This window comes from Cottoperca gobio, chromosome 6, assembly GCF_900634415.1.
Source record: "Cottoperca gobio chromosome 6, fCotGob3.1, whole genome shotgun sequence".
In the NCBI taxonomy this organism is placed as follows: Eukaryota; Metazoa; Chordata; class Actinopteri; order Perciformes; family Bovichtidae; genus Cottoperca; species Cottoperca gobio.
The window spans coordinates 24,842,854-24,914,942 of NC_041360.1; the positions used below are offsets into that span (position 1 = coordinate 24,842,854).

Genomic DNA, 72,089 nt, shown 5'->3' on the forward strand with positions numbered 1-72,089 from the left:
AATCAAAAACCTGATTTACACAGGATTCAACAACAGCTCGGGGGATGTAATGCAGGTTAAACCTGCCTAAATTTAGGTTGCACACCTTAATGCGCACAACTGACACACACACACACACACACACACACACACACACACACACACTACATATTTGTAAGCCAATTCACATTGCAGAGCTGTTCCACATGGACATGTGCGCAGGAAAAGACACATATGTTTTCACTTAAAATACATTTAAAATAGTTCTTTCTGTTTAGTAGCAGGTTGCCCTTCGGGTGACCACCTGGCTGCTCTGGAGGATTAAACCTGTCATGTATACCTGCACCACAAATCACAGCTGCGGGAACGTAGAAATGTTGTAAGAGAAGAATTAAGTCGTTAATTTGTAAATGTTTAGGATCAGTCACGTCAGAGAGCAGAGATTAAGGTGTCAGCGCTCGCGGTCACAGAGCCCAGTCTGGCCCTGCACAGCTCTCCACACAGACTAACAGGCAGCGGCTGCAGGAACCGGAGGATGATGCCTCTAAATGATCAGTTCCACCGATACAAACAGAAATATATTTAGAAAAGGCAGAGACTGACACCCAGACTTCCCATTGTACCTGCATAACACCAGCTTCATTCACAAATTAGGAGTTGTGCCAGCCTGGAAATGTGTATACATTATGGTTTCTACTTGATTTAGAGATGTTGTTCTTATTCCCAAGACTGGCGCCGTTAATATAAACTTATTGATCGGGGAGGGGGGGGTGCATGAGGAGCGCAGATCTTCATGCGGAATAAGGAAGACGCGGACGAGCTGTATGAAGTGTGGACAGGTGTCGTTATTTAAGTACTTTCAACACCTGAAAATAAAATAAAAAATGTAAATATATAAATATATATGTAAATGTATAAGTTTGAAGACTCGTTTGAATGGCTAAGTTTGACGACTCGACCCGCAGGAACGTGTCCCGCTGTCCTGCGTCACGCCTCAGCGCAAATCGTTTATTTCCTCAAGTAACAACAAACAGAAACAATCAGAAACAATCACTTACTTTTGGCTTCTTCATATGGAACGACAGGAGTAAATCCAGTGTGTGCGAAAGCCTATTTTATTTTACTTCTTCGGGGAGGAAAGGGGTTGTCATCATCCTGTGTGCACATATCCAATGCCTAAGTCAGCAGTATCCAAGCAGAGGAGAAAAAAAGCTCCAAGAAGAAGAAGGAGAAAAAGAACGGAAATCAAACTTTCAACCTTTGCAACCTTTAGGCGAATGGTGTGTGGCATCTAGCCCATCTATCTACAGCATAGATCCAGACACTGATGGCTCGCAGCGGCGGAGCGGGACAGCGCGCGGAGGGAGGGAATTAAGCCTTTATAATGATGCGTGAAGAACAGTCAAAGAGCCGCCCTCTGACGAGCTGCAGTGTGAAGAGGTTCACCCCGAAACCCCGGCTGCCAGTATACAAACAACCAGATCAGACATCGAAACAGGTTCAGAACTCACCCCTCTGTGCCGCGTGCATATATAGCGACTTTATTTGGCTTGCAAGTTTGACATTTAACTTAAAAGGATACACACTAACCCTAGTTATTCTCATTTTACCTTCAAGAATATTTAAAATCCTTCATGCAAAAACATATTTCAGCGCAACATTCTGCAGGAGAATTGTTAGATTTCAAAGATATAAGTATGATTTTAATGTGTATTTGCACAGTTACGATGTAGCAATTCATAAAATGAGTTAGAGTGAAAAACCTTTGAACCGTGAAATTGCGCCCCTCCTTGTGTGTGTGTGTGTGTGTGTGTGTGTGTGTGTGTGTGTGTGTAACATTAGTGAATGAGTGACTCAGTGTGTGAGTCACAGCATCTATGAAACCATATATATATTTTTTTTTTGTCAAACATGTTGTGACCTACAACTAAAACATGAAATGTGAAAACCTTGAATGAGTCATATGGCATGCCAGTTCATATGTAACCTTAGTAAATACAAATGGTTTAATAAAGCATGTTTGATAAACACACTTATCTAATCTGTATTTTAGATTATTATCCAGAATGTCATCTCTGTGAACACTATAGCCTCTATGCTACAGCGAGACTAAGTCGATTATCTTGCCACATATAATGAGAATATTGCAAGCATAATATAATTACTGTGCTCACTATGGTTTTATATCTAAATGTTAAGATCGTATGGGCTTTTATGTTATCTGTTATCATTGCTTAATGGGGATTTTAAAGTGACCTAATTGTATTTAATGGTGTTTCCTGTTGTGGTTGTTTGTTCCATCATTTTAACCCGAGGTAACATTCTTATATTGCATGTGACATTCCTTTCTTTTGAAGTCACACTATTAAGAAACTTATTTTAGTGTATTTCCATGTGCAGTGTTACAACACGCAGTTTCTATTTCTCACACAAAAGTAACTTTCAGCTCTACGCAAGCAAAAGGAAGAGTCATCACCCCTCGGCCATTATCTGTCAAACACAAATGTTTCTCCTCTGACTGCAAACTGTCACTATTTGAGCTGCAGGGAGTCATGGAAGCTCGTTGAGTTCAGCATTTAGCCAAAAGCAAAAGAGTCAAATACTCTTCAATGTTGTTTTAAACTGTCGAGCACATGACAAGCCCAGGAGCACACCATGAAGCAACCTTCATGTTGACAGATGAGATTTATTGAGTCACTAAAATCAATCCAGTCTGATAGAAAACATTGGAACCAGTTAAAGTTGAAATTGTAAGTAACATTATTTGCTAATTGGATTATACTGCCAGAGGTTTGATCCACAGCAATGCATTCTGGGTAGCTCATTATTTAGAAATAAATGTGACGTGTGTCATGGTGTAAATATGTTTCCTCATTACACAGCTTTTAAGTTTCATCTATACTGTCTCCTGCAAAAACAATAAATCTTCTATTTGTTCAACTTTTTATTCCAATTATGTAAAAAAAATGGTATATTATTTGATCTTTTTTTAAATTTTAATCTGACATCTTGTCGATTCACTCGTTATTTTTTTAATGCAATAAAATGACATTTTAATTGAATTACATTTCTCTTGATAGCAGGTGTTTGAACATTAAACTAATGTTTCAAAAACCTTAATCAAGTGTTTTCTGTTGCCTAAACGCCAAAAACATCTTATTAGTCGTCTATTAGTTGTCTAAATAAAAAGCTTTATACATCCTGAGACCGTCCTGACCAGAAAAAGTAAAATATTGGTTGTTTGTTGCCTAAAACGACCCAAAATTAACATTTTCAGACACGCTTTTTGTTACTGTTGTCTCAACAAAGGCCCCGAACGTCTTAACCACAGACATGATTGTATATCGATCCTGTGCTGCAGCGGTGCTATATTCTTGAGCTGTTTTTGAACAAAGGCTTTATACATTATGGATAATACAAACCTGTGTTCTACAATGTATTACACATACATCATTTACTCAGATTTGTTACAAGATATCTTTTAGAGCCTCACATCATTAGATTTCCTGGTTTGGTCATCAGCCTCTTGATTAGCATCATCAGTGGGTACCAGCCGTAGAGAGTCTGAAGCTCCAGCAACGAGTAGGTTTTATCATCTATTCAGACGGTTGATCATCGAAAGAAAGAAGACGACACTGACCTCTAGCTGCCGTAGTATTTGTGACAGGAGCAAACACGGACGTCAGGTGAAGAACTATAAAGAGCGGGAAACTCCCAGGACTGGTGTAAGCGTCGCGTGTGAAACAAACAGTGCGTTGTTGTCTTTTTTGTTTCACTTTGCAGCAACCGTGATCTTTTCCTAAACCTAACCAAGTAGTTGTGATGCCTAAACCTAAATAAGTTGATTTGTTTGTGTTCAAAAATTACGTTTCATGTTTTACGTATTGTTTTTAAAGGGGACGTATCATGAAAATGTTCCTTTGCATTGGCGACCAACCCACAAACTGTGAAATAAGACAACGCGGTCAGTTTGTTGTGGGCGGCCGACGTCAGAAAACATGGGATTAAACAATGTGTCTCCACTGCAGACTCATTAGAATATACTAAAGCCATGGGTAGTATTTCCACCCATGGGTTTATGAACTACCTTTAATATGTTTCTTCGTAAACCAATCAGAGCCGACTGGGACTTTTATTTTGGAAGTTGGCTTAAGGAGACGGGCACTAAAACGCGGTGTTTCAGAGGGTGCATTAGAGAGAACATTATGATGGACATTGTGCTCATTGAATCCACAATAATCTCAGTTTTCCAGTCATATCCAATGTATGTAGTTCCAGACCAGATGAAGATGAACATAACATATTGGTCCTGCATCCAAATCTTTGCATCTTCTTTGCACCAAACTGCATGGGATTATCATGCAGTGTAGTTGTAATGGGGGGATTTGTGGGTACACGTAGAGCCCATTTTCATTCTGATATCTCTAACTAGCAAAACAACAAACAAAAAGCCAAAGTAAGGCTTATCAAACCAAATGAAAAGCATTTTAACAAACGCATTTGGAAAAGCACTCAGTGCCTTTAGGGGAAAGCAAACTGGTTTCGTGGTCAGTAGATGTTAAATCTATAGAATGTAATATAAATGCTTCAAGCACAGTCCTGTCACCACCTGCCTGTCAGGGGCTCGTCAGAGAAGAAAGACAAGTGTGAGTGCTGAGTGCACATGATTTGTACATATTTAGCTTTCTAAGGCTTTTGTGGTGTGGGTGCAGACTTTGAAACAACTTGGACTGATTGCAGAGAAATAATAGGATTAACAGTCAGAGGCGTATTTGTTTAGTACATGAGCACCACCTGCATTGAGACACACAGCCCCACCTGCCTCTGAGGTAGAGCTGCTGTCTGAGAGGCATAAGGTGCTTATTTTGCAAATCTGTCTGTAAAATACTTCGCCTCCGCTGATATTTATCAATGGATGTAATCCTGACTTGCAAGAAACATTATTTCCTGTACTTAAATTACAAGTCCCCCGTGTAATGTCTGGAGAATCTAGACCACTGGATCCACATTCATTGATTTTTGGCCACCAGGGCCCAGAAAAAAGCTCACAGTAAAGCTGATATGACTTATTTGTTTGCTGACTTACACACATCTAGCAGACACAGAGCAACAGTATGATGCATTTGTGTTTCTTTGACGCTGATGTGCTAGTGTCCATTCTCCTTTCAGCTCTGCATTTGTCTCACGCCATCTCCTGTGGAAAAACAACGTGTCTTTAGCTGCGAGATGCTTCACATTCTTCACCAGCTAATTGCTGTGTCCATCTGTATTTAACTGCTGGGCAGGTAGCAAACAGCTGTTTTACTGCTCACACTCTAAAACTTACTTTTGGATTTTATAGACTTATTTGCAATGTCGTGTTAAAGTAAAGTTTTCACTTTGTCGTTTCTTCACCTCTTTGTGTCTGTGATTAAATACTAAACTGGGGCAGTGTCTGTTCTCACAGTTTAAAGTAATGTATGTGGCCCCAAGGTGTGCACATTCTTTCAAATTAAATGCTTGAAAACACAACATTTAAACGTCAAAGCTTCAGTCCAAACTACACAACCACACCTGCACTACAGTGTCTCTCTCTTTTGTGTTTGGTTTATCTTTTACTCTGTAAAACTCTTCATCTTTCGTCATTTTTGGCTTTAATTGATTCCTAAAATCCCTAATTTCTTAAAATGAGTAAACTGAACTTTTGAGAATCAGCAGTTTTTGGGTGATTCTGGTGCAGTGAATTACCTTAAAATGGTTAAAACAAGTGGATTTCTATTTAAAAAAGCATGCGCTAAAGGATTTAGTCATTTCCACAAACTGAAGTTTGAGATCGAGCTCTTGCTCACGGCTGTTCAGAGGCAGTCGGTGAAGTTTATGCATTTTAAACTAAATGTATTACATATTACGCTATAAGCCAGTTAAAAGACAGCAACCACTGCCAGAAACGGAGGTCGTCTTCTTTTTCCATAAAGATCTTTATCTCATCTCTTGAAGGCCATCAGGTCTAAGTCGCCTGCTTTGGCGTCCTGTTTCCGCACAAGGAGCACAAGACACACAATATAACAAATAGGATCATAGCCGGTCTCTCTGATAAGATGCATCTGCAGGATTAAGCGAGATTCTTTATACCAAGATACCAAGTGAGCATCTCCATTCATTAGAGGGTTCACTGAATGCATTCCTGTATCCTCCGTCTGCCAGCATGTCAGCTTGTAGAATTGTAAATCCTCACATGACATGCATCTTACATAAACCTAATCCCATAGTGGAGTTAGTTTGTGATTCAGGGCGTTTCTTTTGTGTTTTATATAATCTTTCATTCTTTTGTGTTACATGTTGTGTTTTCATTACAGATTGAATTACAAAGCAGCCCTCTCGCCGTATCACAGGGATGAAACGGAACTACAGACTCACGTCAAAACATTTTTGGCCAATTAGCGTTTGAGGTAATCTTTGACAGCAGTTGGGAATACGATACTCAAATGATCACAGTGCTGTAAGATTCTGGGTTCATACATTCAGTGTCTGAAAACCACATGCAAACAAGGTATGGCGATGTAAATATGCAGGAGTACTCCCAAATCATTTAATTCTGATAAAGATCACAGAGATAATTGGATCAGTTTGCAGTCTAATGCTGTCACATGCACACAGCTACACGCCGCCTCATTTACTGGAACCATCAGCACCTGCTGTGTCCTCACAGGTTCCTGTTTTAAGCCCTAGTGTTTTTGTCAGACTCAGGATGAAAGCCAAAAGGAGACGCACGTGCCAGACAAGGCACTCTTATGGCTGTGGTGGTAAGAGGACAGCTTCAGGTGGAAGGGATAGCCTAGTAGGAATTAGACTGCAAACTGATCCAATTATCTTTGTGACCTTTATTATAATTAAATGACCAGATTGGGAGTATTCCTACATATTCGTATGGCCGTACCTGCTTTGCATGTGGTTTGCGCACACTGAATGTCTGAACCCATTACCCAGAATCTTGTTTGCATAAGTGAATTAAGGGTGTTACTGAAGATGCAGCCACCAGCACTCCTTCAACTCATTTGATTCTCTTGAGTTTAAAAATAATTCTGTGCATTACTTATATGCATGTGGAAATATAGTTAAAAAATGAAAGATGGATTGATGCCATACAAATAAACCCAAGATTATAAGCTACATTCTCTTGTTAACAGGATGTGGAACTGCAAGTGTTGCAAACTAGATGAGCGGGAGGATTAACTGCACACAAATAAACCACAATACCTCCAGGGCAGGGCTGCAGCAGGACCTCAAATTCTAACTCAGTATCATTGTGTAAACCCTATAATTGGCCCTCAGAGGTTTTTGCATTTAGGTGCATGACCGACTTCCCCAAACTGAAAATAGATTATTACTGTAAGGGGTTAAATTAATGTATTGAGTGCTATTGTGCCTGAATCAATAGACGACTGTTGTTGGTGGATTATCTTGAATTACAGCGGTTTAAACTAAAATAGTCAATAATATTCCAAAGACTGTGTAGCAATTATCTGTGTATGTGAAGCCAAAGTAATGTTGGCTCTGGGCTAACCCTACGTCCAGGGATAACAGAGAGCCACATTCCCGTGATGGTTTTGGAAAAGCTGCCTTGTGCAGGTTAACGACTATAACACCATATTTTGCTCCAGCCGCTGCCCTTCAGGGCATTTGTAAGAAAGGACTGGACTACAGGGTGTCGGCGCAAGTAAAGAAATGTATGCACAGTAAAAGGAGACGCTTGCAAAACATATTATAGTTCTGTGCCAGAGAGGTGTTGAATAGGTTTGGGTATTGTTATATATATATATATATATATGTATATATTTTGACTTGCTAATTTGAGTTCTTATCAAATCCTGGTTCTTTGTGGTCATTTTGATTATTTTTGTGATTAATTAAATAAAGATAAATAAACTTGCTATGCACTATTTGAGTTTTCACAGTTTGTTTTTACTTATTTTTAGCTTTATTTAATTCTATAATTAAATAAAAAAGAGGTATAATTAAAAACAAATGCTGTTTTTGCATGGAATACTTTGTCAAGTTAGACATATTCTTCCTTTTTTATTCAATTAAATTGTATTTAACTGTAAATGATCAAAGTCTCTCGTGTTTGCCAGCCTGTAATACCTAATACCTGTCCTATAGTTGCCCTCATTGAGTTTCTCTCCTCCAGAAATCTCTTGCCTCTCAGCTGTTCCCCCATCAGCCTCCTACACGACACGTTTCAACAACGACGCAGATTGGCGACGATGACGAGCCGCTTGTAGTTTTACAGCAATTTCTGTAAGACTTACCTGATTTCATGAAGTGTTGCAGATGCAGTTTTCATGTAGGACCCCATCACTTATGGAAAGGAGATTAAGGTGACCAGGTGTCCCGCTTTACGAGGGACCGCACAACATTTTAATCCCTTGTCCGGCGTCTCACATATTGAGACAATGTCCCACATTTTTATCATCTCTAATTTTCAAAGGGCAAACCACTGCAGGACAAATGCTTTTCTAAAGTATGGCTTTTATCCAACTGTTAAGAAAACAGAGCAGCTTATCATCACAGTGCAGGGGGAGGGGTAGATGTCAATCAAATTAAGCACATGCGGGTCAACTGCAGGTTAACCTGTCATGGTTTTTTGGCATGTTAAACCCTACAAAGAAAAAGCAAAGTAGCTAGAACGACTGTGAAACTACTTAAGGCAAGAGAAACCAGACAACCAGACAGCAAAGCATAGAGATGTTACGAGTCAAGAGGCAGAATAGAAATGTTTAATTTCTAAGTTTGATAGACATATCTGAGGGAAGGGTTTGAACCAGTCTCAGTTAAAATATGGTCTTTGGTGTCAGGTGTTAAGAGCCTCGATCTGGAGGCGGCTCTTCCTCCATCGATGCTGTGATCGGTCATATGATTTGTATATTGGGATATCCTGTTGAGATAGGGAAGACGTCAGCTGTAAATCCACACAGAACTATTTATGATCCAGCTTAGATCTTCTGGACCAACTTCCAAAACATAAAATCTAATTCTAATTTATTGCGGACATTCCAAGGTGTCCAAAGATTTCACTTATATCACCTTGCATGTGGAATATTCCCAAGAACTCAACCAAAACATAGAGAAACAAATCCCCTCTGCAAACAAGTACATTCATGTTGTCGTTGATAGCATAGTTCTGCACCAACGATCAGATCTACAGGACATTTGTAAATATTATGTTTGCCATCTTTCTCCAAACCCTTTTGTGGCGCCACAGAAGCTTGTGAGTAACCAGCAACACAATTTAACAGTTTTTATTGGCCTATATCGCTTTACTATAATCTGCTTTTGAAACGCTCTCGCTGCTTTGCTGTGTTTTTATTTGGCTTGTAAATCGGTGGTGTGGCATCATGCAGATAGTACAATTGTAAATAGTAAATTAATGATTAGTTAATGATAGACGCAGCTAAAGTCATAAAAACACAACCTGTGGAGTATTGTACTTGACACCAATTGCTCCGCAGATAATATTAGTGTTGTGTGATGTATGTCCTCTTTTTAAGTCTTTATGGTACAGGGGAGGTTTAGGTTTTACCAGTTCTTGGTGGATGCTGAGTGGCTTGACCTCTATTCCAAACACTTTTACAGTCTGCCTGGAAGTATTTCACTTAACAAAGCCACCACCGCAGAAGACACACACACACTCTCTATCACGCATCACTTCATATCCGAGGTGCCATATCCTGTACGGATTGTAAAAGCCCTGAATAACTTTGGATTTTTAACTGTCTAACTGATAGGTATGTAGTTATGTGTGACATAAGGAGTTGTTTTGACATTTACTTAATTATATCTTCATTCACTTAACTTGAGGATGTGTCTTCTTTGGAATTGGCTCATGTTCATGACTGTTTAGGAAAACTGAATCAAAAGTTTTCCTTCTTATATGTTTGGAATTCCATGTATGAGGAACTTTTTGCTTTCAGAATGATAACCCTGCATCTTCAAACCAGATGCTCAACATACCGTGTCTTACTTCCTGCACCGGGAGTTTCTCTGCCTACAAAAAGGATTCATATATGTTACTTTTCACGGTGGGGAAAAGGTGAGAACCCAAACACAGAATGCAAGATGAGCTTTTAATAAAAGAGGACCTTATTCCAGGAAAGCTTACAAAATTGCAAAGTAACAAATAAAACCGAAGATACAGACCAGAGGGTTTTTTGTGCCACTAATGACGTCATTTAGTTGGTGCAATATCTGTATGGCACTAAACTGGTTTGATATATCGCCACATTTCCAACATCGATATTTGTCGCTTAGCACCATCTGTGAATTCAGCTTTGCCACTTAGCTCGTTTACATTACGATATGTGCACATAAAACACACTGACCCCCTTCTTTCTATGATGCATGAAAAAGACCGCACTGAATGAGCGGGAGTGTTACTAATATGAGCTAAATCCAACTTTATTTTGCTAATTCGTGCAATACAAGTGGGAAACCTGAAAACTAGGATTGCATACAGACAGATTTATTTTTGCATGAACTACAAGTTCCGCACTCTAACATTTCATTTAGATTTAAAGTTTAATTCTCAAGGGTGGCTCTCGTTAAACAGTGTTGTCTCTTACTACATTTAAAACTGTCCAGATATGGTTGATTTTAATATGTAGTCACCGTGTGTCCATACAGTAAAACTCACTGCAGTAATAAAATACAGCACATTTGTTTCTCAGCTGTCTGCATCAACATTTTTGTTTTTCTGCTCACTCGGCGCTGGAAAACCTCAACTGCCATAGCTTTAGCAAGAAAGTGCTGGCAGGCTGTGTTGCCAAATCTAATCTAAATAGCTAAAGGTTGATCTAAAAGTAGATATTCAAAGTTTTGTGCACATGTATTGAGTTAGACTTGTTGGTCTCTCAAAGCCTTAAATCTATAATTTAAATGAAATGAGTGAAACATTTGCATAGTTTCAACCGGTGACTCTCTCAGGGGGTCTGCAAATACATTTTCTATAAGTTATAGAATTGAGATGTATCATTAAAAAGTGCATATCTACAGATGGGGACCATTTTGTGGCAATAAAACAAGCATATTGTGTTCATTATTACCACCCACCAATAGAAACTATGATATGATTGTGACATCAATCTGTTATGCATCAGTAACTTCACTCGGGGCGCGATGTACCGATCCAGCTGCTTCTTAACTTGGTTTACAAGCCAGTTAGGGAACTGTCACACAGTTCCGTATGGCAGAAACGTATGCTGGCGTGTATGAAAATTAGCTCAAAATTGGTCAGAGTCCAAATACGTCCAACTTTCCATCGGATTGGAAAAGTCCACATCGGTGTTGTAGCTGACGTATAAATATTGTATTCAAAATGTATCAGAGCGTATGGCCAACGTATTCGACAAATGCCCAACGAATGCATTACGTATTCCTAGCATATGGCTGGCGTGTTCGGCGTATCTTTTGCGTCCTTCGAACGATCACGTGACTTATGCCTATAAATACGGCGCCGATCTCACAGAAACATCATCAGTATGTTGCTTTGTTATCCTGGGACCCACTCTGGCTAGCAGCTCGTTGTACATCTCAGGGGGCATCCGCATGAAGTTGATGAAGGTGTTGTCCTTGTTCCAGAGTTCAACCAGAAGCTGGTCGTATAAGCCAAACTGCTGTCACCTACTGATCCACGCTCTGGTCCAGATCCTCCTCCGTTGCCCTCTTCTTCTCCTTCTCGTATTGGCACGGAACTGGAAAAGTGCCAATTGGTTCACATCATGGTGAGGCTGGAGAACGGCTAGAATGTACTCTTGTCGCAGCCTCTCTGATGGGTTGATGTATTCATCAAGACGTGCTGTGAAGAAGTGAGGATGAGCTACTCACAAGGACCCTATATACTATATTCAAACCCCAATAAGCTCCCAAAACGGTAGTTGAATGCTAGCTGTACTGTAGAAACACGTTTAATAAGTTACTCCGTCGTCAGGCAAAAGTTTAACATAAGTTTAATACGACTAAATAAGTCGAGACTCGTTGCAGATACATCAGACATAGCTTAACATAGGTTACGAATAGGTTATCCACTCGTTATCAATAAGTTGGCTGTAGGGTTCACCGTCAGCCGATGTATATCAACGTATATCACTTACGACTATGTCTAACGTACCGGAACTTATGTATAACGTATGCATAACCTATGAAGCACACATCGGGTACGTCCGAAAATCTTGAACATGCTCAAAACATTTTCACGGCCTCAGCGTTCAACAACGTACCCCAGCGTAACACAGCATGCTCTTAACGAATGCTACTTATGCCCAACTTACACCTAACTTATATCAACGTACACCAGCCTATTGCTGATATTTCGTATACGCCGGCATACGTTTCTGCCATATGGAACTGTATGACAGGGCCTTTATATAGCTGGTGAGCAGGGACAGATATTTAAGTGACGCTAAGACCACACTAGCTAGATTTAGAAAATATAATGACTTATATCAAGTTTGGTTTCATTTAGAAGAGCAACAGGTGACTAAAATGTAATCAAATTAAAATGTGTTTCTGTTTATTACTATGAAACAGGTCTGAAGTATTAAGATAGAAATGTTTCTTGAAATTCCTTGGCCCCAAACTTACTCTTTGTGACAGTTAGAGTTCCATTAATCAATATTTTTATACTTACAATTAATCAAATGACTACATTTTTAAGCAATTTTTTAAATGAATTTTTAAAGTACGTTTGCATATTTTCAGAATCAGAAATCCTTTATTACTCCCACAACGGGGAAATTTACAGTAGTGGCAGGCAGCTGTTTTCAAGCTCTGATGAACCGACTGTCAGCACTACTCCCTGCCCCAGGCTGTACATGCGATTGTTCTGGAGTTCCCCAGCCCCTCTGTGGTCTGCTTAACATGGCTGACAAGGAATTAGCAATATTTCATACTAAACACTTCTGTGTTGTACCTTGCAACACTTTATTGACTTACCTCTCATGGGAATTTTTAGAGCCTTTTAACTGCATGATCATCATTTCAGCAGAAGTGCTTCCAAACTAAAGTATGCCAACACGACAACTAATACTCAATGGTTCTGCGTGAAGCTGTGACAACGAAAACAATGCTGTTGGATGAGTGTAATGTTAGGTGCATGTATGCAGTATATGTTTGCAAGCTGGGGGAAAAAAATAGGTACAAACCCTGTGTGTTCATGTATTGTCTCAGTCATATTTGCCTTTGTTGTAGCACTTCAAACTGCATTCATATAAAATAATGCAATGCCCTCAAACTTGAACTAGCGGCAGTGTGAGATACTGTGATTGGTGTGCAAGCGTGTCATAGTTTTTATTTATATAGCCCTGTCATGATCATGGCTTTTAGTTTCCTGTTTTATTTTGTAACGAACACTCACCTTGTGTCATGTCTCGTTTTACTTCCTGTCTTTGTGTGTTTTCCCGCCTTTTGTGATTGGTTTGCCCCGCCCTGATTTGATCGTCCTGTGTGTCATCAACCTGCTACCCTTGTGTTTTTGTCTGCCTCCTCCAGCTGTGTCCTGTTCTTGTGCTTAGTTTTTCTGTGTATTTATATATACACACACACCTGTGTGTCTCATCGTTCCTTGACGGTTCGTTGTCTATATTTGCTGGTGTGGGGAGTTGCTTCTGTGTTTGTTCCTGGGTTGATCCGTTGGGACCTCTATTTTTAACAGCACTGTGACAAGCCCGATATCACACATTTATCTCAGGGGGATTTACAAACACAGAATGTGACCCTTGTTTAAGATAAGGAAAAACTCCCTAAAAAATAATCAGGCCCAGCACGCCAAGTTCCCACTGTTCACAAAGTTATGACACTGAAATGATGAAGAGGAAGAAACAGGCAGCTTTATTATCTACAGTTCTATGGTTAGAATTGGATTGGAAAGCGTCTGCCCAGCCTCTGAAGGGACGTTTCTTTTCATTCTCTTTTACTCACACTGCTTTTGACACAGTCCAGGGTCAGTCTGGAATAATAATTCTGGCTAGAAAATGTTGTCCAATTTACACCACTCTGCATGTTCAAACACGTATAGATGCATAATGTTCCATAACATTGCATAACTTTTCTTTAATTCAAGGGCAAAAGTGATGCAACATTTTCTTTTTCCCTGCCAAAAAAAGCATAATAGCACACAGATGTTTTCTAAAACCTGCCACACATGCACACTTAAACAGAACGTAGGTAGACTTTTGGTAGAATATACCTAAAGTCACTTCCCATATCTAATAATGTTCAATTGCATAAAAGCTGAGGACACAGATTTGAAGAGTGGTATCTGAACTTGTCCATGGTGAACATTACTTTGTTTAGATCCACAGCTTTTTCCTCCTGCCTTTAACTGTACCACACACTGATGACAATGTATGTGTGTGAGAACAATAGTGTTTCTTTGTGATTACTCACAACTTTTACAGATCCGTCAATTTAATCAACTAAATCGATTAGTCGACAAAACATTTGTGTATTAGGAGACTTAGAATTTAGCCTACCAACAGCCTAGACTGCAATAACTGCAAACATGGTACTTGGCTAAAGCTAATTAGCAGCATGATCCCGCCCATTCTCTACGGATGATTACCACAAACCTTTACAGAAGATTGCAGCGCTGGAAACCAAAATGTACCGGTTGGAAGTGAACGTGGAAGTGAATGGACTATGTGGGAATGACACCACTTTACCAATATCTACCATGTACTCCCTCTGCCAAGGACAGGCGACAAGAGGAATCAAAACGGGAGGAAAACATAACAGCGTGACAGAAGCCTTGAAGGAGAACCACCTCAACACCCCCTGTGGAGAGTTTTGATCATGGGAGACTTCAGAGACAAAATGAGGAGTCTCCATCCCCCTTCCCCCCCCTTACCAATGCCTATGAGGCTACTCTTCCTTCACCCCCCCAAACCCCATCCAGTTCACCTTTCTCTCTCCCTCCTCATCCCTCTTAAGAGTTCACTGACCAAATGAAGGAGCTGGTCACTGGCGGAACCAAACCCCCTCCCTTTTCCAAAACGCCCCGTTGATTGACAACAAAATCATCAACGCTACATCTACCACCTCACCCCCCTCCATCACGGCATTATCCTATGTCTCCCCAGCCTGATAAGGTTGTGTGTGTACAAAAGGCAGCAAGCCCTAATTGCTACATGCCGGGTCCAGGCTGCAAGGCTAATGGTATTCATTTCAGGACAAGCCGAAGCCCTGCTTGCTAATAGCTTTCCCTATTTCTGTCTTGACAGGCAAAAGAAAAATAATGGTTTCTTTCTGCCAAGAAACAAGAAGCGATCAATCATTTCTGCAAATTTATCAAATATAGCATCCATTCCCCTACAGCCACAGCCTGTCAGGATAAAATTGGGCAGATAATTCTTCAACACACTAAAACTAGATTTATGAAACGTCAGAGAAAAATCAAGGATTTTATTACCGAGCACAATCTTGAATTTATGTTTTTAACTATTTAACGGTTCCTATTGGATCAACCCCTCCCAATCTCCCACCAGGGTATGCAATGAATTTGCCTCTTTCTTCACTGACAAAATTAAGAAAAAAGTGGCAGTCAGTGCTTCCATTGCAGGTACAGGATATTTTAGCCAATCAACTACAAACATCTTGAGGACATTATACAACATTTGAAATCCTTCATCTGCTGCCTTGATATTCGACCAATAGGCTTTAAAAAACTAAATATCAAATTGCATGGTCTCAGATCTTCAACAAATTGTAAACACATCTCTTATCTCAGGTGTAATCAAGCAGGCCCCTGAAAAGTCACGAAGTCACTTTAAAAAAGAACAATCTAGACACGTCACTAATGCACTTTGTCACTAAGCAATTATGGGCCCATTTCAAACTTGTTTTTCAACAGCTGAACAACTTTTTGGCACTAAACAACAGTTTTTATGTCTTCCAGTCAGGCTTTTAGCCTCACCACACACTGAGACGGCTCTTGTTAAGGTCTTCATCATTATCCACTTAAACACAGACAGTGGTGGAATCTTAATCTTGGTATTATTAGATCTTAGTGCTGCAGTCGACATGGTCGAGCACAACATATTACTAGACTAACTAACTTGGTGGCTTCGTAGCAGTGCTAAACTGGTTTGAATCCTAATTAAAGGACAGGGACTACTTTGTTTCTATAGGTAATTACACATCTGTGCTCCCTAATATGACCTGTGGAGTTCCTCAAGGCTCCATTCTGGGGCCTCTTCTCTTCAACATCTACATGCTTCCACTGGTGCAGATTATGGAAAACTACCATAACTATGCAGACGACACAAATGTGTACAACAATTTCACCAGGGGACTATGGCCAAATACAAGTACTGAGTAAGTGCATTGAACAAATCAATAATTGGATGTGCTAGAATTTTCTTCAATTAAACAAAAATAAAACTGTGGTAATTGTTTTTGGAGGAACGATTAAAAGTCAGCGCTCAGCTTCAATCTGCAATGTTAAAAACCACAGAAAAGACCAGAAATATAGGTGTAGTTATGGACTTCCACCTCACAGCCACATTAAGACAATTACAAGGTCAACCTTCAATCACCTAAGAATATATCAAGGATTAAAGGATTTATGTCTCAGCAGGATTTGGAAAAACTTCCATCCATCCATCGTCTACCACTTATCCAGGGTCGGGTCGTGGGGGCAGCAGCTCAAGTAAGGAACCCCAAACTTCCCTTCTCCGGGCCACATCCGCCAGCTCCGACTGGGGGATCCTGAGGCGTTCCCAGGCCAGTGAGGAGATATAATCTCTCCACCGAGTCCTGGGTCTTCCCCGGGGTCTCCTCCCAGCTGGACGTGCCTGGAACACCTCCCTAGGGAGGTGCCCAGGTGGCATCCTTACTAGATGCTGAACCACCTCAACTGGTTCCTTTCAACGCAAAGGAGCAGCGTCTCTACTCCGAGTCTCTCACGGATGGCTGAACTTCTCACCCTATCTCTAAGGGAGACGCCAGCCACCCGTCTGAGTAAACCCATTTCGGCCGCTTATACCCGTGATCTCGTTCTTTGGAAAAACTTGTCCATGCATTTATCTTCAGTAGACTCAATTACTGTAACAGAGTTTTTATGTTCCATATATCTGGGACAAACTCCCAGAAAACCTTTTAGCTTTTAAGGCCTTGTCACGGCAGCATTTAAAACCAATGGCCTGGGGAAGTAAACAGCACTAGAGAGAGCGAAAGAGAGGAGAGAAAATGAAAGAGAGAGAATAATGCTTGCACAGTAGATGAAAATTCTAAAGTAAGTTATTAACATTTTAGAAAAACCCTCCTAACTAGCTAACCCCACTCATACCAGTACAAGGCCCTTCAGTGCCAAGAGTTGAGCAAAGACAGTCCTCTCTGCAGACACTGAAGCCCTGGTGTGTGTGTGAGCAGCGCCAAAACATTCTGGACCAACAAATCACAGAGAATTGTATTTATTTAGCCCAATATCATGAATACATATTTTGCAAACCCTTGCAGTTTGAATTCTATTCGACCCTAAACAGAAACATGTTGGCAGTAGCACCTGACCACCGTGACTGATAGAAAAATAAGGAAACGTTGACAATATACAGACAGAGGGGACACAGCCTGGCCATAGGAACGGGCCGTCACAGGCAGAACAGACTACACAGGGAGGCCCGGCTGTGTTCACTTTGTCATAAGAAAGAGTCCTGAGTTTATCCAGCTCCCCAATCCTCAGAAACTGGCAAACATATCTACAGTATGTGGGAAGAAAAGTCAGTGTGCAATATTAGTTGCAAAACATGATAACTGTTGAACAATAAGGATGGAGGTACAATATATTAATCATTATAATCCAGTTCATGCATCATAGCCACTTGAATCTAATCACCACTGGTTCCAGAGAACGGCGATGCCTATAATTCCTTTGATAACAGCTTAATGTTTTACCTGCCAGTTTCCTGAGAATCACATGCTGATGTGTCTGGCAGACTTTAGATATGGATCCTGTTCCAGGAAATGTTTCGAAGGCAAATGTTTTGCTGTGGATTCCTTGACAATCAGCATTTGTCTCGTTTCGTTTTTCCCTGACTGTTCACTTTGTGTTCAGTTTACCCCTTTAACTCTTGTGATATCCGCTCGTGTGGAATTGGCAAATTGGGAAACAAAGATGGTAACTCTTCAGTTTAGGTCTCTTGCTTAAAAAAAAGAGAAGAAAGATAGTTATTGAGAAGGAAATTCCTAATGAGCAGAGTACTGGAAACTGCTGAAGGTTTAATAGAATCTTGATCAAGGGGAACAGATAATGAAGAATGAACAAGCGAATACAGAGATGCAGTCACATCGAATGCCAACATCCATATTGGTAAATAGCCTCTCTCTCAACATTTATCCTGAAGCTGGAAAGATGGAGCACCTAGAAGCTTTGAATCCTAGTCAACACATTCTAAGTAAGACAGTAATAGCATCAATTGTCTGATTTAGGGCAGGGGCTCCTAGCTATGTGACCTTGCCCTAACCCACACTTGGCCAGTCTCTCGTCGACCATGGTGAACTATGGATTGTTGTGAGAACAGTCTGACCTGAGAGGGGCATTCTGCAGGTTGGCATTTGACTTAGACTATCTGTATGTGCGCTGCCGTAAGAAGGACAGTCACCTCTCCAAACATGTACAGAGTCTGAGGTTTGACCATTTATATAAGTGTACCTAGGAGTTATTCTTTATTATGTTTTGTGGACAGGACCATGTCATTTATTAACAGTAAAAATGTATAATTTATAATAAATAAAAAAAGCTACGATACAATCAATAACCATTAATGGCTTTGATATCAGTACTGACAAAGAGAGGGTTTCAATTGATTACTAAACATAACATTAGTTTATTATCAACCTTCTATGTCAAAAAGCTGCTTAACCAAACCACAACTTTGAAGTGGAGATCCACAATTAGTGGAGCTTTAAGGTAATTAATTTGAGGCCTCAAATTACGATTCTGTGTGCACAAATTCTTCAAAATGTGGGAACAATGTTCTGATGTTATGATGACTCACAAAGTAGAGTACCAGTGTCGCGGTTAGTAAATATAACATGTGCACAGGTTGAAGCCAATGTTACTGCTGTCTTTGTTGCTTATTAACATCTTGGGAATGCAAGAAAAAGAAGCCAGAAACCAGGTGGTGGCAGGAGTCTACCACAAATATCATTTATATTTACACAGTTTCACCAGTTTCACAGTTTCCCCCATCATAAAAGGTTGATAATGAATCCATAAAAGAAGTCTACAACACTTGCAGGTATGTCTGATAAACTGCATAGTTACAGTTATCACAGCTTACCTTTTCCTGTTTCATAAATTAATATTAAAAAACATTTAATTAAACCAATTGAATCTCACTTAGTTTTTGAAGTCATGAGTTCAAATAAGTTCTGCCTCTCATGATCACTTTCATAATCTTTCATAATGTGTGTAGCTGATATCATTTCATGGTTCTTTCTTAGAAACTAAAAAATGTATTAACACTGTTGAGCTCTCATTTTCAATATTATTTTGAGGTCAGGCAAGTGTCTGTGAACTGGCACACAAGGTTGGTGGTCATCTTATCTTTAATTAATTTAATGATTCTCCAATTATCAAGGTATCACCCATTAGGAGCCTAAATGTTTCAAAAGATTAGCACAATATCATTTACTAATAGTGACACACTGCTGCGTAACCTTGATCACAAGACCAGAATGGTTATTTAATTTCAACTTAAACAAATTGAATTTGATGTGTCACGAACCACGGCAACTACATGAGGTGAGTGGACACAGGTGACAACAATCAGGGGCGGGGCAGAAGATCACAGAAGCGGGAAAACACACAAAGGCAGGAAGTTAAGTGACCTGGAACGAGAGGGAAAGGTGAGTTTCAAAACAAAACAGGAAGTGCAAGACAACGCTAGACAAGAGTGACTGTAACTTAACATAACGTGACCTGAGAGACATTAAACACTGAACATGAACTAAACTATAACATAAATACATGACATAACATTAAATAATCTGACGGGACATGATGTGAAGAAAGTGAAGCTTCAGCTTGATAATTAGACTGAATTACACTCTTGTTTCGAATATTTATATACGCTCTCTGTTACCATTCAGTCGTACGCAGCATATTATCAGCTGATGCAGAATCAAGCAAGTCAACCTCCAACAACCTGTACATCAGTGTCATCCACAGCGTCTCGCACAGACAGATCATTCATAATTTATAACAACAGTCCAAAAGAACATCACGGGAACTATTTAGCTATTTCAACTCCTATACAGCTGAATGCATCAGATGTTGACGGTCTGAATAGACTCTCAAGTGGATGCTTACCATTCTGGGTAAAAACTGAGCTCATGAAACACAATATGGTTGTAGGAGACCAATCCAAACTTATATGACTTTGTACCAAATATGATCTCCAACTTTCACATGTAACTCAGCATGACGTGTCTGGGGTCTGGACTAGCAGTTAAAATAGAAAGTTAAATGAAAGGTCAGCTTTTTTTTTTTAAATAAGCACAACTGAATGGTTTGCACAGTTAATGTGATTATACACTGACGATTGTTTGAATGTTAAAAGTCACATGGGCCACACAGTATTGGATTACTGTCTGGTGCCACAGTGCTTGTGATGTCCAAAGATGATTTACTGAAAGATTATTAATGAATGCATGTCGACATTTTCTCAATAAAATGTGCGAAAGACATTCTCTAAAATATGTGCTTTCTAAATATCAGCTGTGTCTCATGTAATCATTCCTGTAAGTGAATATCATGTATAATATGAGAAATATTACATGTAATATATGTATTTCTGCAAACCCTTCACAGGCTAGTTCTTATAATAAAATACATATGCCAGTAACAACTGACCAGTAATGTTAAAGATGGCAACTGTTATGGTGAAATGTCAGTAAAACACACAACGCAGCACAACGATCATGACTGGAAATGCCCAAAACAGAGCCAGGAACAGAGGTTTGTTTGTGCTTTCATGAAGAGTGGAGCAGTGGACCCAAACACAGGAGACTGCAGGGAACAGGAACTTGAAGGAACAAACAGGAAAGGTGAAACTGATCATAACAGACCAAAACTAAGGCTACAAAAAAGACTCAAATACAAACTAATCTGACGAGGGGATGAACTGCAGGTGGAGAGATGGGCAGAAAAGCTCAGGTGAGGAGAATGAGGTGAACCGTGGCCATGACACAGAATGAAAGTGTAGTATTTTGTCTTTGGACCCTTTTCCGGATCTAACAACAACCTGCCAGATCTTCCTGTAATTAATCCAAATGTCTGAACCATCCCAAAAAAAGGTTTTCACATTAGAAATGAACCAAACCATAGTTCAATATAAGCCTCACATGGCCTCTTTCACACCTGTCATTTTGGGTCGGATTAAACAAAAAAAGTCTGAAAGTCCAGACTATAGGAGAAAGTTGTGAAAGGTCCTTAACTCTACTTTACTTAGCATGATAACAATGTTTTAGACGGTGCAAATTAGTTCTATATGATTGTAATTGGTAGGAGTCATGGTTGGCGTCATGGATCAAAGGTATGAGAGTCTTTCGCACTCATGGCTTAGTTAAGGTTTTGGGGTATGACTATGAAAGCGCCATTAAATAAAATGTATAATGGCGTCTGTAACCCCAGCATTCTTCCTCGTCTCTTTCGTTTATATAGAAATGTGTACCAAAGAAATATCAGTTTGTCAGTCGTGCACATGGAACAACTTGGAGGTCGGGAGTTAGAACTGACTGGAACAAAGCATTAGTATGTTTAAATCTAACACGCTGTAGAATTCTATTTTTTATACTTAAAACATTTATTTGAGTATTTTAGGGAATTAGTGGAGCAAAGTGCACTGGAGATGCAGGTCAGTGACCTCTAACACATGTCCAGCGTAAATCAGGGAGTGAAAACATTTCAATAACCTTTTTGGATAAATCTATTGGTCTTGGTTACATTTGGAGATGCATTTATTTTACTCTTCTTGATTCTTGCAACTCGCAACGGTGCGCTAAATTCTTCAAATTTCCTTCCAGCTCACTGTGTGTGTGTTTTGAAAGGCAACTGTGAACTGTGTTAAGTTTCAAAACATCTACAAGCAGAGATATTGTGATTCGGGGTGCTTTTGGGCACTGAAACAAAATCAAGCAGTCTTTATCTTTGTACAGATGGCCTCTTGATCGTTTCTTAATTGTTTTAATTAGTATTGATTAGATTGTCTATGTGTGGAGTTGACAGGTTTAGTTTAATCATTTCTACCTTTAACTTTTACATCCAAAAATGTGAAACATGCAGCTCAGAGGGTGCATGTATCCAAAATGAGTTGCGTAATGCCCTAAAAGACTTTCTCTAATACGTGAAGTTCAGAACATTGTAGCTGAAGGTGCTTCTTCAGTTAATGAACACTTGCATACGTCGATACAGCTAAATCCTGATTAGGGTTTACTAATCCTGTTTGTAACCCGATTTGTGTTTACCGAGTTGCCAGACTGGATACCATCTTAAATTGATCGGTGCAACTGTCCTTTTCCTTGACCAGGTGCTGGGCTTGGTGACAAACTTGGCACTTGTCTCGGCCACATGGCCTTTACATGTGGTACTCACTGTGTGTGTGTGTGTGAGTGTGATTGTGTGAGTGTGTGAGTGTTGCCGCCACCCTGATCCGCAGCAGTACATTGCTTAGTTTCAGTGCTGTTACTCCTGTGTGTTTCTACAAACTGGGGGTGAGCCGACCGCCTTCTACTGTAGACTGACTATAGATAAGTACCTCATGCAACCCCTCATCCCTTTAACATGAGGACCTTTTGTTTGTTGGTACTATTGTCTTTCATCTAAAAAAACGTGCTTGTTTGCAGGGCTTGGAGTTAAAAAGTTGCCAATAAAAATCTAAGCAATCTAACGACATTTCTCCTGAATGAGACGTCTTGTTTTAGGGTCTTTAGTCATCCATACAATACAATAAGAGACAGCTGAAATATTGCAATATTGTGGGATGGCATCTCTATATATAGTTTATCTTAAACCTTTCAAGCTCCTTGAATAAAAAGTCACACTCCACTGGATCATTAAGTGTGGATGACATTAGACAGCTTCTATGAATTGCCTGATTGTGGAGGGGAGTATTTGATACTAAAAATAAAAGTTTAGGTGTAGTATCCCTTTATTAATAATTGTTTTCTTATTTCTTAGAAACATCATCTTACCTACATTATTTGTGTAATGTGGTGCCAGTTTGATCCTAAACATAAAGGGTCTAAAAATATCAATAGTTCCTATCAAAGTCCTTCTTCATGCTATAAAGGGACTTACATATAGACAGTAAACACCACGGGGGATTAAACCTGTTGAAAGATGATGTGCCTGATCAGGAGATTAAAGACTGCAGAGAACCTTTGAGCACCCCAAATGTTTAGGCTCTCTGAGAAAAGGCACCCGGGACTAAATCTGTACGGTTGTATATCCGATTTACCATAATCCCAAGAAAGGAAGAGATGTTTGAAAACTCAGTGAGGAAGGTAGAGCAAGACAAAACATAAATGCCAAAACATGCGGATACATAGATTCTCATGCATGTGCTAACCCACACACACATGTTTATTACTGTATTTGTGAGGTTAATCTCGCCAAATGAACCTTCTCCTTCTCCAAATTAGTACTCACCTTCCTGGTCCTGCAAGTTGCCATCAAGTGTACGGTCTAGACCTGCGTGACTTCAACTTCTGTTGTGATTTTGCGCTAAATAAAAATGTGCTTGACTTGACTCAGTCATTATATGATCTGTTGAACAGAACAAGAAGATGTAGGACAAGTAGCGGAAGCTCAAAATCAAGTTTCTACGTGTGTAACAGAGAAATCCATCGACGCAACAATTCTCCGAAAGCTTTCTAATAGAAAAGCTTTATTTTATCAATCGTCGCTTTTCACATCACTGGTCCCCACATTCACCAGACACGAGCAGCCCAAAGGGGCAAAAGCAGACAACAACAGACATAACCTAAAGTGTCTTTTGATATAAAATCAACTTTAAACAACCTTTCATATAATTTAACCTAAATTAAGAGCAACATAAGCCCACCCTCATTCACAGTAACTGACGGCATGATGAACCTTTAGTCTGTCACAGTGTAAACTTACGACCCATGTCTAACGGTGTCATATTTTAAGGATATTTCATATTACATCAAATCATGCCAGGCGCCAGGATGAAGTGACCGAGGGAGCTGTTAAAAATTGCTATGGATAATTTCTTTGATTGATTTGACCATGCATAGTCACAGAAATACTGAATGACAAGAACACAAGGCCACTGTTTCAAAATCAAAGAAAACATTTCACTCACATAAGAATGCAGCACTATCAGCGGCTGAATATATTTTTAACTTATGAATGATTCTCTGTCAAAATAGCTGTTTGCAGTGCACTCTCTTGTAGTGTCCTTCCGTCTGTGGATGCTCCAATGGGTGGGTGGGGGGGGGGGTCTATCTGTCTACACATCAAACACCGAGCGATAGTCACATGTATCTCGGACAAACATTTCATGGATTTGTGGTGTGGTTTTCATTCTCAAATGAAAAGCATGAAAAGCAAACACACACACACACACACACACACACACACACACACACACACACACACACACACACACACACACACACACACCCAATACTACCATAAATCATTTTGAGAAACATGATAAAGAGTCTATATTAACTTCAGAATGTATTTATTTCTATAACATTTATTTACACATATTGTTTTGACAACAACCCAACAATTAAAAATAGTAAAAAAATTAGTAAAATTGTATTTATATTCTGAAATGTAAAAATGTACTTTTTATACAGTGACAAAACACACAAGGAAATGTATAAAGACAGTAACTCTAATAATTAAATGTTAAAGAAAACAGAAATCACAAATTGTCTTTCCATTAATTATCTGTTAATGTTGCTGACGAGGTAGTAATGATCCTACTGAAGAGTTCTGGGTTACTACACATTGGTAACACCTAACCAGCGGCTCCATAACACGTTCATTGAATACTCATTCTTTGCACCTGCCTATGAATTGCATCAGTTGCATCTGTTTATTGAACACATGTCAGTTTATTTTTAATTAGCTGTTGGCCAAACATGAATAATGCAAAGACTGTGTGCATGCTGAACGTCTCCAAAGGCTTAGCACACCCAGGACAAGTTGCAGAAACACATGTTTCTAAATTAACTAAATGTTTTATCTTGAAAATCTCTGTTTCACAAATCTCAGTACTTTGTTATAGAAGTTCAATAATACGTTTAAATCAATGTTCTACTCTATAAGGACAAAAGTATTGAACATTGAGTCCTAAATAATATGGTTTGAATTGTATTTATTTAATATGTATTGCTACTGTGGTTAATAGGCCAGCATTAATGCTACCCTGTGAGATACAACTTAAATACTAGGATGTCCCCTCTTGGGTGGTCTTGTAAGAGGGGAGGAAGGGCATGTACTGGAAACATCTAAATCGTTTCAAAACACCGTTACAGAAAGGGATATCGTAGCATGACACATCACATAAGTTTTTGTTTTCTTGTTGCGCCTTGTCCCGCCAGCTTTTGATGCCCCGCTCCTTATCTGTGCCTGAAGAAGAAGAGACAAGATAAGCTGATAGTGATGGTTTGGCTCGCTTGACAAGTTCTTATTATTAACACAAGTATTTTGTCCTACCTGGAATAGTGTTGTCCAGGATAAACCCGAAGAATCCTCCAATGAACATGTGTGTGGTGAAGAGCACTACAATTACTTGGTCCAGCTCTTTTATTCCTTTAAAACAGAGCAAGGAGTAAAGAACCAGCATTAAGTAGCTTGTTAAATAACTATAAATCTGGTAGGCAGATTATTTTTGCTCTAGGATGAACTTAAACCTAACTTCTGACAGCGTGTGGAGGAGGAGGTCAGAGATTAGGTTTGAGTTCAGTCTACTAAAACTGAAAGAAAAACAAGTTCCCTCAAACTAACTACATTGGAACTGATACGTTGCATAAAGCTCCCCTCAAAGGCCACATGGCAGCGATATGGAGTAGTTAAAATGAAAAACGTCAATCAGGCAGTGCAGGTCAGAGGTCGCAGTACCCGAATATATTCCGTCATTGACTGAATTTGTGTAACAATGATGGAAAGATCTGACGGTCTGAGGTGATTCACAGCACGTTGAAGAGCTATGGACTGGAGGCCTTGGAGCTCATTATCTCGCTGTTCTGTGAGGCTCTGCAGAAGGAGCGCATGATGCAGGATTTTCATCCCGGTGAAGCGAGCGCTTTAGAGAGTTCTGCCGACTTCTGATCATATCCCTGGGAGAAAATTGATTATGATGGAATATATTTTTACAACCCAGTCCAACAAAATAACGGACAAGAAGAACGTTTAACATCACCCCTGCTGCAGGTCACTAGAGCTCCAGATATTTGGACATATTAAGGTTGTTTGGTGGAGGAACAGCCTCCGTTATCACTACAATACTCCAATTTCCTGAGTTGGCTGCGGTGCCATGTCACTGATTCTTGAGAATTTGGATAAAACAGGTTTTAAATTTGAAAAAAAAAAAGATTTATTGTTAAGAAATCTAAAGGTATGTGTTTATAGAACAAGGTCTCAGCAATCGAGCAATATTTCTGGGCAACCTCCTGATTTTGTCATTTTTTCATAAATGATGTGTTTTTCCTGTCATTGCTTAGTATCATGCAACTTTCATCATCAGCATTAAATGTGCAAATTAATGATTGTGGACATAAAAACATCCCATTTTTTATTACAAATAGAAATTTACTTCAATACATTAACTACAATGGAGGAACATATTGTAGTCATTCATTTAAAACAAAGAAAAGTTCCATCTGACGGTGGTGACTGAGACCTGACGGTGGTAACTGAGACCTGACGGTGGTGAGTGACACAGACCTGACGGTGGTGACTGAGACCTGACGGTGGTGACACAGACCTGACGGTGGTGACACAGACCTGACGGTGGTGACACAGACCTGACGGTGGTGACTGAGACCTTACGGTGGTGACACAGACCTGACGGTGGTGACTGAGACCTGACGGTGGTGACACAGACCTGACGGTGGTGACTGAGACCTGACGGTCGTGACACAGACCTGACGGTGGTGACACAGACCTGACGGTGGTGACTGAGACCTGACGGTGGTGACACAAACCTGACGGTGGTGACTGAGACCTGACGGTGGTGACACAGACCTGACAGTGGTGACTGAGACCTGACGGTGGTGACACAGACCTGACGGGTGACTGAGACCTGACGGTGGTGACACAGACCTGACGGTGGTGACACAGACCTGACGGTGCTGACTGAGACCTGACGGTCGTGACAGAGACCTGACGGTCGTGACACAGACCTGACGGTGGTGACTGAGACCTGACGGTGGTGACACAGACCTGACGGTGGTGACTGAGACCTGACGGTGGTGACACAGACCTGACGGTGGTGACTGAGACCTGATGGTGGTGACACAGACCTGACGGGTGACTGAGACCTGACGGTGGTGACACAGACCTGACGGTGGTGACACAGACCTGACGGTGGTGACTGAGACCTGACGGTGGTGACACAGACCTGACGGTGGTGACTGAGACCTGACGGTGGTGACACAGACCTGACGGTGGTGACACAGACCTGACGGTGGTGACTGAGACCTGACGGTGGTGACACAGACCTGACAGTGGTGACACAGACCTGACGGTGGTGACACAGACCTGACGGTGGTGACTGAGACCTTACGGTGGTGACACAGACCTGACGGTGGTGACTGAGACCTGACGGTGGTGACACAGACCTGACGGTGGTGACTGAGACCTGACGGTCGTGACACAGACCTGACGGTGGTGACACAGACCTGACGGTGGTGACTGAGACCTGACGGTGGTGACACAAACCTGACGGTGGTGACTGAGACCTGACGGTGGTGACACAGACCTGACAGTGGTGACTGAGACCTGACGGTGGTGACACAGACCTGACGGGTGACTGAGACCTGACGGTGGTGACACAGACCTGACGGTGGTGACACAGACCTGACGGTGCTGACTGAGACCTGACGGTCGTGACAGAGACCTGACGGTCGTGACACAGACCTGACGGTGGTGACTGAGACCTGACGGTGGTGACACAGACCTGACGGTCGTGACACAGACCTGACGGTGGTGACTGAGACCTGACGGTCGTGACACAGACCTGACGGTGGTGACTGAGACCTGACGGTGGTGACACAGATCTGACGGTGGTGACACAGACCTGACGGTGGTGACTGAGACCTGACGGTGGTGACACAGACCTGACGGTGGTGACTGAGACCTGACGGTGGTGACACAGACCTGACGGTGGTGACTGAGACCTGACGGTGGTGACACAGACCTGACGGTGGTGACTGAGACCTGATGGTGGTGACACAGACCTGACGGTGGTGACTGAGACCTGATGGTGGTGACACAGACCTGATGGTGGTGACTGAGACCTGACGGTGGTGACACAGACCTGACAGTGGTGACACAGACCTGACGGTCGTGACTGAGACCTGATGGTGGTGACACAGACCTGATGGTGGTGACTGAGACCTGACGGTGGTGACACAGACCTGACAGTGGTGACACAGACCTGACGGTCGTGACACAGACCTGACGGTGGTGACTGAGACCTGACGGTGGTGACACAGACCTGACGGTCGTGACACAGACCTGACGGTGGCGACTGAGACCTGACGGTGGTGACACAGACCTGACGGTGGTGACACAGACCTGACGGTGGTGACACAGACCTGACGGTGGTGACCCAGACCTGACGGTGGTGACACAGACCTGACGGTGGTGACTGAGACCTGACGGTGGTGACACAGACCTGACGGTGGTGACACAGACCTGACGGTGGTGACACAGACCTGACGGTGGTGACACAGACCTGACGGTGGTGACTGAGACCTGACGGTGGTGACACAGACCTGACGGTGGTGATTGAGACCTGACGGTGGTGACACAGACCTGACGGTGGTGACTGAGACCTGACGGTCGTGACAGAGACCTGACGGTCGTGACACAGACCTGACGGTGGTGACACAGACCTGACGGTGGTGACACAGACCTGACGGTGGTGACTGAGACCTGACGGTGGTGACACAGACCTGACGGTGGTGACTCAGACCTGACGGTGGTGACTTAGACCTGACGGTGGTGACTGAGACCTGACGGTGGTGACACAGACCTGACGGTGGTGACACAGACCTGACGGTCGTGACACAGACCTGACGGTGGTGACTGAGACCTGACGGTGGTGACACAGACCTGACGGTAGTGACACAGACCTGACGGTGGTAACTGAGACCTGACGGTGGTGACACAGACCTGACGGTGGTGACTGAGACCTGACGGTGGTGACACAGACCTGACGGTCGTGACACAGACCTGACGGTGGTGACTGAGACCTGACGGTGGTGACTGAGACCTGACGGTCGTGACGCAGACCTAACGGTCGTGACACAGACCTGGCGGTGGTGACTGAGATCTGACGGTCGTGACACAGACCTGACGGTGGTGACTGAGACCTGACGGTCGTGACACAGACCTGACGGTGGTGACTGAGATCTGACAGTCGTGACACAGACCTGACGGTCGTGACACAGACCTGACGGTGGTGACTGAGACCTGACGGTCGTGACACAGACCTGACTGGTCGTGACACACACATGACGGTGGTGACTGAGACCTGACGGTGGTGACACAGACCTGACGGTCGTGACACAGACCTGACGGTGGTGACTGAGACCTGACGGTCGTGACACAGACCTAACGGTCGTGACACAGACCTGACGGTGGTGACTGAGACCTGACGGTCGTGACACAGACCTGACGGTCATGACACAGACCTGACGGTGGTGACTGAGACCTGACGGTGGTGACGCAGACCTGACGGTGGTGACACAGACCTGACGGTGGTGACACAGACCTGACGGTCGTGACACAGACCTGACGGTGGTGACTGAGACCTGACGGTCGTGACAGAGACCTGACGGTCGTGACACAGACCTGACGGTGGTGACTGAGACCTGACGGTGGTGACACAGACCTGACGGTGGTGACACAGACCTGACGGTCGTGACACAGACCTGACGGTGGTGACTGAGACCTGACGGTGGTGACACAGACCTGACGGTCGTGACACAAACCTGACGGTGGTGACTGAGACCTGACGGTCGTGACACAGACCTGACGGTGGTGACTGAGACCTGACGGTGGTGACACAGACCTGACGGTCGTGACACAGACCTGACGGTGGTGACTGAGACCTGACGGTCGTGACACAGACCTAACGGTCGTGACACAGACCTGACGGTGGTGACTGAGACCTGACGGTCGTGACACAGACCTGACGGTCGTGACACAGACCTGACGGCGGTGACTGAGACCTGACGGTCGTGACACAGTGACGTAATTACAACAAACTATTTGTTATGTACATGTTATCCTTCTGTAAATATTAACAATGGCGAACGGCAAGATAAAAACTAAAGTACAACTGCAATGTTTTAAGCATAAATAAGACAGAAACCTGACGGTGTTGACAAAAACTCACTTTTTGACATGTCATGCATGAGTTGTATACAGCAGCCATCTTGTTTTCTCTCTGTTGCTAGCTGCCTCTAGTCATAATATAAAAATAATTATTTCTATACAAAAGAGACAGTGTTGACACATCGTGGTTGTGACAGTAGCAACATCAATAAATATTTAAGAATTCTTGAAATAATAGCAAACTTACAGGATCCTGAATGCTCTTGTAGCATTGAGCAGATGTCGAGGTGGACAGCGAGTCCTCAGGAGAACAGCTTGCTTTTTTTATAAAAACCTTGGACACATTTTGAGCAACCATAAAATAAAGTGAATATATTTGAACATTCATTGCTTTTAGTTTTAAAGAAATATTGGACTCTACTCTTTCATTTGGTATATATATTATACATGTTAAATGAGTTGTTCACAATGTTTTATCGAATTGAAATGACAATCTCTTGTCTGGGACAACTGATTTTCTGGGTATTGGGCTATCATATAATCATATAAATACAAACATATGAATTTTTTTTGCATTTGTGCAAAAGACTCTCAGGTGATCAACCCTGATTATTTTAAATGAGATAATGTTATTGCTTTTCAACGGAATTAGAACTTTCCTTAGTGGGACATGTTTTATCCAAATTCTCAAGAATCAGTGATGTGCTAACTACCTAATGGTGTTATATAAATAGTTGAATCAAGAGTCACAAACAGCGCTGACGTAGTTTGACAAACACACTCTTGTTTAAAGAGTCCATCCCAATGTACGCAGGCACACACACAAACATTGGCATAGAGAAGAAGCAGTCAAAAGTTCAAGGCACCCGCTGAGTTGGTATTAAGTCCCCCAGCCTGTACATCTAAAGATGTGTGGAAGAGCAGCAGTGAGCTTACAAAGAAAGGTCTCTTCTTGTGTGGCACTATCAGCTGAGTGTTGAGGCTGGGGAAAACCAAGTGCTTTATCTGAACATGGCAGAGTAGAGCCAGTTACATGGGGGTTAGCCAAGAGGATTGGAAGGTAAGCAGCCTAGACCTAAGGGAACCAGACAACCCTCATGCCAAGCGCCGAACGCTGGATTAGAACTTTCCTGTGAGACGCTCGCATCACATGACTCATGGGATCAAGGTCTTATGTCTGCAGAGAGGAGCCGTTTAATCTTAAGGATTGCTTTTTTGATGACACCTGACAGGAGGTGGCCACAGAGACGCTCTGCAGCCGATCAATGTGCCATCAAAAGCAAGGAATCATGATAGCCTTTGATTGATCTCTGATTGGTTCTAAGATATCGGATTGATCAGTCTTGTATTTGTAAAAGTTCCAAATGTTCTAATTGCATTTGTTGGATAAATGTTTCCTGGCTGGATTAGTGTAATTTTGCTTGTTGTGTATATGTTTGTATGAGTGCATGTGTGTATTATTAAGATTCTTTGTGTGGAGAATTTCCAGTCTAGCGAATCAACTTCAACATTTTTCTGTTCTTATTATTAAGAATTATTTGAAAATTGGACCTTTTAGACATTTGTGTGAAATTGTCATAATTAGCTTATGGATTCTTGTGTTATGAAGACTAGAATAAAATTCCTTCAAGATTTTCTTGAGATATCACCTTCTCGAGAAGGGGACAAATGTCAGGGCACAGTGACCTTGACCTTTGTTCACCAAATTCTACTCAGTCCATCCTTCAGTCGAGATGGACGTTTGTGCCAAATTTGAAGAAATTCCCTCGAGGCATTCCTGAGATATCGCGTTCACGAAGATGGGACAGATGTGAGGTCACAGTGACCTTGACCTTTCACGAGAAAAATGTAATTAGTTTTTTGAACATTTGTGCCAAATTTGAAAGAGATATCACTTGATAAACGACTAAAAAACATATTGCTGTCGCCGATCCCTGATAATGCTACATTGTGGTCGAAGAATGTGTTGAAATCGGAAGGAGTTCAGCTAGTTAACGTTAGCTGTTGGGCAGCAGTCCTGCATGGAACAATTTGTATAGAGGGCAAGTACAATTGACTTTATAACCCTAACCCTAACCCCCTTTGACGTTAACGTTGAACTCTGCAATGACGTTATTTTTCAAGAATCAACTCTCCTTTTTGGTTATCACCAACAATCTGCAGATCCCTGGTGCTGTAAATGTAGTTTCCCCAGATAGCTTATGTCATGTACGAACAAGACAAGCCTGTTTGAATTGGCCTTACAGTCTCACTCTCAAAAAAGACAAATACCCACTTTTTTAAATATTACACCCTCCGCCTTATACCCTAAGCAATAACAAACACAAAAGTTGTGTGTGAATGTGTTAAAAGGTCAGGATCAAGAGTGAAAATGGTGTAAAAGGTACAACTGGGGCATTGGACCAATTGAGTGTTGGACCCATGTGGTTTGACCCAACTGTCTGACCAACAGAGTGTATGCCATCTGGGACTGTGGGATTTGAGAACACCTTTAGGCTTTAGAAGCTTATGCTGGCAGAACCGCTGCCATCTCTTCAAGGGTAATCTGTAAGTGGAGCAGTGGGAGCACACAGCTTCCCACTCCTTGTCAGAGGACCACATCTACAGCTTGGATCTGAACATTTCTGGCATTTCGTGCACATCCTATCTTTGCTTTTTCAACAACAAACAAGACTAAGAGAACAAAGAGGCATTTTCTCTTCATCAGATAAAAAAAATACAAAAAAATGTTTTGTACACAATTAAAGCGAGACAAGTATGTGTAAATACGTGAGTAAGATTATTGTAAACACACAAGATTGTTCCAGTCTTGATCTTTTGGTATTGACAGTAACCAGGTTAACTAATCACATTCTAAGTGCCCCCAAATGTTTTGTCCTCATACGCTCAATTATGTTCCTATATGTCGTCAACACTAGACAGACATGTGTGTATGTTGGTGGGAATAGTCAATATGTGTGTAGAACTGTTCCTATTTCAAAGGGGTTTTGTAAGTGTGTGTGTGTGTATGTGTGTGTGTGCATGATTGTATGTCAGTCTGGAAATCACCTGTGTCAATGATGCCGGGATTGGAGTGAAACCATGTCGGTAAAACAAGACCGCTGAATGTGGAGAAGCCAAGGATGAGCAGGTTACGGGACGAGTTCAGGTCCACATACTGGAGAGAGAGAGAGAGAGAGAGAGAGAGAGAGAGAGAGAGAGAGAGACTTGATTTTGTTGTTCTGCCTCCGCTGGCTGCCATCTCTGTTTTGTAACTTTACTAAAATGTGATTAGAAATAATCTGCAACCTCAATAAAGGCCTTATTTCTATTTTGGTCCAGGACTGCACAACTCAGGCCGGCCCCGGTCAACCCTGCGTATGAAAGTGCTCTGATTGATTCATTAAAATATAAAGAAGCAACATGTATCTGTTGCTGTGATAATGTATAGATGAGCTATAATGTATTTTCACAATAAAGAGCTTGTTTCTGAAAAAGTGAAATATGATACCAGGGGTTTTCTGTACATATTTACATGTTGTATATGTACTGTAGTGGCCTTGAGTCTTTGACAGCTATGATACTCAAGAGAGCTGTAGTTCTCTGTTGATCATTGGGATATGGAGATAAAATAAAATGTTCCATCTTTTTGCAATGACTGATGTGGGACTGTCTGGGTGGGACTTTGGCTCTCGATGCTATTGATTTCACAAAGTACGTACGATATATTTCTGTCTTTTGAGTTTGATTTTTTTGGCAAATCATCGACTCCCTGCTGGAATCTTAAGAACCCCCCACTGAAGCCCTTCAGGTTTTTTCTGGTGCTCTTTAAAGGAACAGTTTGAGACATTTCAACAAAAAGGCCAACAGACTCATAAAGAAGCGCTGAAATATTGTGTAGCATTATAGTACAATTATTATTGTAATATTTTCATCAAATGTTTCTGTCAGACGTCACAGTGTTCCCGTGTTGGGAATACAAGGGGAGGCTGATTCTGTGGGAAGCATTTAGGAATAGATCATACATTTTATATTAAAGGTAAATAAATCCTTTCTTACTTATCTGTATGATACATTTAGGAAACCCTGTTAACGTCTTAAAATGTCTTCTCTTAATTACCCCATGACATTTCAACCCTGGTGTCATTTTACATTCTGTGTGTCCTTCCAAAGCAAGCCATTTCCAAAACTACAGAGCGTTCAGAATGCTGCTGTCAGAGTTTAAATACAAAATAAAAGATAAAATGGGAGACATATCCCTGCTGTTTTACACAACCTACACTGGCTCCGTATGTCCTTTAGAAATTATTAAAGTCTTACTCGTCTCTTTTATAGGCACTTAATTGTTTTATGAGCCTCTTCCAACCCCGAGATATTTCACAGCTGCTCTTTTAACTGTTCTCAATGTTACCACGAAAAACCTTTGGGGATGCTACCTTTGGTTACTTTGCTTTGGACATTTTGAAAGTAGCTCACAAGCGTGGGCACCCCTGCTCTAAAGGGCCGGTAGCTGCTACGCTGAATATGCATGCAGAAAGAGCCATGATATGTTATTTGATTTGAGTTGATTTGACTTCCTTTAAGAAACAGCTGAATACTCTCTTGTGTTTTTGTTATCTTATCTTTTCACACTATCTTTACTGAATTATTGTAGGATTTTGATTTGTGTGCAACCTTTTAATCTGTTTAATTGTTGCTGTTTCTAAGCAATTTAAGTAACCCAAATACAGTTTTGTTTTTTTAAAGAATATTTAAATATTTAAAATATTTAAAGTTCCAGGGAAGGGTGGAGTCTCAGAACACAGGAGGGGGATTCAGATAAAATGTGATACTGTATGTTACAATATGGAGATGTGATTACCTGGAGGTTGGATATCCCCACTGCAGCAATCATTCCAAACATAACGAGGAACATGCCTCCAATGACCGGGTCTGGTATGGTGATAAAAACTGCTCCGAATTTCCCAAAGATCCCCAGGACGATCATCAGAATGCCGGTTGTCTGGAGGACCAGTCTGCTGCCAACCTGCCATAAAAAGAGCGACCGGATACTGGTTATCTCGAGCATTGAAGATAATGCCAGCTTTATTTGTTATTTTTTATCTGAAAAGCACGCACAAGGACACAATCTCATCTGCAATGGTTTTGAGTTGGATGTAGAAATGCGACAACAGAGGAAACGTTGTCAGAAAAAGAATGCTCAGGTCGACCCTGCAGACGCCATAAAACATCAAGCTGCAGCTCAAAGACCAGCTATTATTTTAGAGAGGTTTGGGTACATCAAAGTGACACACCCTGGCTCAGTGCTGTATGCTTTTTCCATACCAGTCCAGTGAAACGCTCCATAAAAACTTCATACATGTTAAGTCTCTTACGTCAACATTAACGTCATCGGTGTTTACCAAGAGAATTCAGAACACAGGCATCTTTATGGATGTCCACTTCTGTTCATAGATTTCTAACTCAGTTATTTAACGTTATAAATGATTCTGTTTGGATGGTTTACCAGGTCGCCATAATGAACGCTGATAGTTTATTATTTAACAATATATAATGGGAGTTTTGCAAAGAGGACACTCAGTACACATCTCGAGGCTTCAGGCCAAACTAAGGCCAACAATAAAAAGCTTTGTAAAGAAGTTGAAGTTGATGGAGTGTCTCCTCCAGTTTTATGACCATCATTTAAAATGTCTGGTCAGCAGGTCAGACAGTGAGACTCAAACAACTGCAGCGCACAATATATAAATCATCCGAAATTATAGGCCTACCTATACCACCACAATCAAAAGGTGAAGCTAAATCTTATCTGACCCCTCTAACCTCTCTCCCGTTGTCTAAACTGCCGGATGAGAAATATTTTAAGGGTTTTTACTTCACACTTTACTTTTCCACTTTTAGTTTAATAGATTAAAAACATCAATTCCAGTCAAATCAAATGTTGCTCTTAATGTGATTTTAACGTGTTAATCCGTGTATAGCTGGAAGGTGTCAAGTATTTATTCATACAGGTTTATACAAAAATAGGTTATTTTATAAAGACTATTTATTTATTGATTTACCAGAAAACATGCTATATCGTATATAGAAGCGTAAAATTTACTTTGAACACATAACATCCGACAAAATGATACTTTTTATTATGGGATATGTTATATTGATGTATGTCTATGTATGAACTGAGCTAACATTCAGAAAAAAATGTATTTCACTAATCCCAGTCATAAGATCATTAAACTGAAGGTAATGCACACTATTATTATTATTATTATTATTATTATTATTATTATTATTATTTAAAAAAATAATATTTCATTATTAATTATAAATATAGCATTGATTATTATTATAGTAATAATGCTATATTTAAAAAATGAATTAATAATAATAATTTTCAATAATAATAATAATATTATTATCATTAATACTATTAGTAGTAGTATTAGCATCATCATCATCATCATCATCATTATTATTATTATTATTATTATTATTGATGATAATAATAATAATAATAATAATAATAATAATATTTAATTATGAATTATAAATATAGCATTGTTATTATTAATAATAATGCTATATTTATAATTAATAATAATACTTTTCAATAATAAGAATATTATTGTCTTCATTATTATTATTATTATTATTATTATTATTATTATTATTATTATTATTATTATTATTATTATAATTATTAATTTGAAGTGAGTTTCAGTAAAAGTAACAATACCGCAGTGTGGAAATACTCAGTAACAAGTAAAAGTCAAAATCTTACTCACGTAAAAGAACAAAAGTATTAGCATCAAAATACACATTAAATATTATTAAATATATAAAAATAAATAGTAATAATATATATATATAAATAAATAGCATTAAATACAAAAATATTTCTTATGCAGAATGGCCAATTTCAGAATAATGCATATATATAATATTTTTTTGCTATTAATTCATTAATTATATAACTAGTGATAATTTATTTAAATCTATTGCAGCGTAGCTTAATCCATAATAACACAGCACAATTCATTCGTTTATTTTTTGTATTAATCATCTTAATCTACAAAGTAACTACTTTTGTCAGCAAGTGGTATAAAATGGAAATACCTCAAAATTGTACATGTGAGAAGCATGTGTCTGTCAAGATACAATCATTTGTCAAAAATAACCAAAATAAGTATGTCAGATTCTGACAATGGCGGCGTTAGATGTGTACGTGTCTGTGATTATACTAGCTCTGGGATTATTCTGAGAGCATAAGGTTTTGTTTGTAGAAAAAAGGAAGCAAATGTATGTTTTCAGGTCATTCATTTGACACACAGTCATAAAGCAAGAGTTAAAGGTTCCTAAAACGCACCAACAGTCTATTATGATGCGTACCTTGGTAATGCCAAGTGCTGCAATGTTCTGGCTGTAGGAGGTGGTGCCGTTTCCAGTCCCCCACAGTGCAGCCAGGATGCAGCCGATGCCTTCGACTGCGATCCCTCGGTTTATGGCGTGAGTCGGTGGAGGAGGGGCGCCAGACAAGCGAGCGCAGGCGTAGTAGTCGCCGATTGATTCCATGGTAGATGCCAAGACGCCCGCCATCATACCCAGCACTGAAGACACGCTGAATGTGGGCACACCCCATTGACCTATGTGTACAGAGTAGTATAGTACGTTTCCATTCATACAAATACAGAGGGTGGTCGGGGGGGTGCATACAGTTTGTGAAAAGACATTCCTCCAAAACTATTTAAGAGATTTATTGACAAGCAGCCGTACAAAACATCTGCCAGACTAAAGGTTTACATGACGCCATGTCCACTTTACTTGATCTGGTACATAAACATCTGAACACATCCTGCTAACATCATGCTGAGATTTTATTTCCTTACAATTTGCAACTCAAACCTCGGCAGTCCCTGCAGAAACCTTTGTGGGTTTTAGAATCCCTGAACGTAGGAAGCTGTTTCTCTGATCTGGTTTTAGCACCTGGCTCTCTTTTTCTTACAACTATGTACCAAAGCATCTGATTTAAGGGAGTTCTTCTTGATAACATTTGTTCAAGACGAGATGGTTTATTGAGCATCAGTACCCGACACATTGCATGGTTGCGTTTCATTTACGACGGGAGCGAGATGCAACAAGGTTCTCCATCTGGACTTAATTCAGGCGGTTACACACATACCGAACATACCTGCTCTCTTTTTACTTTACATTTTGCTCTTTCTTTTAGTGGCGTGGAGGCTTTTAACGGAGAGCTGCACTACGACATGAGCGCATTATCTTCGTTAGGATCGGGGTGTATTAGATACATCTTATTATCTTTCCACCTCAGCCAACAGTAAACACTTTACATTTATAAGTTGGAAAACTTAAATTTCCACTCAGGATTGTCTATCAATGTTCTACGCCGTATATTTGACGGCTCACTACTTTACAACAGTTTTAAAAGAAGTTGTTTTCATGCCACACACGCGCACAGGTGGGCCCCACCTTTGGGAACTTGAAAACACAGCTGGCATCTCTCGTTTATTTTTATTCCCCAGGCACTGTGAATATTGTGTAAATTGCTGATAATATATCATGTGTTGTATTGTGTATTAATGACATGCTGATTGTTCTCTTCACAGTTGTTTTTATGCATGTCTCTACACGAGTCATTCTCAGACATACTTTTATTCTAACCTTTAATTAAGTATATAAGACAACTACTTCATTAACCACAGGAAAGGTATGTTTTTTTAAGGCAGGTATCAACAAATGAATGTGTTAAGCGAGTGACAATTACTTGGAGAGCACGTATGTATGTCAAAATCTCGGGTTGATGACGCAAACACTCTGATTTGAACCTTTCGCAGGCATGCAGAAACATGCTCTCACATAAATTGCACCAGGAGACGCTTGATTAAAAATACATGAGTTCATATCCCTCCTAAACAAGTTTATTTAACAGCCACCTTGATTATAAATGCCTGCAATCAAAACTGTATGGCACAAATGTTTCAGCAGATCTTTTTAGTTATTATAAATATCCTTAATTCACAGCTGTTTATACAGACTGAATAATAAAATGTCTTGCCACAAACGTTGCTTACACACATTTGTGTTCACAGGGAACATGTTGTGTCTGCTATTATTAATGAACATTATTATATTATGTTCCTGTTGTTGTTGCAGATTGTTTTTGCTCAAATGTGGATGACATAGTCTGAGAGAATGCACCCAGCTGGTGCCATGTGTAAATAATCATAAAGGCATAACACTTTTCACCATTCACATTTATGAATAAGGGAACTGACCCCAAAATGACCTCGCAAGTATGTTTTCCCAACACCCCGAATCCTTAGATTGTTTTTGACACACATATGCGTTCAATATTTGGCAGAACAAAGGAGACGCAGTGAAATATACAGTATTTACATCACTGTGATACGTTGAAACCATGAACTGCTTAAATGATTAGGTTCATGAAATGTTCCTTGAAACTAAAGAACACATGAAAGTCCTGCACGAGTTGTTGCCACGTCATAGCCAACTGACTGTAAGGACACTTCTTGGCCCAGTGCGGTAATGAGAGAGTCATTTAACAAACGTATCATTATCATCATCCAGCAAACACTGATCGGTTTTATATTCGCTCCGAGAGATCCAGCAACATCTTGGGCAACTCACAGAGCCGTTGTGCAACCAGGGAGCAGAATGTCCCGTTGACATTTGGATGTTTGTCAAAGATGAAATTAAGGAGAGGCTTTCAAACGAGTCGAATACATTGTTTGAACCCACTGTTGACAATCAGGACACTTCATTACAGCAATAACTGAAAGATTTATTCCTTCGTCTGCAAAATATTTAATTATACAAAGAGTTGGCAAATAACAACTGTGTGGCAACTCCTAAAATCACGCTGTGAAATACACCCGTACATGTGAGCAGGGTTTCACCAAGTAGGCATGCAGGAAGGAAGCATGCACCATGCACTCACCTGGGTAAGGTACATGGAACCAAGGAGAGTTTCTCACGGCGTCCAGGCTGATGTCGGTCCTGGCGGAGAATCCGTACTCAGCGGACTTTGATGGAAAGACGTCGAAGATGGTCAGCAGGAAGCAAACCAGCCAGGCGCCACACATCCCGAACAAAGCCTAGAATGTATCATCAGTGTGTCAGTTCATTCATGCAGAAGTTCAACCGACATAAGACATTAGTGAAATGGTCTGGTGAGGCCGTGTTCACAGGTTTAAAGACTACAAACCTTGAAGCTATTGAGTAAAATACTAAACTCACCTACAGGCCTCACAAAGCCAACAATACCTGTCAGTCTGTGATTGTACATGTTCTGCTTCGTATCGCTGCTTTAGATGATGGACAACATCATTGAGATTGGGTTTTTTTGTGTTAGTCTTTTTAGGCTTTTACAAGATGTGAGTCATTCTGCCAATATGTGTAGAGCTGTCATTCACAAAGCTTTCAAACCATGAAGCCAAACTGACTCCGAGGCCTTTAGTTCCCTCACAGAGCTCCTGCGTCCAGCTTCAAAGCATGGCTGACCCACCTACAGGCTGCTTCCACCACCTGTTTGAGTTGTTGTTTTATCTCTTGTCACACTTTTTGCATACAAAGCAGCGGCACAGTGTCTGCTGAGTTATGATTGACAGCCACCAGTAGGTTGTGTATGTTGTACATTCTGCATGAATGTGAAGCAGGGTGGATGTTAATTAATAAGAGCATCTGTGCATGACTAAAAACCTATTCTTAGATCAATACTGGTTTAAAAACAATCTCTACCCGACAGTTAATAACTGCAGTCACAGGATAATGTTTGAAGAGCTTAGACGTTCATCCTCGAAAGACTTCGACTGGGTTTACGTTTACTTACGTCAAATGCAAACTCAGAATGACTCACTGCCCGCAAGAGAAAAGACACAATCCTGTAAGCCTCCCTGACATGAAGATGTTACCTGCTGTGCAAACAAACCTATTCTCTTTGACACTTCTACTTTGTTTAAACATGAAGAGTAGAGAGAAGAACAATTACAGCGTAGAACAAAAAGATGTTGAAGTAAGACGAATATACTGCATTTACTCTAAAATAAAAGTCAAGTCGCACTTATCTAGCTCTCTGTATCTGACTTAATTCAAGCACACATCAGTTGCCTTCTCATCTTTAGAAATGTAATCTTTGATTTTGTCATTTTGAACTATACAGAAACACATGTCTTGCATACTGGAATGTCAGACTTTGGCTTGATGTTGGATGATGTTTGCAGTGCGTTCTCATTTAAATGTCTTGTTGTTGTTGTACAGATGTTGTTGTTGTACAGATGTTGTTGTTGTACAGATGTTTTGAAGCCAGGCACATCTTTCATCAACAGGTTTTATGAGTTATGAAAATTATTATTATGTCTTTTTTTGATATAAGATGAGCAGAACGCACGAGACCTGGATAATGTTGGCAACTCACGGAGAAGAGCTTGAAGAGGGGATACTGGAAAACCTTCCACTTCTTATCCTTGTAAGTGATCATTGGAACATCGACTTTGCTGAGATACTGAGAGAACAGGAGGATCAGACAGACCGTGCTGTGGGAAAACAGAAGGACAAAACGTCTCACTCACAGTTGTTTCCACAAAAGCCTCGCGCTTAGTAATTCTGCTTAAGCATGGTATGCTTCCATGCATCACAGTTAGGGGGAGGCCAGAGCAAGTGAAAACATGCCATTTGACACAGCAGGCATGCCTGCATGATACTTAGGATTATGGGTAAGTAACAGTACGAGTGTGGCCTTAGTGGTGATTTGAACATTGTAAAATGCTCTCTGCTTTCATACTGTGCCTTAAGCACTTCACGATGTGCATGAAACACTGTTCTGGACCAATGCGAGCGTCACAGTGCATGCTATTTCAGTGGGAAACACTGTGCAGCCCGGGGAATACTAAGTTACTGCAAGAAAGAGGGAAGTTCCTTAGGCAAGTCACCCAAATCCAAGGTAAACATTTACATTGTAGTTAGAACAACGATCCGGATGAATTTATAACCGGAGCAGCGACCACAACTGTTTGAACATCTAGTTGAACCTAAAGAATGAAACATATGTGCATGAAGAAATCGTGTATGAAAAAAGCTGCACAGGACGCCTGAGGGGGAGAAGATGCAGGAGAGAAGAGATGTGATGGATTGACTTCCCTTCGTGTTTTCTTCAGCTGTGAGAGTCTGGAGCTTTCAGTCCCCTGAGGTGTCCCTGCAGTTGTTCCCAACATAAAACTCTCTTATCTAAACTAGGATATTGATCACATCACAAGATTTGACTCCGTAAATTAAATGTTTAGCTTTTAACAGATAGAGATCCAGTCTCATTTCCTTTGTAATGTGCACTTTTTACAATTAAATCCTGACTTGTCTGTAAGTGTTGAATAAAGGATGTCAACATTTTCTTGTTCATGTGTTGGAAATGGACTTCTTCATTTGCCCTGCACTGTGTCACATGTGAGAGTGGAGTCTCAGTACTGTGTGTGTTGGGAGTGTTGAATTACATGTGTCTGTGTCTCTGCTTCTGTGAGCTGATGGCTTTCCTGCACGGAGGAGACGGTAGCGGGGGGGGGGGGGGGGGGGTGGTTGTCCGGGCACCAGGGCTAAGTAGGATATGACTGATTACATCCACATATGGCACCAGGAGGGAGATGTGCTGAACCTTTTAAAACCCACAAGGATCACTCTGTGTAATGACTTTAGTCTGCATTGTCTGTAGACGGCGGCGGTAAATGAAGACAGATTTCATGGGGTTGGACAAGTTAGCAGCAACGGTAAAAGTCAATGTGGAACAGTGAGCTGCAGTTGTGCAGATTAGGTGGAGTTAAATTGTGCTTTGATAAAGAAAGAAAAATTGGAGAATTGACAATTTGATAGTGAATGAATGTTGCTGCACAGAAGCACAGCAATTAGATTAGACCTCTGCTTCTAGTAATGCTATTAGACTCCCATGTGTTCCCAGGTCTTATTTTACTGTACTGCATTTGTAAATGCTTAAGTTGCTTTGTTGAAATATATCCTCATTAATCTTATTATATCAATCAAGTATTGCAATGTTATCATTACTGCTAATCCCACTAAAGTATAAGATGACGTCCAGCACAGCCTCAGACACAGAGGTACGACAGGAGAGAGGATAAATATAATAAATTACTTACTGACACATAATTCTTGGACAGTTTTCTGAAAGATGATGTGAATCATATGTTACGGATCTCACACAACCCCCCAGATCTCAAGCCTGTCGAACACGTGTGGGAGATTTTGGACTCGTGTTGGGGAACATCATAAAAACACCAAGTGAGGGAATATCTTTTAACAGTCTTGGAACACTTTACTCTGGTCATGTCTGTGCACTTCAGTGCATACAAAGTATACACATACATACTACATACACCATCCACTCACAGAGCAGCGATTCCCCAGTGACCTCCGGACTTCTTCCCAGCTTCAATGAACAGCGACAGGCCGATGAGGTTGATGGTGGGAGCGATAGCCAGCGGGCCGATGTATTTTAGCACAAAACCCACCAGTCCGGAAAAACCCAGGACCATCTGGAGCAGAGAGGCCACCAGGATGGCTCCCTGGATCTGTGGACGACAAGGTCCGAACAACAGCATTGAGATACGTATGCTGGGCTTTCAGTACTCAACTGTTAATCATATAGCATGGTGTTCCTGCAGGCAGCCTCAAACTGCTTTACTCATAAACACACTGAACGGTTTTTACTATGTGCCATTTATGAGGTTAGCAGATGCTAACTATGTTTTCTAGTCGCTGGCAAAACATTTTAATTTATTTTCCTTTTGTTTTGGTATTTGAATTAACAGAGCTCTGAACAGAGAAACAAATATAAGATAATTAACTGTATTTTATTATCATTATTATTTATTATTATTATTATGATCATTATTATGTATTATTATTATCATTATCATTATTATGATCATTATTATTATTTATTATTATCATGTATTATTATTATTATTAATGTATTATTATTATTATAATTATTATAATAATTATTATTATTATTTATTATTATCATTATTATTTATTATTATCATTATTATTATCAATATTATTATCATAATTATTATTTTCATTTTTATTGTTATTGTTATTATCATTATTATCATTATTATCATTATTATTATTATCATTATTATCATTATTATCATTATTATCATTATTATAATAATAATAATAATAATAATAATTATTATTATTATTATTATTATTATTTCCATTATTATTATAATTATAATTATTATTATTATTATCATTATTATCATTATTATTATTATTATTATTATTATTATTATCATTATTATTATTATTATTATTATCATTATTATTATTATCATTATTATTATTATTCAGATCTGAGTAAAACAGTGAGGGGTGAACATAATAGAGTTATATGAACTTTGTTTATTTTCTGTTTATAAATGGTCTGTTTTATAAAGCATCTTCCTCCTTATAGAGCTCAGATTCTAGATGATGGTGTATTCAAACACATTCCATCCTAACTATAAGTTACACATAAATGTTGAGTTATGAGTTATAGTCAAACTAATTATATATTTCAATGTATTCCGGCTACATGTATGTGAAGGTGTTGTAACTGTACTTAGTCCTCTTTAGAGGCCCCTCTTTTGAAACATACATCTCTGACATGGAGAGACATGTCCCTGCTGACAAGTAGGAGAGATGTGAGAGAACAAAACATTTGACAATTTCAAATGCCGATTCACATTAAATGTGCTGAACCCAGTCGAGCATGAAAAGAGCTCCATTATAGCAAAACAACATCTTATATGATGGAATAATGTATTATTATTTATAATGAAAACAATGACTTATGACTGAAGAGTTTATATATTATTTTTACTTTTTGATTAAAATCCTACATTTGTTGAATGACCTAAAGGTTTCAAGACAAATGATCACATTCATCTGAATGTATCTTATATTCTGGCATATATATTTTAATATATATAAATATATATTATATATATATATATTAATATACATACAAATGTAAATGTTTTTCCCAACATGTTGTGTTAATGTTGTGTTGGGTCCAGTCTGTGGGTCAGGTTTAACCTATTTCAGGTGTTTTTTTTTCTTTTAAATATAAAAACATTTGTGAGTCTTGTGTGACCTAACTGTTCACGGATCAACTCCACTTTCACCTTTCACCTTTCACCTTTCACACATTTCCGCATTTTAACACACTTTTGAGTGGCAGAAGTTCAGTCCGTAGGGTTTGACTTGGAAAACGGAACAGAACAAGTACGGAGTGTGGACCGGTACTTTGAGAGGTGCCACAGTTCGCCACCTAGACACTGCCGAGGCGCCCTTGAGCAAGGCACCAGACCCCCACGCTGCTCCCTGAGCGCTGCATAGTAGCTGCCCACTGCTCCTACTACTAAGATGTGATGATGTCTGAACGTCACTGTGTGTGTGTGTGTGCTGAGAACATGTGTGACGATACAAATCCTCCATTTCAACTTTTTACTGGCATTTAAAATGATTTTTCCATTTCAATCATTTGAAACACTTTAATTTGAACTAAAACAAAGATTCTGGTCGTCTAGCTTATTATAAGTGAACAATATAGAACATTTCAGTACTTGCACATCTCTTTTGTGAGCTTCCTGGATGCACAAACATTTACAGAATGTTATGAACCATATGACTGTTTCTATCATCATGCAAACAATAAGGTGTGACAAATGATCCATATCCTTTCCCTTAAATCCATCAGTGCTGCCAAAGTGACTGATTGGATTCCCTGCCGGGGCACACAGGGTGAATAGATGAGCGTCATCTTTTGGCTCATGTAAATATCTTACATACCTCACGCATTCGTGACATCCAGACCTCGCCAGAATCCTCCATTTGCAGCGGGCTGCTGCTGCTGTTCTGCAGCTGCACGGACAGCAGCACAGATGCTTTCGGGGCTGGACACTGCCACTTGGGCAGAGCGAGAATGGCCAGGGTCGGAGTGATGAAGCTGAACGTTCCACCCTGGAGTATGGGTAATCTGCAAGGGGACAGGGTTAAAGGTCAAAGGTCACCGGACCAAATAATGCCGGGTCTCACCTGACCTGCATCAGTTCAAAGGGAGAGCTGAGAATGTTAATGAGCTCGTTGCTTTTCTCACAGACCTGGATTCTGCTCAGCGCAGGCTTTTCGGGTGTGGTTAAACGTTACAAGATTTTGGTTCTAATTTAACAATATGAAGCAGTTTTGGTCACTTAAAGTAGAGGTTCTCAGTGTTTTGGGCTCGTGACACCAAATACTGAAATATCTGTGTTTACACACAATTTCGCCCCAAATATGAAGGTTTTGGGTCATTTTTTAACCATTTCAGGTGTTTGGGTCATACTTGACCTGTAGTCCCAGGTTTCTTTTGTTTTTAATAAAAGAATAATGTCGCATTTTTAACATACTTTCAAGTGTTTATCTTTTTAACCATTCGCAACCCTCAGATTAAACGTGAGATCTCAGCTCCCTGGTTTGACTGACAGACATCATTGCCCCTTTTTTTAAACATCTGCACTAACCCTGTGTGGTCATACATTTCCTCTATACATTTGTTTTCTCTTCAAAGGTTTCTGATCATGTTTTCCATGTAGAAATCTCTCCAAAGTTTAAAGATAATACTCCTTTCAAAGACTGAAGTTAAGTTGGTTAAAACTTAAATGGAAACACGTGTTCACAGCGTCTTTGCATGAGATACTGATAATGTGTCTTGCTGTGCTGCAGCGTATGCGTTCCTATGCACTTTTGTTTTGTTGTGTTTCCTTGTATTCCTTTGTTTCATAAAGTTTTTCATAGCACAGTTTTGAGAGTTGCAATACAAAAAAAACAAAGATTAAGTTGCTTTTTATTCAATGTCAAAGTGTCAGCTTGGATCCCACTTTTGTCCCTTTAAATGTTTGCCAAACTGTGTAGGTGGAGAACTCTAACACAAGCTATGTGCTCTCTGGTGCAGCAGTGGGGGCAGGAGAGTGTGTATTGCACTGCTTGTGTGGGAGGCAGCTGCACTGCGGGAAGGCGTACAGATTGATGCTTTAGTTTTATAAGGAGCCAAACAGCTCCCATGATTTCAAACCTCTACTAAGAGAGAAAAGCCACAAATTAAGTTATGTAAACTTTGGAGATCCCAAGGCTTTAAGGAAAACTATTCTGGAACTGATGCCGAAGAGTAAATCTCGTTTCCTCTGTTAGCGTCACTTAGAGCCCGTTTACGGTGCACATGGATGTTGTGCGTGAAGATTGTGGAACTAACACAGGACTATTGGAAGGAGTCAGTGTGTGTAGGGAAAGTGTTGGACCTCATCATCTAAAATGTAAAACATCCAGGGCTTTTATATAATAGAATAATAATAGAATACACTGGAGTTCCCTTCATCTTGGGAACATTTGAAGCTGCTGTAAATCTTATATCCACAGAGTGTGAGAATACAGAGGAAGTTCACACACAACCAGACTTCACTGGTGCTTTGAGACGATGACGTGGGGTTACCTGGTACCGACGGCCGTCTGGAGCAGCGTGCATAATCCCGACACGAAGAATATGGTGGAGATGAGCTGGCTTTTGGCGATGTTGTTGTCTTTTATACAGAGCGGCTCGGCCAGGATCAGTGGGACCGCGATGATGCCCCCGAACGCCAGGATGTAATGCTGCAGAGGCAGGTAAATACACTTAGGGAATCTTTGAATTCAAATGATTCCTGTCTTCTGTTTTCCTCTGGTCTTTATTTTGAGATGTAAATAGGAAATATTTTCTCTGTATCCAAGAAGTTTGTCTTCATTGCTTTCTTTTGCAAAGGATGTCTTCTGAAACCACACACTGCAAGGAATAAGTGAGATGCTAAAAGCTTTTTTAAAGTTGCAGAGTTCCTGCTTTGCAAATAAAGCAAACTGCAGCAACAACTCCGTGCAGCTGATCTCCTCCATTAAAACAAAATGAAAGAAGTATTGATGTCTAAATGCAAACCTTTGGTACAGTGATATAGAAACAATTCTCCTCACAATTTAGCCTTTGACAGCAACAATAAAGACTTTGCAAAAACAAAACATTTGAATGTTTTCTCATGTGCCATCTCTCCAGTTCAGTTTAGGAAACCAAAGCCAAAGTTTACTACTTTAAAGTATTAACTGGCTATATATCACAGCTGCGTGTTACGGCGAGTGACCTCTTGACAACTGGAGACGATTGAGAGAGCAGACTCAGAAACGAGCGTGCGCATGGGATCGTAAGCGCCTTGTCTTTCTGTTGACCTGCAACACACTTCCATAGGCCAGCACACTCTACCTATGTGTGTGTGTGTGTGTGTGTGTGTGTGTGTGTGTGTGTGTGTGTGTGTGTGTGTGTGTGTGTGTGTGTGTGAGATTACAAAATAATTTGGATAAAGGGTAAAAATTGAAGGCAGATGTTGATAGATCACAAGATTTATGGGGGTGTTTTCAAACCTACAACTCCCATAAATCAGGGGGAGATCTGGTCACTCTCTGGTCAGTTTCATGACTGGAAACTGGGAGGAGGATTCCTAAAGGAAGACGGCTGCTTTGTTGATTTATTAATTGTATTGAGAATGACCCCAAAGGTATTTAAATAAGTGTTATATATGTGAAATGATTACATGAGATGTGCATGCTCCCAAAACATCTGATCTGATGACCTCACATCGATGAGCCACACCTTGTCCTGTCGCCACGGTCGTGAACACGTCTACGGTAAGTGTGGTTGTGGGCGTGTGAAGTGTAAGATGCTTGTAATAAATCTAAATAATTTCAAGGAGGAGACCAACTGATAACTCTGGTGACATGTTGTTCAACATTCAGAAACGCTGGCCGGTGAACGTTGCTGTTTAACGATCCTGCAGATTTAAAACGCATCATTTAATGATGCGATAAAGTCAAACATCCATGTTTTTGTTGACTCTGAGGTGACCCAAATAACATGTACACATGTGGTCTTTTGACTTAGTTTCAGTCAGCGTTGAGAATTTACAGCTCTTCAACCACCAGGGAATTTACAGCACTTGGACTCTTCCTGTTATGTTTCTCCTGTTTGGCCGAAGCGAGTCTCTAAAGTGAATGAAATATGCTTCATCCGGTGTTAACAAGCACAGACATTTGTTGATAGACCCTAAAGATGGTCATTGCTGTCATCTTTAATATCTAGATGTCTTCAACAAAAACAAACATACACATGTGAGCCATTTTAAAGATGCTTTATGTTTCCTAACTAACACTAACTCGGCTTGTGAGCCTCACCGTTAATCCAGCAGTGCAGCCCGGGTAATAAACTTCAAGATACATTCAGTGGCACTATTTTACAACATAAAATTAGGGCAGCCACAATCACAATATCCAAAATACTGCATAAAACATATGTTTTAAATGGAAAACAGCATAATCACCCCCAAAGAACGCATCAGGGTGCCATGATGCTGATGTTTGAGGCGACAAAAACAAAATGAGAAGCTGCAGTACAATGGAGATCCTTGTGTATAAAGGTTGTTGCAGCTGTTAGCGTAAAAGGGTTTTACTGGGAGGAACAGTAAACTTCTCTTCTCCAGTTTCTTTTTCTTCCAGTTTTGTGTTTTGAATCGTTCACAGGGTCACGGGGTGGAAACACCGGGCCACTCCTGAACTCGTACTGATCCTCGTTATTATTTTACAACGAGATGTAACTGTGTACGGAAATGAAACAAACATGTGTTATAGTACTGCAGGTTTCCTCCATAGGGTATTAGACTATAATTAAGAGTTAATGCAAAGTTATTTTTAAAGAAATGCACGTAAATAATTACCAAAAAACTGCTTTGAACAGATATGTGTGTTTCTTTATCCCTGGAAGGAAAAGTCATCAAATGATTCTTTTAAAATAGTAGAAAGTACCACACACCCCCAAAAACACCATGTTATTTGCTTGTGGTTCAGCATAGGGTCTGGTATGCACAAGAAAACTGAAGATATTATGTAAAATTGGTGATTCATAACCAACTCTTCAAAGTGTATCCATTCTGCAGGGCTTCCTTGTAACGGATTGTACTGCATGATTCGAATGTCACGGCTGCTCAAACTCATGACCTTCTGGTCTTCTGAGTTTTATAATGAAGACGCAAGAAGCTATTTTCCTCCCGTCCTTTCTCCTGTACACCTCCCTGTCTCTTTCATTGTTCTGTTGAGAGCACCTGAAGTAATCTAAAACAAGTTCTGTGCTTCAATTTGGGATTTAGAAGTTTAATTTACTGTCAAATGTTTCACAGCTGCTGGATCAGAGGACGTCAGGCTTAATGTCAAAATCAAATCCTTGTGGATTACTGATTTATTGTATGTAACAGCTTCTTACAAATGACTTTATTACAAGATTGTGAATAAATCAGACGTTTAGAACAGGACAGATTTGTGAGCTGTGTTGCTTTCAGGACACGAAGCAGGAAGAGGGAGTTAAGTAAGTATTTGTGCAAAAAAAGAAACGGCCTCGATATGTTGGGAAACAGCTCGGTTGATAAAATAGGATTAGAGTTGAGAAATGCCCCAGGCTGATGTGTTTACAGTAAGTAGGAAGATATCACACTGACTTGATAACAATGATGTTACTTAAGGCATGCACCCGTTTACTAGCAGAATGTGCATCAATTCACTTTTACAACTTTTTTATCAACGACTGTACTTATACTATTCTGATTCTAATTCTGATTTTGTAAAAGTATTTCAAATAGTTGTTTTCTGCTCAATATATGTACATCATATTCACAATACTACACTTTACTACATTACTGTACACTTAAAAGTGTTATATTGCATAATGTTTAGAGCTCCACCAATCAATATTATTTATTTTAGTATTGAATTAAACAACGTTTGCAGGAACAAACCAATAAAGACCTTTTGAGCGTTTTATGCTCTTTCAGCTCATTTCTTGTTTGTTTGTTTCGGAACATTTATTGTACGGTTCAGTCTCATTACTCGCATCAACCTCCAGCAGCATCAGGCAGCTGTTTCAGAGAACAAGCCTTACTAAAAACAGTGTACACTACATGCACTTAAAGGCAGGTAAAGCTATCAACCAGCTAGCTAAGATAGCTAGCATCTTGGAGTCCAAAACTTAACATAGTGATAGTTTGTGTATGCTTATTTGTTTTGTATTCCTGCAGCAGAGGACGAGGACTTCTAATACTTTCACACAGGACCAAACAAGCCATGAGATTAATTTACCTGGAAGCCAAGCAGGATGCAGAGGTACCAAGGCGGCCGGTCATTGAGGGAGTAAACCAACTCTGCATCTTTGTCCACAGTCTCCTCCAGCGCTTCTGTGTGCGGTTCCTCAATGTCAACTGTCAGCTGTGGCTGTTCATCACCGTCTTTGACCTTGGACCCAAACAAAGCAAAAGTATCAAGTCATCAATCCAAGCTCATTACGCCAACATTATTTGGAGACCAACTCCCAGACTGTTGCTCTGAGCAAAGCAGAGAAACAGTTAAACATTTCATAATGGATTTGTTTTTTATTTGTCTTTGAAACTGTAACTCTGGGAAATCTTTCTATCTTCACTGTAATTTGGAGCTGTTGATTTTGTTAGGCTCAGATGAAAGACATAAAACCGATTGTACGCAGTTCGTGTGAGAAACGATGTGTGGAACGTCCATGTGGGCGATAGTGGAGGGCAGTTGGGGTGAACAACATACCATCTCCCACATTCTATCAAGATGCTGATAAAAGTGCTGGAAGTTTCCTCCCACACAGCATTTCTTTACCTTTTTATAGCCAAATCTTTTTGTTTTTAATTAAAGAGAATGTGTTTTTGAAGGAGAGAGCGGAGGGAAATGTCATAATGCAACATACATTACTGTCAAGTTCAGAGAATACAACAGCATTTTAAACGTGAAGACGGGAGGCTTTGACGAGGAGGCACTGAGTTTGCTGCAACTTAGAGAAGATTTGCATCCAAAGCTGTGCAGAAGAACATGAAGAGAGGATGTTTGGAGAGCAATCACATGCAGAACAGCTCCATGTGCTTGTTGTTAAACTTAAGATGAGAGATACAAGTAGATCTCTGCATTGATATTTTATAATGTGTGTTTGTGTGTCAATTTAATCAAGGCAATGTAATGCTTGTAAGGTAATAGTTTGCAGACGACCACTACCTTTATGTGGTTAAGTTATGCATTTTCAAATCCTACACTGAGTGGTTTTAAGTGTCTAATGAACAGTTATAGTTATCCCTGGTGAAGCCTCAGGTGTAGTTCTGTTGTACTAACTGTTGGTATTTAATATTTATCTTGTTGGGACTGGGCGAGGTTTACTTTCTGATTGTCCAGACAAAACGCTGAGCAGTTTACACATCACTTTAAAGGCAGTTTTTCCACATCCAGGGATGAGTTTGTGTACCCACATAGCGCTGGTGATGTAAAGTACTTTACATTGACGTGTCCACTGACATTGTCTTCAACTTGTGCTAGATTCACCTCAACAATATTGCAAACACCTTCTTCCCCTTGAAATCATTTTGTTCTGGGGAAGACATGTTTTTTTATTTGCCATCTAAATCATTTTGGAAAGATCAAGAACAAGACAAATCATAGAAATGTGAGGGAAATGGATATGAAGTGTGGTCCTCTGGTCTTTAGGTACGTAACAATGCATGTTCTGTATTTCTACAGACTATTCAAAGACAGATAGAGACAGAAAATATAAATATACATGATGTTTGAGTTGTCCAAGTACATGGAGTGGCCAGGATAACCTCTGATTGAGCCGTACTGCCAGGGAAGATGTCAAAATAAAAGCTAGGACACTATTCTGTTTAAACAGACTTATACATTTTTATATAACGCCAGATTTCCACGTTTTCACTTGTCCCTAAACATTACTTGGAGCGGACAAATGCATTACATGAGTCTCCTACCTCCACATCTAAATGACGTAACAAAATCCACATGCATCAGGTGACTCATGCTCACAGATTCAGCCAGTGGAAAATGAAAGAAATTGACATTAACATGCAAAGGAAGGATTTCAACTGCAAATGTTGGACTGGATTCATGAAGTTATAAAGATAATATATTAAAGATGCATTACAAAAAATTCTAAAAAAGTATTTGTAAATCATATTGTTACTTCTGTATGATTAAACACACATATGCTGCTTCTAAAAATATTTATCTTCATAGGTTAGAAACCCATATTCAGCCATATTTGGTGTGAATGTGTCCCTGTTCTGTCCGGGGATTTTATGGGAATTCTTTTGCTGTCCTTTGGGAACAAGTAATAGCTGATGATGGATGACTGAGCATGACTCGAATCAAACACTAATAAGACAGAGTGATCATTCTACCGGATATATGTGAGACCATGGGGCTGCGTTCAAATACAAAGAGGTTAACTCCCTCTTAAAACAGACCACAGGGGACACATCACCTTCCTTGTGGGTCTGTATAAATACTTTCAGGTTGTCTGAAGTGTTAGTATGCCTGGTTTGGTTATACCAAGTCATAGAATTACACATTTAGTTCTCTAGCCTTTACTCTGCGCTACGATAAAATTGGTACCACAAACTTTTCAGGATTATTTATTATCTAGAATGTATTTGAGTACACAGTTTATGACGGGACACCCCGTGTGAGTCATGAGGTGTCTTCAAATACAAAGAGGTCAGTTTCCTGTTAACACAGTCCACATGGGACAGATCAGTTTTCAGAGGATTTGTACAAACTCTATCGAGAACGTGTCTTGGAGTGTCAGAGAGGTGTTTTAAAGGCGGGACAGGTGGTATAGGAGGTAGAGACATATGACATGTCAAAGACAGGGTGTAACAAATGTGGCATCTTCTAAGAAAAGAAACCAATACAATAAGGATGAACTTTACATTAAACCTTAAAATTAAAGATTGTAGGGAACCAACAGAAGCAACCGTTCAGGTAATTTCCTCCCAAATCACAATAAAGAGAAATCAATAGCATTGCCGTTTAAGAAGAACATTAAACTTCTCTCTGTGATGTGGGTTAAAACCATACCTCTAACCCTAAACTCAATTCAAACCCTGGAGGAAACGACAATAAGAAACTGATTGCTTATGTTTCTGCACTGTGTGCTGTTTATCTCAGCCTTAATTTGCCAAATTTAGGATTTATTAAGTGTACCTGTTACCACCAAATATATTACTGCAAATAAGTGCAAGTATGTAAGTGCAAGAGTAAGAAAATAGCTTTTAAAACCCAGCACCAGTAACGTCATGTTCCTCAGTTAACACAGTATAAACAAACTACTTTTGAGTCAACAGGTCAAAGATGTTCTCCATCTCACCACCAGAAAACAGTCTTACATAAGTCAAATGTTCACTAGAATAGACTTTGTATGTATTTTCTTTTTAGATGTTCATCCTTTTGAATCCACATCAAATATGTCCCACTACAGGCAGCACATATGATGCAATCCAGACTCACATCAAGGTCCCACGACCGGGAACATGCTGTAGCCGTCGCTCTAAAGCCACAATTAGCACTTTGTCGTGTCTCACTCAAGAGTCACATGACAGAGTCAAACCATGCAAATGTGGATCCATCTGCATCGCATTTACTCCGTCTTTGATTTGCTCTCACGTCACAAAGTTCTCAGCAGGTACTGTACACACACACACACACACATGTTTTCTTCAGTGATTGCGTGGACATTTGCTTCCATCTAGTGGTTCTCTACCCGCACTCAGCACAGGAGAGGAGAACATGAAAGAGCCTCATAACTAGTGGTGGAGCAATTGTTTCTACTGTTTCCCTTATAAGGGTCAGTTAACCAACACCACAAAAACAAATCTAGACATGCTGGATGGTTTTATTATTCTAAGTTTTGAGATTGTGCTTCTGATATGTAATTTTAAAAAAGAACAGACCTCTTTGTGTAATAGGAACTACTTTCTAGCAGTCACTCTGAAAACAGTGTTTTCTGTGGATTATCTAGAATAAAGATAACATTTTTGATGATAGAGGCTTTTGTATTGGGACGGTAACAGAGAGGCAGGTGTCTTAATACCCTCGGGGATGAAGACAATATTTGATTACAGTAGGAGACATTAGCTGCATGTCATCCCTCCTCATATCTCATCATAACTCTACTGTGCTGCACCAACTTATAAATGAAAGAATGTCCAAAATGCAAATAAATACAATAAAAATGGCTGCATGCCATCAGGGAGGAAAATGTGTTTTTCGGTTAACATGAAAAAGTAGCATTGTTAATGACAAATACACAAAAATACAAATAAAAGCTCAATTTATAGTACTAGCACTAAGTCTTAGCAGTAACATGTACGTTAATATCAAATATAAATGACTAACTGTGATGAACTAACAGTTTCAACGTGTGTTTTAATGTTTTTGATGTTCCCAGTGGAGGTCTGACTATTTCAATGTACTTCTACTGTAAGTGCTTTATACTCCAGGGGGCCAGGGGCACCAGGGACTGCTGTTCACATCTGGGTTTAAGGTATGCAAAGATTGTAGTTTTGGTTGCATATTAATAGAGTAAACTTTTGGTTCAGTTCACTATGTAGTTTCGCAATATCAAGACCACAATCTTCCCCTAACCTTAACTTTAGGGGTTTAACATAACTATAAACATTTTAATGATGCCACAAGCAGATGTCCACATGTTGTGACTTGGCAGATACTTCTATTAACAATGGAATGAACTCATTGTTTGCTTCCTAATTATAACACTAGTCACCAATAACCAACACCAATTAGAACACTATGTTCCTCTTAAAGGAAGCAGTCATCTAAAAAAGGTACTCTGGTGGAGTCCCGGTGCTTTAATAGATAAATAGAGACGGGTGGTGCTGTGAGCGTGGTTAATCATCGCTGATGCTAACCAGTGTGATTATTTAGCGTACAGCATCATGTGCTGAGATGTGTGCCCTCAGCTATGACGATATGGATGGATGAAATTGAGCGTGGGAAGACCAATCAGTTTGCTGGCTGCATGGATGAGCTACAAGAGGCTCTTTTAGTCAGCGACTGTAAAGCACACTGAAGGAAGAGCTCCTTTAATGACGCTGTGATGCAGAAAGACAAGTGTTTTTAGTTTCTGGATGACTGATTCTCTCCTGTTTGCAGCACCTGCAAACTTTTATGTGGATTCAAAATGAGATTATTGCTCGGTGTAATGGAGAGAACAAAGTGGTTTTAGGATGTTAATGTGAAGAATGTTACGGTCACAGCATGTGATAGAATATAATGATGTTGTAAAGCAACACAGAGGACAGTCTTCTGCATATATAAAATAGAGATTAAAGCAACAAAACAAAGAGTATACTTAGTAACTTCCTGTGTTTTCACATTGTATTCCAGAGGCTGGTTTCTAGTAGCGTGTACCTGAAGGGTTTTTTCTTTGAGTAAGGGTGTGCACTGTAAATCCACAACTGAACACTCGTCACTCAACTGTTCGTGATTTCACCTGAAGTTGGGGTCATGCCTACTCAGGCAAACACAGCAACATCCGCTCATCGTTCACATTTACCTTCGTTGATGTGTATGGTTCATGCCGGCCTTTTTACCTTGATAGCCAAATCAGTATCTCCATATTAAATATCAATGTTTTACCTATAAAAAATGCCATCAACCTTCTTCATGTCTGTCCACATACTGTAAACTGGGATGCACATACAATAGGAACAAGAAGAAACGCTAATAGTTGTTTTGTTTTTTTACAAAATGTTAAATTGGATACAGTTTAAAACTTTTTAACATCAAATGTCTTCATTTTGTCAAAACGCTCGACGTCTGTCCCAACTTCAACTGATGTTGGACGAGACACGTCAATCAAACTGTTCTGTCGTTGACCCTCTCTCACGGGACTCGCAGACAAGCAGGTGACTTTGCGTTTATTGATTTCCACACTCTCATATCAACAAGCATGCACACAGTGCCATATTCAATAACACAAACTACTATTGGACATATTCTCTTGTTTTAAACACATATTTGCCATTACTTTCATTTGTTGGCCATACTTTCATAAACATAATGGCTTTTCTATTTGGTTTTGTATTTAGTACATCCTGCCCATAAAAGTCACTTTCTATTAATTATAATAGAAATTATATATTCTAGTACTAGCACAGTATTTACAAACATGTACAATGTTTGCAGAATGTGTCCCTTGTATTAAGAACAATTTAAAACTAGAATAAACATATTATCACCAGCAATAAAATCAAGATCAAGGGTCACAGCACCTGAACCATGACAGTGTTCTATTTTTTAAACAATACTAAAGTCCACCTAAAAGTAATGTGAGATGTGAGCTATGCAGAGAGTAGGACGGATTTTTCTCCTCACATGAAGTAAGTCCTTGTTTTTGGAGTTTAGCCTCTATCCTGTGACGATACCTGAAACCCTGAATTGGTTTCTATTACACTCAAACAAAAGTTCACTTGTACAAATGGAAAGAAATATGGCAAAAACTCAGCTGCTTCGTCATTCCACTGTTCTGCACTCTAAACGTGTCACTGCTGGGATTTCTCAAAGAGGCTGCAGCTCCAGGAAGAAGACTTATTTTAAAATGCATCTTATGAACGACTGCTGAAGTGTAAATCCCCAAAAAAAGACAACTTAATCTGGATGCCGAAGTTAGCAAACTGGATTGATTTATGAAAGTTAGAAATCCTAGTTCAACATCTTTGAATTCATTGTATGTTAAAGTCTCTCGTGGAGCTTTTGTGTAGGAGTGTCAGGTAGCACACAATACAGGGATTATAGTAATAATAATAATAAATGAGTTCCCCTGTTCCTTTGCCTGAACTATTCTTTCTGATGTTGGGACATACTGACGTGTTCACCCACCTGCAAACGAAGCTGCGCTGTTTGTTTGGTGTTCCCATTTATTTCAAATTCTTCAGTTAATCGGGATGGGACAGGAAAAGGGGACACGTCAACCCCGGGCTCAGCTGTGTACACTTACAAACCCCATGCAGTCAGGCCTTTACAACACACAAACCACACGTCCCCGCTTCAATAACCTTTATCCACTTTCTTAGTTTCATCAAAGAGCATCTTGTAAGTTCAGCACGGAGCTCTTTGATGCGTCTCAACTACAAGGCTGATATTTGCCACAAACTTTAAAACCGTGCAATCGATTCCACTGAAATGTCCCGACTTTTGTGGAACACGTTCACACTTTGGTCATTTCACATTCCACAGTGGCTTACATTTAGCTGCTGCAGTGTGAGACATAGCACTGTACTGTATTTATCGTTCTCTTGGTCTGTTAGTAAAAGCAACTTTTTATATTAAAATGACTCATAATGGAACGTTTTGGATGTGGCTCACACAGTGTTTGTTTGACACTTTGATGTCACAAATGACAAACTGAAGAGAGATTTAAGATGACACTACACTTACCCCAAACGCAGGGTTGACCGTCCCCTGCTCTGTGAGTCCCAGCTCGATCTTCTCCTCTGTCGTGAGACGCATTGTGACAAGAACTGAGCCCAGATGGTTGTTTCTCGACGAAGTGGACTCCACACAGATCAACAAACACACAAGGTGGGAGTGAAACTCTGACTGACCACGTCAACGACTGCCTCACGTCGGCAGGGAAACGTATCACAGTCAGAAGGAGGCTCAGTTATTTTGTAATCTCCTCTGTGGCTGTGAAGTGTCTCTGGTCTGCTGCTGAGCCATGTAGGCTTTAGTTACTCTGACGGTCATGTGCCTGCTGTTGTGTGACGATGAATCCTATGAGAGGAGACAAGCACGTTGTCACATGAATCTTTCATTGTTCACGCTCATTATTAAGATCTTCTCTTATCAAAAAGTTTGGAGTTACACATTCAGGTGACTGCGTGGAGTTTCAGAAGATCAAGCTCTGATGTGATTATTGGGGGTTTAAGATACAGCAGCTCACCTGCACTACAATGGACGCCATGTTATCATGTGTCACACTATGAAACTTTGAGGCAGGAGGACATTGTCATGAGTATTAATTAATGATCAGATCATTGTGTTATGCTGCAGGACTGAAGTGTACTGATGATGTGTTCATTCCCCTCCAGCCTCCTGTACGTTTCATATTGTGCACCTTTGTTACAACCTAAAATAATGTTTTATTAAGTTTTAATTTAAAAACAGTACTTCAACAATATTAGCTTGAATGTGGAATGTTTTCAGTATTTATTGTTATGTATGCTCTACTAATTTGCTAAATGCAAATATGTTTTTCCCCTAATGTAATGCTAATTTTGTTTTTTAATTAACCCCTTTACAGGGGGCCAGATGTAGTGATTTGGGGGCTCTAGGTAAACACCGTCTGTCTTTACTTTTCACCCTTTCTCTATCTGGTAGTATTACAAAAAAATTAATCTGAAATAAAACCAATAACTATTAATCAAAACTATTGATGTCGCCAGTAAAAGTGGAGAGTGAAAGAGCGGCATCATCAGCATAATGTCGGCTCGTTAAATTGATTTAACGTCAAGGTGGAGCTTTTAATTTGAATGTAATGCTGCATAGTTGAATGAATTATAATACATTATTATTTTAATTCCAAACATTTCTCTCAGGTAAATGTAGTATTTCTTTGGGTGCTTTTTGTAAGTTATTTAAGGGTACAGTACTTAGAATAGTGACTACATGGTCACACAGTCTAGAGTCTTGTTCCTTCACATCACAGCTGCTGCGTGTTAAGCATTTCTAACCCTCATGTTCGGTCCTTACACTCTTTATGATCATCTGACCTGAAAAAGCACGTATCCTCCGTGTTCTTATTTCCACACATGCTCTGGATGTATGTAAATAGAAACCCTCTGAATACTATGTTTAACATCATGTCAAATGGGAAAACTGTTTTCTTGCTCAGAAACGAGAAATCAATTCCCTCCTGTGTCATAGCAGATCTGGGAGACTTGTCATGAGAGTGGCGTTGAGAAAAGGTTCTGCAGGACCAGATTCTCCTTTTTATTTACTCACATTACCGTACGTTTGTGTTACATGTCGTGCTCAGTCTGATAAAGACGAAGGTGTCTCACTTTGAAAGGTTTTATTTCCCTTTTGCTTATAAGAAGATTTTAGACACAAAAGCCTTTTTTTTCCTTTCCCTCTTTTGATGTTTAAATTTATGTTAGTCCTGCGCAGAGCCAAAAGAAGTCTGTCCATGCTTGAGAAGAAGAAACTGAAGTGGCTCGGTGCACCGCTGACACTTGTGTATGTTGTGTGTCATTGCACCATGTAGAGCTGAGTGAAAGGAGACACAGCAGCTTGTGATTGTTTAGAAGTGCTGCCTGGTGTGAGGCTGAATCTCTGAGCCGACTTGGTGAATGTCAAAGCCCTAAACAGTCACCCTTTGATTTTCTTATTCAAGACTTTCTTCATGCACAAAGAGGGGAACGGTATCTCACACTGCATCGTTATTCATGTGTTTTAAAGCAGTCAGAGATTCTGTAAAGCCGGCCCACAAATGATCAGCAGTGAAATCGTTCTGCGCCTGCTGTGACACTGTTTCTCTAAAGGGGAGACCATGTGGAATTAGCACCGAGCACCGCACTAACAGTTCAAATTATTTCAAATTTGACCTTAGTTGCCGTGAGCGAAGAGCACATTTCTCAAATCATCTGGAGGCAGTTTAAGAATCCAAATTCGGTTGTTTCACTGCTGCGAGTGTCTGAAGAGATTTGACATGGTGCTCCTTGTTCTGAAAGGATTCTTTGTACAACAATGTCGTGGTGAGTCTTTCACGTGATGGAACCAAGAAAAAGGTGGAAATACTTCCATCATGAGAAAGGGAATCTCGGTTTCATGTTGAAGCTTCATTAACTGAAACCAGTAACATTAAAGAAAAAGGAACTACTTTACCTCTTACTCACCACTTCTAACAATCAGACAGATATGGTAGACAGTGACTAATAAAACATGTGAGCAGACGTCCATTGTAAATAATTGATCACAGATAAATTTCCAGGCTCTGATGAAGCGTGGACCCTTGTGATGGTGTGACGCTCCGAGTAGCTGTTGACCCGTGTGCAAGCAAGTGATCAGCATGAGTGTTGCCGTCCTCAGCTGTTGAATCAGCAGATATTAGCAGAGGGATGTATAGAAAAATAGATTTTAATACAGTGTGAGAAAGAACACACATTGTTTTGTTCATCCTTTATTTATGCAGGGGAGGATTTACTTTATTTAAGATTGTTTGATTCTTTGTTTTTTACTAAAAATGTGTTTTATCTGCGAAGAAATAGTTGATTTCATTATGTTTTAGTGCAAATACCTCCAAACAACACCCAAAGTAAATGAAAAGCTGCTCTTCAACCATTTGCACCAGATGCATGATTTTGGTCTCATTCAAAAGATAACTCTCTTATTGTTGTTCAGAATCACTCCAAGTGCTTCTGGCACTGAGTAATAGTGGTCTGAATATACTGAATCTGAAGAAAATACAGTCCGTCTGAATTCTTTTGTTGAAAAAGATGCCTGAAGATGGGTATAGCTGGTAGTGGTGAGCTGGAAAACACAATATAAACATAGCACCAAGTGTTACCAAGTTCAGGTTCAAATTTCAGAACAAAAACACAACTTATTAGACAGGTTTTTATAAGAGTAACACCAGGCGTTTCCAAGCTGTGTAATTTGGAGATATTATAATATGTATTGATAAAATATTATTTGTATTGCTCATAAATAACTATTATATACCCATATTCCCTGTCAGTAGTAATGACACAGAGTAAGTGAAGTATAAACACATATTTATTTCTGCTGGTGTGTTGGTTGTTATGGAAATAATGAAAAAAGCTACCTGGACCTGATGGACATACATTTAAAAAATAACCGCAAATTTGCAATATCTGCATCAATGTAGCCGCATGCACCCACACACACAACCTCATAAACACTTGACCATGTGAAATTACACCATGGGGGGGCAAATTATTTGGGACATTCTTGTGGACTGACAACACTATAGAGCTGCTGGTGGCTCTTAAAAACCAGAATAATTATTATCAATCCAAAATGTGGTATGAAGTGTCACAAATCTGGTAACAATCAGCAACAGCGGAAACGAGCAGCAGAACCTCGTTTTCCTCCTGTGATGATCACAATGCAGCACATGATCACAGCTTACCATGAGACTGCTCCGATCCACTTCATCAGACATATTAACACTAACAGAGGGGACGACCTGAGCACACTGAGTTGGTTTGGACCTAGTTTGATTAATCAAAGATACATCTTAGCGTACATTGGGCCGTGACTTAGGGGTTAAAGCGCAAACTGCAATTGTTTTTGGTCTGGCTGGGGCCTTTATTTGGCGTATTCTGATGAAATGACGTGCTGTCAAGCTGCTTCTGTGCAGCTACCAGCGTTGATAAATCACCTTAGAATCTGGGTTCGACTTTGCAACGGAGTCGTTCGATGATGAAAATGAATTGATCACAAAATTGTCAGTTCAGGATGAGCAACATGACATCAAAGGGACGTGTTGTTCTCTACATTGTTCAAGTTTCACACTACTGAGAACAAATGATTTACAAAAGCACACTCACAAGGTAAAAACAAGACAGGCTGGTAATAATAACCTGAAGTTCCTGAATGTGACACACTAGTTGACATAGTTGATCCGGTCTTAAGGAAATGGTTTGACACAGTGATTAGTCATTTAGTTTAAAGGAAGTCCACATGGGACAGTCCTGTGCTGGGAAAAAAGGAGCGTTAGTCATCCTTCATTTAGTCAATGATTCGGAGGTGAGGTGTGTCCCTCCAGCTCTCCAGTTAATGGCCTCTGGGGATTTGTAGTAGTTTAAATCAGAGCTAGATTTAAAGTTGACTTTGAGTAACCTAGGACCCTTTGCAACAACACGTTCATTTAAATATTACTCACGCACACAATGTGTTACGTTGTAATGTATAACCTCGTCCACTCAGTTGAGCCTGGAGCGTAGAGATGAGTGACTGCTAACTCTATATTCTTCCACTGCTCGGCCAGTTTTGCAGCTCAGATTTGTTCAGAAACTGATGTCGGTGGGTAGTTTGAGGTTGAGTTGAGGCCTGAGAACACTTTAAATGAATGTCGGGCGGAACAGAACTAATCTGCTTTACTTTAGTTTCTCTTAGCAACTCAACACAAACACAATGCCCAGCACCAAGCCCCATACACATCCAGGTTTTCAAAAGACACTTTACCACAAAGACACAAACTTTGTCACAGCACTAAAACACACACACACACACACACGCACACACACACACACACACACACACACACACACACACACACACACACACACACACACACACACACACACACACACACACATACTCGTACTATAAGTGTTTGTTGTTACCTTAAAGATTTAGCAGAATGCTAGAATATGTCTGTTTGATTATTGGTTGTTATCATGTATTAAATATCCTTCTAGCTCGTTTGAATGAATACACGGTATTTCTGTAAAAGATCTTATTTAATCTATTCTCCCTGAATAAACAATAGTGCACAGACTTTAAATTAAAGTAAGTATTCGTAATATGCATTTCCATTCTGAGGCTCAGATCTACATTTACTCAAAGCTTCCCTGTTGAGTTTCAGATCTCTAGCACACACACACACACACACACACACACACACACACACACACACACACACACACACACACACACACACACACAGTGGATGGTGGGTTTAGAAGAGTGTTTGTGTTTAGGTTCGGGCGACAGGAACATTGAAGAGATGGTTCGAGATTTTGGAAAATATGCAAATTCGCCTTCTTGCGAGTTAGATGATAAGAATCTCAATACCCCTTTTTTATATCTGTGCACATATCAAGCTAAAGGCAGCATCCATTAGCATAGCTTAGCATAAGGAACAAGGAAACAGCTACCCCAGCTAAATGCTTAACTTAATGTTTTGATCGTCTAAACATACACGTTAAACATGTTTTTGTTTCCACGAGCAAATACTGAAAAACAAATAAATGAAATGAAATTCTTATTGGACGTTTTGCAAATACGTTCAGTGTGAAACTTTTGCAGCTTTGCAGATATTCATAAAACATTTATGTTGCATTACTTTGTGCACATAAATATACTTTACTTAATTTTGCAATAATGGCTGAGCATATCTTAAAATGAAGTGAAGTAAAATGAAAATATTGGCAACTGTGATATTTGCAGGAAGGCTCTCTGCTACAGTTGTTGTTCAAAGCTACGAGTTCATCTGTGGGAAGAATGCACAAGACAAGTTTCTCCCGTGGGAGATAATAAAAGTACGTTTTGTATCACTTCCCCTCTTCACCTTCTCTGCGTCCTCTGTCATCGGGCCTTTATTGCCGGGTAGAGTTTCCACAGTTATCTAAGCGAAATGCTCTCTGGTGTGTATATGTCTAGGGCTTTTATTGTGAAAGGGAGATTGTGACCTGGAGGCAGACAGAATTGATTTGTGAAAGCGAGCCTTATAGGGAACCAAAGAAACCCTGATGGTGTGAAGTTAAAGCAAAATATTTATTTATAGCTACTTTAAAAATAGTAATTTAGGAGCTAAGAGAAAATAATGTATATGTAATATATATATATATATATATATATATATATATATATATATATATATATATATATATATATATATATATATATATATATATGTATTACACACAAGAAAAAAAGTAACATTGCAATACAATAATAATTATTGTATTTAATAAAATGCAGCGGAATATTTCCTTTACTTTCCCCCAACATTTAATAAAAGGTAAATATCGCTCCAGTGTGCGTTTCCATTTCTTTCAATTTTTCTCTTTGATCCTGTTCAACATCAGATGTCAGGTCTAAAATATGCTATTTTATTTATTTCTTCTTCTTCTCCACAGCTGTGTGGCGACCCCTAGAAATGATCTTGCAACCACCTCAGGACTTTTAATTTAATAACAGATTTACACAACTCCTCTTTCATTTGGACGACAATGATTCGACCATGTGAGCTTAAATCAGGAATTTAAATAAAGGTTTTATTGTAATATAATCAAAACCAAAAATCTCTTTACACTGTAGTATTGAATTAAATACATTTACTGAATTGATCTGAATTTCCAAGTACTTAAATACTTAAAAGGTTGTAAAAACTATTTTGTCCACAAGATGGCGGTACATGCTAAACCAGGATGTGACAGCTTTCTGCTAAACTTACTGATGAACAACGATGCTGATCACATCACATCTCAACAGTGTTTTCACTTCTTAAATAAACTTACATCACCGGTGTAAGTGTAAGTGTAAGGGGTTTTACAATAATAAGCATGCTTATAGTCTACATGTATGTTTATAAGGGTTTAATTGTAGGCCAGATAAAGCTGTTAGAAGTGGAAACAAACCGTCGAACAAAGATCTTCACACTGTCTCTGTGTATATTTTAAACCTCATCTCCTCCTTGTGGGTTCTTCAGGGAAGCGCAGTAGAAGCATTGCAGACTCACTTGTGGGCGCAGAAGGTTCAGAATGTGTTGAAAGGAAGCCCTGAAGCAGTTGTCCATTTCATAGTAGGACAACTTTGAGCGCTCATGGAGGGACGCTTGTATGACGACAGTGCTAGTTAAAATTACAGTGCATCGAGAACGTAACACTTTATATTAAATGTGGGTTTTATAACCTTTAATGACAAACGTTGGCTGCTGTGAGATATCCACATATAGCTAATATTTACCTCACGCCTGTGCTTTGTAGGACAATAATGTCTTTGAAAAGCAATCTCTGTATCTCCTACAACAAACACACTCACACAAATTAAATCCATAGTCAAATCAGCAAAAAACATTTACCTACTTCTCCAGCAGTACTTAAAAAGATTAGGTCTCGCAGTGGACACACTCTCCCTGTTTGTGTAGGTCCCTTTCATTGAGTACACACACCCCATTCACACATAGGTTAAGGTTTACAAAGGTGCATTCACAGGACACGAGTGGTAAATCCTAATCTGTAGCTATAACCCTTTCAGGTCATTACTGCAGATTATTTGAGGTACCCCTCCAGACCCCTGGATCTGGACCATGTAGATCCTGAAGTATGCTATTTATAAAAGAGGGCTCCACCTACATGTAATAACTGCAGCAATGACCCAAATAACCAGAGAGTTTAAGTTTAAGAACATCTTTTTGGTTCGCCCTGGGACCTAAACAGCTTTTTATGTCTACTACTTGCAGACGTGGAACAGAAATTATGGTGTGTAAATTAAGTATTTGCTGTTCGGAGTTGTACCCTCATGATTGTTTGTACTTATTATAAGTCGCTTTGTACAAAAGCGTCAGCTAAATGAACTGTAATGTAATGTACACGGAACTCGATGTTGTCGGCTTTAGCATGCTAGTCAGTGTAGCACAGTTAGCCGTGTTAGCTCGGATACATCTTCAGGCAGCCTGTAGCTGCAGATTCAGACTGTTTAATAACTAATGCTAGAATGTTTATGGCTGCAGACATGCGAGCAGACTGCATCGTAGACACTATCGTGTGAAAGAATACGGTCAAAGTGCTGGAGCTGCGCTAAGATGTGTCTGTTCTACCTGTTCTGTATACGAGCGCAAGCTAGCTCTAGCCCAGTCCAGAGAGGTCAGAGTCAGCATTACAAATTACATTATTTATCATTGTTGTATATGTATATATAAATACATTATTATATAAATATATTTATATATATTAGATTTTTTGTAATTAACAATCTTTACTAAGTATAAATAATATCGTTATTTATGTTTTTAACAGTTAATTGTCAGAACATTTTATATAAATTATATAAGTATTTGTTAATAATTTAAACAATAGTTGTTTAGAATAATTGGTTTGTAAAACATCTATAAAAAATGCAACAAATGATTATAATACGTTGTTAGATCGTTCTATAAACATTATTTACATAAGAGTTAATACTTTGTGAATAGTTAATAATTGATTTCTTGTCCAACTATCTACGTCATGTTTATAGATGTTTTACAAACTGTTTCTTAATGATTAACAATGACTTGTAAACCTTTAACTAAAATGTTATAAAGGATGAGTGTGTGGTGTGTATATTTCAGTATGATTGAATCAAAATACAGATCGCCATGACGTGTAACTGCAGCTAACGATTGCAGTTGCATTTGTTTAAGTAGTGGATGTGGACACATAATGGAAAGTGCATTAACTTTCATTTCCTTCTCAGGGACACAGCGATGAGATGTTTCTAATGAACATTTTTGGGGCGAGGCGACTCCTCTAATGCTTCAGCATTTACAAAAGTTCACAGGAACTAGGCAGAAGCCCTGAAGCAGGAGCGAAAGAGTCATCAGGGCATCACGGCTAACAGCGGTTGGCTAGCCACGTGAATGGAATTGCTTTTTCTGTGTCGGCACAGGATTTGGTGCGTGTGTGCCGTTGTGTGTGTGTGTGAGAGAGGAAGCAGCCTACTGTATCGGGCTACATCCACACTAATACGTTTTCACGATTACGATTTCAAAGATCATTCACGTACACGGTGCATGCACGTGCAGGAAGCAGGAAGCAGATCGTCTACTCTGCGGTTCGGTTGCTTAGTTACAGAAAAGTATTATTGTGCTTCCTATAATAAAAGTTCTTGTTGGATACTTAAGATCTACTTGTGTCTTTCCCACACATGCACTCTCACTCAAAGACACATTTAGTGAAAACAAACAGTTGCATTACAAGCCTTGTATGAGCAACTACAAGGCTGCTATTAGGTTACCATGTCCTACGTTTCCCCGTATCTCTAACCCTCTCACACACACACATACTTGTTTTGATTTAGTCTAAACGTAGCAAAAGTAATGCATTTTAAAACAAAAACGTATTATTATAGATGTAGCATTAGCATGTTTGCTTGAGCATGCATCTGTGTGCATGTGTTTGCTCTTGGGCAGCTGTGGCTCAGGAGGAAGAGTGGTCGTCCACCAGGTCGCTCGTTCGACACCCGGCCCCTGCAGTCAGCATGTCGAAGTGTCCTGGGCAAGATGCTGAACCTCAAATTTCTCCCGATGGCCAACAGTGTGTGTGTGTGTGTGTGTGTGCTGATGTGCACCTTGTATGGTAGCCTCTGACTCTGTATGAAAATGGGTGAATGCTGACATATGTTGTAAAGCGCTTTGAGTGATGGTAAAGCATCCATTAACCATCTTATGTGTTTGTTTGTGACTATTATAATATTATATTATATAATAAATGTTGAGGATGTGCATGTATGTGTGTGTTCTTTTTGTCGCTGGCTTTCCATCAGTCCACTAATTATTCTCTTTCACACACACACACACACACACACACACACACACACACACACACACACACACACACACACACACACACACACACACACTGACCGCCCCCCCCCCCCCCCCGTCCATCCAACACACAAACTCAGTACTGATGCAGGTACATGGACCATGGGGAACAATCCATTTAATCCCAACGCTGACACACACATGTACTTGCTGACTCCTGCTCTGACCTACTGTTATACACTGTGTGTGTGTGTGTGTGTGTGTGTGTGTGTGTGTGTGTGTGTGTGTGTGTGTGTGTGTGTGTGTGTGGCCTCGGGCCTCAGTGAGCTTGACTGACCCGGTTTACATTGATGTTTTAGGCATTTATCAAACATTAGCTCACTCAGGACTTAATGAATTTAGAGAATATCTCACTTCCTTTTACCTTCTACATTAGAAGCCATTTTACTTTCAAAGAGCAGGATCTGATCTGTTAGTAATAGTCTATAGCTGTACACTGTTTACTGAATTAAATATGCTTTGTCTTGCGTGGATATCATATTCCCATTGACCCTTAATAAATTACTTTTAAGGAGCCAAACGTTATTAAATTCCCTGATTAATATTGTGATGTTTCCTCTGATGATAATCGTGTTATCAAAATCTCATATGGTGACATCCCTACTCGTAATGATGTTGCCTGACATGAGAACTGTAACACAGTATATCCAAAAAGGTTTCCCTTTAGACTGCCATTATAAACCTTGGGGCTTAGCAACACAGCCTGTCGTATTTACTGTTGTTTTTCTTCTTGTACCCGTGATATCAACCAAGACTCTCCTCCAATGTCATATTTTTAGTTGTAATCTTCAATGCTTAAACACATTCTAAGCCTTTGGTCCCTCCCTTGTTGCAGCCTGGACTACATACAGTCTTAGGCCTGGGGGAAACGGTGTTAAAAGGGTGCGTAAAAAGCACCAAAAAAACCTTAACTTCTGGAGCAGAGCCATTTTCACTTTGACTAGAAAAGAGACAAAACCAGTTAAACCATGTAGATCTCTGTCATCACAGCACATGTAGAGCTCTTCTCACCGTCTGCTTTCTCCCACATCCATTGTATAGTTGGTGAGTAGATGGCTGTGCCTGTTTCATTGGCTTCTACACACCTATGCATGATGCTGATAAACATTAAGAACATTACTGTCTCAGCTGTCAGTGCTCCATTCTGCACTGATGTCCATTAACATCTCGTTTTTATCTTCATTTTGAGCAGAACATTTCTTTTTTTACCCGCCCTCCATTTGTATCCACTGCATTCATGAAACTGAGAGTGCACTACACTGATGTGAAGCTGAACCCGTCTGTATATCCCTCCCTTTCACTTATTCTCTCTCTCTCTCGCTCTGTCAAAGCCGTTTTTTCTGAATGGGTATATTTCCTCCGATGACGGCATGCTCTCCCCTCCCGCTCAGGGTCTCTCGTCTCCTCTCTCCCTCCCCCTCTTTCATCCAGCTGCTGTTTTCCTGAATGAGCAGTGAAACCATGGAATGACATCACCGTTGGCTCAGCTGTTCCCCCTCTCCTCTGCATACTCGAAAGATGGAGCGATGATGACAATTAAGGCGGTGCTGATAATCATGGAAAGGGGGTGTGGGTTGGAGCATAAACCACCGCTGTTGCCATGTTATAAGGCAACCAGAAACATCCGGTCCTCTGCAAACAATCGTGCACAATCACACACAGGAACACTCACATGCCCTGCGCTTTAGGATTACAGCACTTAATCTGCACGGCAACAGCCCCCATGCTGCTGTAGTGCTGAGCTGTGGGGGGAGAAAAAGGAGAAAGAAACAAAAGAAAAGCATGAGAGGGAAATGCCCAAAGAGAAAACTCAAGACAGAAAATGTAAAATTGACAGAGGGAGACCCAGAGTCAGAGGATGTGAAGGCAGCAGGGAGGGAGAGACAAGATTAAGAATGGGCTGCTTATTCCTTCATAATTTCCTCTTCATTCAGATCGCCCGTCGGCCCAGTGGACAGCCTTGATCCCCCTGTTATGTAAGCAAGAGGGGGGAGGGGCACAAGGAGGCGAGGTCAGGTGAAGTAGGGTGGAGATGGAGCAAAACTAGAGAAAGAAAAAGAGGCGAGAAATACAAACGGCTGCATTCATCTCCTCCGTTTATCACGTTAGCATCACTACCAGGATGTGATTTATGTAGCTTGATGATGATGAAGATAATTGGTGATGTCCCAATGGTTATAAAGCTGCAGGGGGGACGTGGTGCATTCAGAACAGATGCTGTCGTTGTAAGCGTGGTGCAAAAAAAGAAAAGAAAAAAGCCCCGACTGCGTCCAACTTGACTGATACAAAGAGGCGCACGATGCGTCCGGTCCAGATCTATAGCCCGGATCCAGCACAGAGGGATTGTCCTTGCACAAGGACTCCTCAATGACTACTGAAGAAGTGCATGAAGGCACAGCACCACACCTCGTTTCAGGTGGAAGCAAAAACAGCAAGAGGTGCAGAAGATCCTGTGCTTTCACATGACGTGGCATACAGTGCAAGTGAAACTGTGCACAATGTTCCCACACATTCATCAACTCTCCCACCGCCCTCAAACTTCTACAGACCACTAAGGAAGGACACGCTGCACGTTGTTCTGCAGGTTTTTGATTTAAAAAGGATTTAAGGGCAGTTTGCTGAATAGAGATGAAGAAGGACGGAAACAGGAAAACTTTATGATGTCAGTATTTAAACCATCGCAACCCATGTGGACACATTTAATAACTGTGTTCTAAAGTCTACATATTGTTCACCGCTTGGGAACGATTACATATACAGAATGATTGTACTATTTAAAAAATAATAAGAATAATAAAGCAAAGGATAGGAGGTGGGGAAACGCAACAATACACATGATTTTAAATGTGAAATATAGTCTCATAATCAGTCTGCTCGACCGTAGCTGACGGATTGTAACATGGCTATCATTTGCATAGATACCACTTTCCTACTTGGGTCTGCAAACACTTCATGATGAACGTCTTAAGGGTGGACTGAATGTCAAGCAAACTTTAGCAGTGGCAGATTGCACGTGTCACTCACACACACACAAACAAACACGCATCTGTGTGCAAACACTGCACATCTCAAGGCTGTTTGACTGTAAATCAGGAAGAAAGAACAACAACAGAACGTTGAACTGTTTGAGTCAGCACACACACATATATGTAGGCTATATGGCTGATGTTGCAATTCAGAGGTCTGGTACCAGGAAACGTGCAGCTACAA

General features: G+C 40.1%; 2 protein-coding genes across 3 annotated transcripts in view; both read right to left on the reverse strand.

Annotated features, from left to right (window-relative positions):
- kitlga (kit ligand a) overlaps window positions 1-1,280 on the reverse strand; it is a 21,778-nt gene extending 20,498 nt beyond the window's left edge. For both annotated transcript variants that reach the window (XM_029434358.1, XM_029434357.1), the window contains exon 1: window positions 1,038-1,280. In XM_029434358.1, the coding sequence (XP_029290218.1) occupies window positions 1,038-1,052 (15 nt within the window). In that variant the 5' untranslated portion in view covers window positions 1,053-1,280. The remainder of the gene's footprint in view (window positions 1-1,037) is intronic.
- A 23,431-nt stretch (window positions 1,281-24,711) lies between these two features.
- On the reverse strand, window positions 24,712-59,174 carry LOC115009761 (solute carrier family 23 member 2). The gene is made up of 12 exons (XM_029433979.1): window positions 58,979-59,174; window positions 51,800-51,952; window positions 48,093-48,250; window positions 46,418-46,604; window positions 43,961-44,142; window positions 41,988-42,105; window positions 40,512-40,668; window positions 37,925-38,178; window positions 35,400-35,564; window positions 33,608-33,716; window positions 25,709-25,804; window positions 24,712-25,621 (listed from the first exon to the last, which is right to left on the reverse strand). Exons 1-12 carry the CDS (start codon window positions 59,048-59,050, stop codon window positions 25,440-25,442), a joined length of 1,833 nt encoding a protein of 610 aa, XP_029289839.1. The 5' UTR covers window positions 59,051-59,174; the 3' UTR covers window positions 24,712-25,439.
- Between the last annotated feature and the right edge of the window lie 12,915 nt (window positions 59,175-72,089).

Bases quoted from the DNA above. Each gene is read 5' to 3' on its own strand.
- LOC115009761 (XM_029433979.1), bottom strand. From the start codon at position 59,050: ATGCGTCTCACGACAGAGGAGAAGATCGAGCTGGGACTCACAGAGCAG. The intron at 44,143-46,417 runs GTATGTAAGATA...TGTCGTCCACAG, and splicing joins GGATGTCACGAATGCGTGAG to ATCCAGGGAGCCATCCTGGT. The intron at 42,106-43,960 runs GTGAGTGGATGG...GTTTTCCCACAG, and splicing joins CACTGGGGAATCGCTGCTCT to CACGGTCTGTCTGATCCTCC.